This window comes from Conger conger, chromosome 14, assembly GCF_963514075.1.
Source record: "Conger conger chromosome 14, fConCon1.1, whole genome shotgun sequence".
Classification (NCBI taxonomy): Eukaryota; Metazoa; Chordata; class Actinopteri; order Anguilliformes; family Congridae; genus Conger; species Conger conger.
This window is the reverse complement of record NC_083773.1, coordinates 7767583-7838602: the sequence shown is the minus strand read 5'-3', so window position 1 is coordinate 7838602 and position 71020 is coordinate 7767583. Positions and strand designations below refer to the sequence as shown.

Genomic DNA, 71020 nt, shown 5'->3' with positions numbered 1-71020 from the left:
TCACACGAGTGCTGCAAAAAGCACAGCTAAGAGGCAAAGGCATTTTGGGAGTTGCTGACTTCATTCAATTACAATCAACACAAACAACCTTGGGAGTGTATAATACAGTTTATGGAACGTACCAAATAGAGCAAAAGCACAGTTCAACACTATAATGTAAGGGCTGTGTGCGTGTGCGTGTAGGCATGTTCTCCTGCGTGTGGGGTGATGCGGTGTGGTGACCACACATTCAAGGAGAAGAAAGACGCTGGAGGGAGCTTTAACCCGTTATGGACTAAGGCGCCCTATAGAAAACCCATAGAAAGGCGTAGGAATCGCAATGCCTTTCATGCCCCTGTAGTCTTATGTCTTGAAAAACGGTCGTATGATTAAATACAGCACTGGCAGATCTCCCGTCTGTTAAGGGAGATGTGACATGCAGGTCGCGTCCGCCCATAAGGGGTTAAAACCAGCTAATGCGAGTAATAAAACAATGGCACGTGAAGCCTGCCAAACCCAGGATAACCGTGTGCTTATCAGTGTGTTGAGCTGAATATGCTGTGCCGTGATCTGTTCGTTTATAAAATTGATGACTTGCCAGGTCCTGTGCGTGATTACATTGACATTTTAGTCATTTGGCAGACGCTTTTAATCCAAAGCGACTTACAAGTGCATAGGTTCTACCATAAGTCAAAGCATCACATCCAGAAACTAGCAAAATACACATGAAATGCTGTTGTCTGTTGTTGATGTATATTAAAACTTAACACGGCCTGGTAGAGGGCTTAGAGGGAGAACCCAGCCTACAGTAACCGTTCAGCACATTAACCATTAGTGCAGCCAGCTACGTAGATTCATAGGTGTTAATGTTGCTCAATTAAACCGTATCTATGCCCAGAGTTACAGCTTCACTCGAGTCCTTTGACTTGATTCTCCCAGACCGGCAGCTTTGTGCTTGTAGCAGGGCGCTCCCCGCGCGGTACTTACAGGAGCCTGCCGTTGGGGATCTCTGGCTCGGACGCGTGGCTCTTCGCAGACGCGGACCACCGGTAATCGCGGAGCCTCCGGGCACGTCGTCCGCGCGTCTCCGTGGCGGTACGTCCGGGGATGGGCCTTTGTGAGCGTGCGGTGTGCCGTCTAGCAGAGGCCTTTCCTGGCATACGCGGTGCACTGACGAGGGAGACAGGAGAGCTGGGCTTACGAGCCAAGCGAGTGGAGAAAGAGTTGTGTCCAGAGAGAGTCAATTCCAGAGCTAAAGGGAGAGAGATAACAAATCTTTGCTTTTTTTTATAGATTTATTGCCAGCTACGCCTTCTCACAATATTGAATTACTGTAACCTCAGTAATCAGCAGATCAGATCAGTTTCTAAGATGCTTTCTGTTGAGTTTCTTGAAGGCGATTCTTTGGTGCGTTGTGCATTGCCAAACGTGGTGGTCTTGAGGTTCCGTTGAGTCAGGATGAGGCGGGGAGGCGATTTGACTGACTTAATGAGGAGGGGAAGAATTCGCGTTGCTGTGTGAAACTATATTGATTGGAGGGGAAATGGAAAATTGACAGACATTTGATCGACATACACGCCCACTGGTACGCTTATTAAATCTGTAGAGTATATACATTGAGGAAAAGGTGAATTTAGATTTCAGCTTCAGCTTCTGTCTCGTTTGTGTTTAGGTGGAATGGGCGGCCGCCACCGTCCAGCCCGTGGATGAGGGCTGCGAGGTCCCCGTCTACACGCAGGAGGAAGTGACCAAGCACCGCACCCCGGCCGACGGCGTGTGGGTGACCTACAAGGGCGGGGTGTATGACATCACCGATTTTGTGGCCGTGCACCCGGGCGGCTCCAAAATCATGCTGGCGGCCGGGGGCCCGCTGGAGCCCTTCTGGGCCATGTACGCCGTGCACGGCCAGGAGCACGTGCTGGAGATCCTGGCCCAGTACAAGGTGGGCAAGCTGTGCCTCCAGGACCAGCAGCGGCAGGCCGCGACGTCGTCCTCGGACCCCTACGCCACCGACCCGCCCCGACACCCCGCTCTGAGGGTCAACAGCCAGAAGCCCTTCAACGCCGAGCCCCCGTCCGAGATCCTCTCGGAACACTTCATCACCCCCTCCGCCTTCTTCTTCAAGCGGAACCACCTCCCGGTGCCCTCGGTGGACCCCTGCGCCTACCGGCTGGAGATCCAGGGCCTCCCGAGCGGCCCCGTGTCGCTGTCGCTGGCCGAGCTGAAGTCGCGCTTCCCCAAGCACACGGTGACGGCCACCCTGCAGTGCGCCGGCAACCGGCGGTCCGAGATGAACCAGGTCAAGCAGGTGAAGGGGCTGAACTGGGGCATCGCCGCCATCAGCAACGCCACCTGGGCGGGCGCCCGCCTCCGGGACGTCCTGCTGGACGCCGGGTACGTCCCGGGCGGGCCCGCGCGCCACGTCCAGTTCGAGGGCCTGGACCGGGACGTGACGGGCACCACGTACGGGGCGTCGATCCCCGTGGGCAAGGCGCTGAGCGAGGAGGGCGACGTCCTGCTGGCCTACGAGATGAACGGCGAGGAGCTGCCGGCCGACCACGGCTTCCCCGTGCGGGTGGTGGTGCCCGGCACCGTGGGCGCGCGCAACGTCAAGTGGCTGGGCAAGATCGTGCTGAGCGAGGAGGAGAGCGGCAGCCACTGGCAGCAGAACGACTACAAGGGCTTCTCCCCCGGCACCGACTGGGACACGGTGGACTTCGCGTCCGCGCCGGCCATCCAGGAGCTGCCGGTGCAGTCGGCCATCACGCAGCCGGCCGAGGGCAGCGTGCTGGACCGCCGCCTGGAGGAGGTCACCGTGAAGGGCTACGCCTGGAGCGGGGGCGGCCGTGAGGTGGTGCGGGTCGACGTGTCCCTGGACGGGGGCCGGACGTGGCAGGTGGCCCGGCTGCGGGGCGCGGAGGAGGAGGAGGAGGAGGAAGAGGAGGAAGAGGAGGACGGGGAGGACGGGGAGGAGGAGGGGCGGCAGAGGCAGGGGCGGGGGCGGGGGTATGTCTCCTCCGCCCCCCCGGGTCGAGCCTGGGCCTGGAAGCTGTGGGACGTGACGGCGCCCCTGCCCGAGGACGCGCAGGAGCTGGAGATCGTGTGCAAGGCGGTGGACAGCAGCTACAACGTGCAGCCCGACACCGGCGCCCCCATCTGGAACCTGAGGGGCGTCCTGAGCAACGCCTGGCACCGGGTCAGGGTGACCGTGAGCGAGAACTAGAAGCGCGTCCCGCAGTGACGGGCGCGCGGAGTTTGGCTCACTGCACATAGAGCCTTATTCTGATCAGGTCTGAACCTTGAGGGGGGTCAGGACCCCAATCCGTTCATCTGGGAAGGTTGGAGGAATGTAGTCGGGTCTCAAATTTGGTCTCTACTTTCAATAGGAAAATTCAGGAATGAAAGCAAAAGTACCATTAGCCTTCTGACCGAAAAATTTGAAGCAGGATCGGCCTTCATCCGTTTTCTTCACGCACAAACAAAATGATCTTTTTTTTAAATTGAGGAATTAATTGGGGGAAAAGGTTTTGTGGGTGAATTTAGCTTTTGCAGACATAACGGCTTCTGTTTTGGAAGAATGTAGACAAACTAAAAAAACGGGAGATTATACCTGTGTAGTGTCAACACTTATAATACACCAAGAAGGTAACCTCAATGCAATCTATCCCTTTTTGGACACAGTTACAAGATTGCAGTGGATTCTGTAACCACTTAAGTATACATTTTATTGTAACAATTTATCCATGTTTAAATTAATCACCCTTTTATCTGAAAACACCACTTCCTATTGTGAAAAGCTGATAAACACAATTTTATTTTTTAGCATGACCAGAGAACAAAATAGAATATCTCATAGTTATATCTCCTAAATTTTAAATCTGTTTATCCCAGCTGCTCTAACATAACTGATACCTGCGTACTTGGTACTGCCTACAGCTTCTGATGAGTATCTGACAGTCTCTGGCGGACAAGCATACAGGACATCAATGTTCCAGCTTTTATTTCGCTTAATAGGGGGGCAGGCACCAACCAATGCTAGAGCGTGTTTTTATTTCGTGTTTTACTGATTTAATCTCCCTTTATCCGTGAATATCTTTTTTTGTCTCGCACAACTTCGATGATCTTTGTACTCGGTTGGTCAGTTGACGTTACAGTTTGGATTAAGGAACACGCCACTCGGTTGTGCCATTTACGTCTTCAGAGAACCGAGGCGTAACACAATCATTGGTCTGTGAAATCATAGGTACTTGTTTTATAAATGATAAAAAAAAGTCTTACAAATCTATGTGGCTACCACTTGTAAGTCAAAAACAGCTTTTTTTAATAGTTGCATTTAAATTGTCCGGTCATGACCCGGTAGTGGGTCCGGCCGTGATGTGCATTTTGTTTTATTCATCTAAACGTTTATGGAATTTAGCCAGAGATTATTTAGCTCTTAAAAATAAGCTAAACTCATGCAAACACTGCACAAATGTCTGTCTTAACAAGCGTTTAGTAATTATAATGAGACTTAAGATCTCATTTTTCTTCTCAAGTAGACAGTACTATCTATTAAGTGAAATGTTCATTTTCCATTGGCAAATCTTTAAATGAGTCAAACTGTCTTACCTCTTTGCCAATATTTTTGTCTTATTCAGAAAATAAGTTAAATACGATTTTAAGTCTCAATATAACTACAAATACTGAAATGCTTATTTTGGCTTTTGTAGTGAACATTAAATGGATGTCGACATTTGTAAATAAAGCTCACTAAACATGATTGAAGATTATGTTTACATCTTGTTGAATGGTAATTGTAATTTTCTTGTAGAGCAGGGGTGTCAAACTGAATTCCCAGGGGGCTGCAGTGTCTGCAGGTTTTTGTGGTTTCCTTTCAGTCAGCTGCCAATTAAGGAATTGAGAACAAGGCCTGTGGATACTTTAAGCAGTCAATGACTTGAATGAACCACGGGTGCCCAGAACAACCCCAAAAACAGCAGACACTGCGGCCCTCCAGGACTGGAGTTTGACACCTGTGTTTTAGCAGGTTGGTAGATCTGATGCATCAGATTTATTGGGTAGATGGACTGTAGATTATTTCAGTCATTCTTATATTTCAAAAGGCAGAATTCAGCTTATTGGTGTGTGGCTGTTTTAAAATGCAAGTACTGGTAGGTGACCTTTTTAAAGAACAGAAAAATTAGCAGGAGTCATTAATAGTGGACATTTGATCAAAATAGACAGAATTTAAGAAAAGAGTGGTTAAAGGTATTCGTACTGGATGTTGTACTTGCAGTGTCTCCAGGACTGCTGTGGGTGGGTAGCTCAGGTTTTGCTCCCTGGTCGTAAACTACAAGCTGAAGACTGAATCATCAAGGGACAAAAAGCACTTTAATTGTTTGTTTTCGTGTTATCACCGTTTTGGATCATACGGCATCTAGTAGGTCTGCTACAGTGAGTTCATACAGTGCCTTACAAAAAATATAATATTTTATTTTATTTTTAGATTGTCTGATTACATAACCTACAATGTAAGGTAACACAGTGGTTGTGCTTTTGCTGATGGCAGAATAAAAAAAATCTTTTTCTCTGTTTTGTGCATTTTCCTCAGTTGTTGACTTGTATTCATTTGCACTAGTTCATACAGGTTTTATGTAATGCAGCTAGTGCGACCCGCTCAACTGGGTCTGAACATAGTATTAATTTCAGGAAAATAAAATTACTTTCTGTTGGGTTGCAACTGTATTGGCCATAGAGGGTTGTAGTGCCTGCAATACAGTCTACTTTTAATAGACAGTTTTTGGGTTGGTTACTGTCAAGGCACTGTTCTTGCTCAAGAACACTTGAACAAGAACAAGGTCAAGAGGTAGCCAAATAATTATATTTATATTTATGGTTTTGGAGAACTTGGTAACACCCAGTTGAAACCATCCATCCATCCATCCATTCATTATCCTAACCCGTGTATCCTGAACAGGGTCGCAGGGGGGCTGGAGCCTATCCCAGCATACATTGGGGTGAAAGGCAGGAATACACCCTGGACAGGTCGCCAGTCCATCGCAGGGCACACACACCATTCACTCACAGACTCATACCCACAGGCAATTTAGACTCTCTAATCAGCCTAACCTGCATGTCTTTGGACTGCGCCCGCAAACACGGGGAGAACATGCAGGCTCCGCACAGAGGGGCCCCAGCCGACCGGGATTCGAACCCAGGACCTCCTTGCTGTGAGGCGGCAGTGCTACCCACTGCACCATCTGCACCACCCACCCTCCCATTGAAACCAACTTCTGCAATTCCCCTAATAGAGATGGACATTTGTCCCTGATCAGCTCTTTCATTTCTAGCCATTGTCTGATTCATGCAGGATAACGGCATTTTCTCATTTCATTCATGCATTCTCTCACCCTCTTTATGTTGATGGGTGACTGAGGGGGTGCGTCCCAGGCATGTACGGTACTGTGCACCCATCCATCCATCCATTATCCGAACCTGCTTATCCTGAACAGGGTCGCAGGGGGGCTGGAGCCTATCCCAGCATACATTGGGCGAAAGGCAGGAATACACCCTGGACAGGTCGCCAGTCTATCACAGGGCACACACACCATTCACTCACACACTCATACCCACGGGCAATTTAGACTCTCCAATCAGCCTAACCTGCATGTCTTTGATTGTGGGAGGAAACCGGAGTACCCGGAGGAAACCCACACAGACACGGGGAGAACATGCAAACTCTGCACAGAGAGGCCCCGGCCGACGGGGATTCAAACCCAGGCCCTCCTTGCTGTGAGGCTGTGCACCCTATATCTTTATTTAAATATAAACTTAGTCTTAGATATTTTTATGTTATTTATATTGTTTTGCATTCTGCGTTAGTGTCAGTACAAAAGAGCAAATCTGATATTTCCCCAAAATAATATTTGTTACAGTGAAATTTTTGCATTTCATTAAATAAAGTAACATATTAAGTTTTCAGATAAAGACTTGATCAAGACCTGTTTCTAATAAAATGGCAGTACAGTGTACCTAAGATAACTGAAGCAGTTTTAATAGGAAAATGGTAATTTGCCCTTTACCTGTTCACTGCTCTTTATGGTAATATTATTTTGTATTTAAAACTTAGTTTCCTTTTTTTTTTTTTTGCTAAATGTTCTACATGTGCCTACATGTGTATGACCGCCTAAGAGTCCATAAAAACACACAGCTGCTTTGCACACAAGTACTCTTGATTGTATTCAGTGCTCTATCGGTTCCGGTGGAATCTCCTGAACCATGATGCAGGCGTTGGCTGGAACCCATTTTAAAAGGTCAATACAGATATGATAAGCAGACAGGTGGAGGAACAGGGCAGATAAGACTGTTTCTGTGGTGTTTATTTTATCAGGCCTGGAAGATGTGCCGTGGGTCAAATATACCCAGGATATTAATGAGATTTTAAATCAAAACAGACGTAGAAGTTATTATATATACACAGACGAGCCAAAGCATTATGACCACTCACTGATGAAGCGAATTTGGGGACAACATGTTTGCCATTTGCTTGTTTTTTTGATAACACTTTTGGTAAGACTTTAATTTCTGATTAGGCCAAAAAAAGGGCGATTCTCTATTGTATTAAGTGGTCAGAACAATGCCTTTAGCAGCAGATCAAAAATAATTGCTTTTCTGAATATCCTGGCAAACTACATTGTAAATATAGCACTCCTGTAGATCCCACATTTTTTAGTTCATGTTATGAAACAAAACAGAAATTTGTTCTGGATATTGGTAGAAATAAATATTTTGTCTACAGGTTTCATTTGTCCGTATGAACTTTACTAGTGGCTAAAATGGCATAACATATTTAAAATAAACCATAAAGGCGTGTCCAAGACAAGTTAGACCTCCTGGCTTTGAGTGAACGCTGGATGCTTGCAAGGACCATAAGGGGGCGCCAATGACAGTAAGTATCAAGGAGCAATACAGGACCTGGAGAAGAATTCCTCTTTGGCCAAATGTTTTGTATTCGACAGAATGATAATTTGGGTTTTAAATTGAACCAAAATAAAACAAGAAGTACTGAAAAATGTCTACACAGCTCAACAGAATGAGTAGCCATGCTATGTCGATGTGCTTTTCATTTATATCATGCTAAAATATTTTAATAAAATATATTTTTTAAAGGATGCCAACTAATCAGTGTTGGTATGTTTATGACATGTTCATAAACCACCTTTTTTGTGCTAACTCTAGCTTTTTAATTACCAAATTGGGGTCAACAGAGGTAGAAACCATGAATGGGTGTCAGAATCCAGTCCTGGAGGGCTGCTGGTTTTCAGTGTCACCAGTGACACCACGATTGGATAAATAATTAAGGACACTGTGGCACTGTGGCCTTCCAGAAGTTTGTGTTTGACACCCCTGCAATATGGACTCTATGGTGAGTTTAATTGTGTCGCAGTGCTTCTCCTATTGTTAGGTTACAAGGAAAACATACGAGGCGGAGACTGTGAAACTAAACAATCTGTACTTTATTCTACAGAAGGGGAGTCATTTCACACAAGTTCATATGTTCAAAGTTCCGCAGAGAAGCAGTCTCTGAGCTGTTATAACATTCAGATCACATCACTCGATGTTCACCTTCAGCTGAGAGAGAGAGATCTGTAATGAACAATTATGGGGGTAATAGTGATTAGTTAAGTCAAACAAAAACATAAAGTGCAACATTTTAACTCCAACACTACACTACACAGAAAAAAGTGCCTAAAAAGGTACAATTGCTTGTCACCGGGTGAACTTATGTATAGCATTATGATTTACAGATTTACATGATGCTGTTGAATCATCATGCCACATTTCCTTTGTTCCGAGCACCAACTATTTTCACCGTTAGCATGATGCAAAGCTGCTATAATGGACACTGGTGCTGTCAGCAGTTTCCATTTCCTTAATCTTAATTATAGATCCACGACGTCAGTTTGTAGGACGCAAAGCTGCTTAAGCTCAGAAGAAAGCGATGTGCAGTGGGCTCCAGAACTATTGTGATAAAAAAACTAATGAATGAGCTTTATTTTCCAACATGTGTAAAGTAGCACATAATGGGCGGCCTGTAGTGTAGTGGTTAAGGTAAAGGACAGGGACACGCAAGGGTTGGTGGTTCTAATCCCGGTGTAGCCACAATAAGATCTGGACAGCCGTTGGGCCCTTGAGCAAGGCCCTTAACCCTGCATTGCTCCAGGGGAGGATTGTCTCCTGCTTAGACTAATCAACTCTATGTTGCTCTGGATGAGAGTGTCTGCCAAATGCCATCAATGTAATGTAATGTAGTGCGCTTTGTTAATGATTCAATTGAATCAGGCAAAATCTTACATACAAATATGTATTTCTGCCAAAAAAAAACAGGTTCCACAATTATTGCCACCCCTGGTTTAATACTTTGTGCAAATACCCCTGCTAGGACATGGTATGCAACCACGAAGGGACATTAATTTAATCGTTGGTGTAAAGGAAACAACACCATAAAATGTCTCTGGTTTTCTTCAATGTTTTTTTCCCCCTTTCTTCTCCCCATCAATTCAGCATTCCCAATCGTGTTCAATCTTGAGCTTCGATATCGGTTTAGGGGAGCGCAGACAAGCACATGCTCCACATTGTCCAAAACACACTGTGATGTCAAGCAGCTGCCTTGAAATGTCTGTACAATCAACAAAGTTTGATATGCAGTTATGATGTGTACAGAACATTTATTCAGACAAACTTGTTAATGCCTGTAAAAGTTTCTCTGTGCTTATCCTGGTGCTTGTTTGTGAGAGATGTTATCGAGGATGGTAACATGACACATATATGATTCACGTTTACTTTTTAAACAGAACACTGAAGAGACATGAGGATAGCAATTCTCTCCGAATTCTCTCCAAATATAATATGATCATTCTTATGCTTTATAAATCTCTGTACATCATCAGGAAGCTGAAGATAGGCATATCCTGTGTCTCAGTCACAACCAGACACGTTAATAACTCAAATGTAGGCCAACGTTAGTATCTCTACACAGCTGCGTTTTAAAATAATAATGCAAGGCTGACTGAGGACCTGACTCACATCACGTACATTATGACATCCTGCACCGCTGCCCTCCAGTGTGACTGTGAAACCACAGTCAGAACAAGTTGCTCGGATGTTTCTTTGGAGCATTGATGATGAACAACAAGTATAGTCTCACACAACGGTGATACTCTACAGACAGACAACTCTTTGCAATTTAAATCTCAGTGGGGTGTACTGGGGTGGCTCATTGACGTGAACTGTTTTCCCAGTTGGAGCAAAACATTACTGGAACATTTTGCAACATTATATTAGCAATATTTAAGCAGTTTAGTTTTTTTGATTTTTTGTTTACTAACCAAACCAAAACTTTCCAGCTACATTGTACATACTGTAGGTCCAGATCACACTTGATCATGCCTTGAAAAACTGAAACATGTAGTTTCCACAAATTTCCACAACCAAAACAAAAAAAAAAGAACATTATAAAAGCTGTTTGTCTTATTTGTTTACTATTGTTCTTTAAGATCTTCCTTTGTTCCCATTTACTTCCCATTATTGTCAACTTTATTGTCATTTACCTTGTTTGTGAAAAGAAAAAAGAGTGGTTGGGATTCTTACTGTCTGCACCCAGAAAATAAATGTTGCACAGATGTGCATGGTGCACTGCAAAACTTGGACATAAATCGCTGGCAACGGATGGGTTCCTGGAAAGGACGGGCTGTTCTAGTCAGCGCAGAGAGTAGAGATTTGTGATTGGATGGATTACTGCAAGTGAAAGCCAAAAACTGCATTTGACCAGTGGGAGGTACCGGGAAATATTTGCATGTGTCTCCTTCGGCTGGGTTCCGTGAAAAACCACTGTCAGGAATATCACATAGACATTGAAAAGAATGTGGTATTTCAAACGCAGGGGGAACATTAATTAACTATTGAACATGCACACAAAGTTTGGCAGTATAAATGACAAGTTTGGAGATGAAAATGAGGAGTTTGCTTAATTTTCAATATTGCATTCTGTTTATCTTGTATTATTCACTGAAAACACAATGCCACTGAAAGGATTTGCCTCAGCTAAATGCAAGAGTAGTGCTCACAAGCCCGGTAGCTGAATCATATTACAATGACACTAACGGTATTGCCCGTGAGTCAAATTTTCAATTTAAAATTAAGACAATGTGCAGAAATAGAAAGAAACTACAGCTGAAGCACCCCACAGTGTTCAAATGTTAGGTCACCCCCTGAAACAAGATGGCGCCTTTATAAAAGTTCATGCAGTGAAACTTTTCAGTCAACAAGATTTACAGATAATACGCCTGTGAAGTATTGATTTCTCTGTTCTTTCTTTCAAATCTGACATTTTCCACCATTAATACTTTTCTTTCTGCAGCTATACAAATTGTGATCAACAATATTTATTGAACATATTCTTACCAAGTTAATTTGTTTTGGACAGTGAAATGTCTACAATAAATGGTTTGATTTTCAACAAAAAAATTATAATACTAGGACTGATTTAAATGAATCAAATCATCTTTGCATAATTACTGGGAACACCATTGCACTTAACAAATTCCGGCTTCAGTGGTAAATTTATTTTTCAGACAAAGGAAATTAATACTGAATATTCATGCTTGAATGTATAGGGCAGGAGTTATTTTGAAATAGATATCCCAATATCTTTCCTCAATAATTGACCTCTGACTTGCAGTAAAATGGAGTGGCTTGGTAGCCAGGAAAGGGTCAGAGCAGGTTGAGGCCTTTTTCACTCTGGGCATTAGTGGCCTATAACTGTGAGTCCACAGCAGTCGGTCAACCAGGGTTAGCTGGATTATAACTGAATCAGCAGCCACTATCTACTAGCCAGGCTACTACATGTAGGTGGGTGTTGTGGTATGTGGATGACACATATGCTAAGCTGTATGGGGGAGAGAAAGAGTAGAAAATCAATTCTATCCAAGTTGTGTGACTAATTTAACATTGGCTCTCGGTGAAAACTTCCCCTTACAGAAACAAGTTGTACAAACAAGTTTTCTTTTTTTAAGAATACTTAATTACATCAAGTTGAATTTTGTAGTATTTCACTGGAACAGTGAATGTGTACAGACAAACGTCTTTTCTACTGTGACTCATTTTCAGCGGAAACTTTAGACAGGGGTGAAGGGATGAGACTGATAGTTAATGCAGAAATCCAGGCTTGAGGTTACTTAACAAAAGTAACTGGATAACTGGCTGTTCCACTGCTTCTTGGACAGCTGTGTGTTACATCATAGTTCATGCACAAGAAAGCTAAAACAAGGCCTGGAGAGGAGAATGGCTAGGTTAGCTTGCTTAAAAACAGTACATTAAAACTACTTACATAAAAACTAAAGATTTCTGGAACAAGGCCTTATGTACAGATTATTAACTTATATCAGACTGATGGAAAGAGAAAATTGTGGTGAACAAAAATGCTCACAATCCAAAGGACATCCTTGAAACTTGGTCATGAAATGTTATGGTTTGGACATGTATGGCTGCCACTGGAACTGGCTTCCTTGTCTTCATTGATCATGTGACTACTGATAGCAGCAGGAGGATTAATTCTGAAGTGTACATAAATATTTTATCTGCTCAGATCCAACAAAATGCCTCACATCTCATGACAATGAGTGGCTTACAACAATGACCTGCTTAAGCACCCAAGGAGTTTTCAAGGGCCAAAAAGTGGAATGTGCTTGACTGACCGAATCAATCACTTGACTTGAACATTGAACACGCGTTTACTTGTTGAAGACAAGACTGAAGGCAAAACTCCCCTGAAACTGAGGAAAAACTGAACATGTGTAGTCTGGACCTTTTTACAACATACAAGAGCTAGAACGGTGCTTGCCAAAAGAATAAATACTATTCACTATTACCATGCCATAATCTAGTAAAAAAAATAAGTAGTTTAGCTTCAGTTTGTGTTTGATAATGTTTTGTGTTAGCTGGGTTTTGTGTTGGATAATGTTTTGTGATAGCTGGGTTTTGTGTTGGATAATGTTTTCTGTTAGTTGGGTTTGTGTTGGATAATGTTTTGTGATAGCTGGGCTTTGTGTTGGATAATGTTTTGTATTAGCTGGGTTTTGTGTTGGATAATGTTTTGTGTTAGCTGGGCTTTGTGTTGGATCATGTTTTGTGTTAGCTGGGTTTTGTGTTGGATAATGTTTTGTATTAGCTGGGTTTTGTGTTGGATAATGTTTTGTGTTAGCTGGGCTTTGTGTTGGATAATGTTTTGTGTTAGCTGGGTTTTGTGTTGGATAATGTTTTGTATTAGCTGGGTTTTGTGTTGGATAATGTTTTGTGTTAGCTGGGCTTTGTGTTGGATAATGTTTTGTGATAGCTGGGTTTTGTGTTGGATAATGCTTTGCGTTAGCTGGGCTTTGTGTTGGATCATGTTTTGTGTTAGCTGGGCTTTGTGTTGGATAATGTTTTATGTTTTCTGGGTTTTTTGTGTTCGCTAGCTGCACTGTCGCCCACTAATCACTCGGAGGAGCACATCCCTTGGGATTGAAAACTTTTTAATTCTCTGCAGGTTATTCAAAAACGTATTTTACTTCTTCCCAGAAGAGAGGAATGGAGCCGGAAATGACTGTAAGAGATTAGCGCCTGTCCCAGTGCCCGCTCCGACACATCTGGCCGTGGCACGCACAACAAACAAAAGGGCAGCAACTAGCTGCCAATGGCCGCCCCTCCTGGCAAAGGGCTGCTCTTTGTTTTAAGGATAGAAAAGGTGTTGTGCATCAGTGGTTCCCATCAGGGCTTGCATATTAAGTGAACTGGGGTCCACTTAGTAAGCAAAAACATTTTCTGGAAACTACCCTCTCTTAAATTATAGCTTAATTATGTTTAAATATTTATTGCTTACGGTAACTTGTGCGCTCCATGTAATTAGCCCTGTGCTTACTCAGACTGCTGTGAGCCTGTACAAAATGTTAAACATCATCTCTTCCACTGGGCCCAGACCCAGAGTTTGACAACCAATTTCAGGAGATAGGGGCTGTGCTCTTGATCACCTTAATATTCACTTATTTCATATCTCCAGGAAGAATGTTCAAAGTGAACCAAAACAGGTAATGTATAATGTGGATATGTTACAACAAATGCTGAATCAACACATGACGATATAGAGAAGGGCACATCCGTTACTGCAGTGGTGTCCAGGAAATGACACTCTCTGACTCACTCCCTGCTTAGTTATGCAGATAACATGCTGTACACGGAAGGGATGTGTTTAAAGAGACTAACAGCTAAAAAAATTAGTTTCAGATTCATAGGTCAAGAGTAAATGAAGAAAACCAGGTGTCCCTCACAGTAGAACGGGAAAGGGGGGAAGGTTTGATAGGGGTTGAGAACTCAAGGTACTGGAAGTGCATTGTGTATGTGTAGAGATCCAACCAAACTTTATATCAATCCACATCTGTTGCTGAGTAACAGGATGTTCCCTCGAACAAAGCCTGGGAATATGGTTTTCAGCTGCCATGCAGTCATAAAGTCATAAAGATAAATACTGATTATGCACTAGTTTTTGATTTGGAATTCCCAGTGGTTGACATGTTTAATCACTTCAACATCTTTTGTCCATCTGGGAGGATGCAGGCAGGCTTCTTTACATTTTATAGTCCACCATCTTGTGTTGAGTAGCTATCAGAGGAGTACACATCACATCAGTCCGTTTAGGCTGCACGCACCCGGTGGAATTGCTGATTTATGACAGTGCTCTCCTTCAGGCCGCCGAGGGACGGGATGTGGGCGGTGTATCTAATACTGGCTCTAATTGAATCAGATGGGGTACAATTGGCTACAAAAGGGAGGAAATCTGAAATAAATTTTAAATATAAATATTGTCTCCCCAGTTTTCTCCAACATTATTGTAACTATACAATGTTGCAGTACAGCTTAGTACAGGCAGTGAAAAACAAAACTCAAGTAACACTGTTAATTTAGTGAGGTGGCATGGATGGTGCAGTGGGTAGCACTGCCACCTCACAGCAAGGAGGTCCTGGGTTTGAATCCTGGTCGGCCGGGGCCTCTCTTTGTGGAGTTTGCATGTTCTCCCCGTGTCTGTGTGGGTTTCCTCCGGGTACTCCAATTTCCTCATTTCCACAGTCCAAACACATGCAGGTTAGGCTGATCGGAGAGTCTAAATTGCCTGTGTGTGTGTGTGTGTGTGTGTGTGTGTGCCCTGTGATGGACTGGCTGTCCAGGGTGTATTCCTGCCTTTCGCCCAATGAATGCTGGGATAGGCTCCAGCCCCCCTGCGAGCAGGTTAGGATCATGAATGAATAATTTAGTGAGTGTAAAAAAAAAAACCCAAAAGAGCATACAGCTTTCTACAACCGATGCAAGTTATATTTATTAGCTCTGAATACTAAAACTAAAAACTAATATACTCAAAAACAACTAACAGATGTTCCCTAGCTCAGGACTCCCTCCTGCTTGACCTCTTACTCACCCTGGATGACATCCCAGTGTTGATGTCTTCATCTCCTAGGAACCTCCCAGAGCGGGATTGGACAACAAACCGTCCTACTCCGAGAACATGACAGCGGTATGTTGGACATGCAGATAATTCCTGTGAAACATCTGGAGAATCAGTTCCTCACAATCTGTCCACCGCCAAGTCCTTGGTCCATGTGCTGGTAATTCCCTACCGAGATGACTGCAACATTGCCTTTGTGTCCAGACCTCCAGAATGCTGCTGCTCGCCTGATGAGCTACAACAGAGGTGGGCAAAGAGGGCCGTATCCATTTCTGGATTTCATACCAACTTCTGGCCTTAATTACATAATTAGCCTGTTATGCCATCTGACATTTTAGCTACAGTACATTTCTTGATGAACGACAGCCGAAGACTGCTCTTGTGTCCCCCGGTTTTACTGTGCTCTACTCTGAGTGAACCAGTGTTGGTTCATGCAGCCAATTAGTTCATTTAGCCAGGGTAATTGGTGGAAACAAAAACCTGCATACACACCGGCCCTCCAGGACCGGAATTGCCCACCCCTGATCTACAACCTCCCCAGGCTCAGCCACGTCACTCCCCTTCTCATCTCCCTCAAATGATCCGGCATTAGCTCGGATCAACATCAAAACCTAAACCGACCGCTCTGCAATATCTCTTAAACAGTCATCATGCCCGACACACCAGCTATTACTGCGCCTCACCGTTTTACAACCTCCTGTCCATCCTGTCCGTTCTGATCCCCCCCAGTGGTGGAATTAGCTTCCCATTCCCAGGGCGGCCTGTAGCGTAGTGGTTAAGGTAAAGGACTGGGACACGCATGGTCGGTGGTTCTAATCCCGGTGTAGCCACAATAAGATCCGCACAGCTGTTGGGCCCTTGAGCAAGGCCCTTAACCCTGCATTGCTCCAGGGGAGGATTGTCTCCTGCTTAGTCTCATCAACTGTACGTCGCTCTGGATAAGAGCGTCTGCCAAATGCCAATAATGTAATGTAATGTAAATGGCTACCAGGACGCCAAAAACACCTCCTGTCCTCCAGCACAGACCATTTTCAAACTGCACCACGGCTGCCCCTAGCCAGTCATAGCTGTGTAAATATGGGTTAACTGCGTAGAGGCATTTACCATTGCCAACAATACTAATCGCTGATCTGTTTTATGTCAGAACGGCAGAGTCGCTGACCTCTTTCAAGCGCAGACTGAAGACTCATCTCTTCAGGCTACACATTTCCCTCCCTAACTCACCACCGTGATTAGCCGTATATATGCCATAGACTGTAATGGCGCTTATATAGTTGTATAGATATTGTTGTTTTTTTGTATTAGCTATTGTATTGTTGTACTAGGGGGAATTCTAGCTGCCAACCGTGGTATGCTAGCTTGGAAGTTGATGTATTCTCCAAGGGTTCCGATTATATCTGTATGGTTACACTAGGACTCGGAACTGTACTGTCCTCTCAGGTCCTCTTCGCACTTGTACTTGTGTTTGATCTGCACTTCATTGTACGTCGCTCTGGATAAGAGCGTCTGCTAAATGCCATGTAATGTAATGTAATGGCACAATTCCTTTTCGTGACACATTGCTTTGTTTCATGCAAAGCACTGCCTTCATCCAGAGATTCCTGACATATAAAAATAAATGGATAAAAATCCAAACACAGGTAAACCAGAGGACTATAATCGTTCAGGTTTAGCAAAACATTCAACACCAATTTTCACCACAATTCCATGTTTGCACTGTATACTTCACATGCTGCATAAAATGTACATTTTCCACACCATCGTTTGTCCTGCTATATTTGAACTAAACATTCTTCACACGCACCGTTCACTCCTCGTTCGGTGTTTTTCACATTCTGTAGGACTGGTGAGATCTGTCCGCAGACCAGTGACCAGCTGGGCCTGAGAATGTGCAGGAAACCCCCAAAACACTTTAAAGCAGCTGAGGGAACAAGTCTGGATGCAGTCCTGAGAGCAAGCTGCTAAATCAGGGGCGTCAAACTCCAGTCCTGGAGGGCCACAGTGTCTGCTGGTGTTTGGTGTGTTTCAGCACGAGAGATGCATTTTCTAAGTCTTTTGTTGGCTAAAGAGTCCACACACCTTGTCCTCAAGGCCTTAATTGGCTGCTGATTGAAAGACAAGCGCAAATACCTGCAGACACTGCGGCCCTCCAGGACTGGAGTTTGACACCCCTGCGCCAAATGAAATCAATGCCTAAGAATGCCAACGGAGGGAGTCCATAAAGGACATGAAAGGCGAGAGAGATGGCCAGGCTCTACGAGGTCTGTAGTGTCAGCACCCTGTTGTTATAATTCACACACCAGTCTGCGGCTTGCTGCTGCTCTATTTCTAGGCCTTTCCCACTTCTTAGGTTCTTAGGCTGGTAGTTTTACAGGGGGGCTCAGAGCTCATGTTCATAAAACGTCTCATGTGGCCATAAACCTAAAGTATCCATTTTGTATTTTAGCTCAAATTGATAGTTAGGACATGGACTGTGGAAACGTGACCATAGACCCGCACACTTGAAGAAATACTTGGAAAACATTCTATGTTTCCCCATCTGCCTCATACCTGCTGCTCAGGCCTGAAGAGCTCCCTCCTCTCTCTCCTTAGAGCCATGCTAGTCATGACAAACATTGCCCTCATCTGTAGCCTTCCTCTGCTGAGAAAAGAAAAGCCCTGGGATGGAATACATGAAATGAGACGCTGTTCAGTATTTTGCTCCCCTCCTTCAACTACCATACCACAAGAAGCTTTAATGGGCAGCCTAAATTTGTTTGGGAGTCAATAACAAATTGTCAAAAACAAGCCTGTTGCCAGGAATATGATAGATGATGTGTGCCTTGCGTTGAGACATAGACTATCCCAGACCCACAATAAAAACGTAGGATATGAGTAAGGCCTAAGGGAAATAATGACAATTAATTTCTGGCTGTTTCATTATGATGTTTTTTATGTACTAAATTGGCAGGACTCCACTGACATAACAGATACATAACGCATACAATTCACGCAGACATGCATTGCACTCTCAGGGAAAAGTCACGAACCCGTTCCTTCTTATCAACATCCGGGCCTCCTTTTAGCCGATCACAGAGTTTCTAGAGCGTGAGATGATTTGTGAAAGATGTGCTGCTACAGCGATTGTGGCTTCCCTCTCCCACACAACGCTCCAAGAATCGCATTCCTCTGAAACTGGTCATCGTGGGGGCCGGAACCTAGGGCTGTGACTCACTCGGCTTTGAATGTATAAACTGCAAGAGGCAGCTGCAATACAGAGAGGAGCATCAACTCTTCGAGAAAAAAGAAGGTAGCCTAACACTACAATTAAAAGATTTTTTATGAAACGTTCGTGCTGGTTATTTTGACTGCCAACATTGTTCATTTGAGATTACGCAATCCGCCACGGTTGCGCAACACCCATTAACTTCTTAAAGTTCTTCTGAGCCACTTCTTAATGTTTTCATTTCAGGACGAGAAGGGAAGAAGGTAGCCTACACCTCTTTGTAGTAGTTTCCTGTCAGTTGCTCCCCGTCGCCTGCTGAAACACTAAACTTGTGAAAATGGGATACCTGCTTCAGGCGGTGCAACTTTCGACAGTAGCTCTCTGCGTGTTGTCTGCGGTGATGGTCAGGCACGATGAATTCACAGAAGCCACGGTAGGTGTCGAAGTCGGTGTCGATTACCTGTGACCGGATCACTTGGCAAGTTTTCCACTAGTGTGATTCTGTAAGTCAACTGGGTTCATGATTCACAGATAGGATGGCTCACTTTTTAGTTCAGCGTGAATAAGATTAAGCATTTTTTCCAGTCTATAGTTTAGCATTTGCCAAGCAAATAAAGGTTTTGAATGATTTTCATTGACTGCGTAAACCTAGCAGGTGGCATTTTAACATAGCATTTTAAGATCATATAAAAAATATCTGCTCTATTGACAGACATATTAAGGATGTAGAAAGGTGTGGGGGTCTATTGTGCAAGTCTTCTTTTTTTAATCACTAGGGGCTTGTCAGATCAGGTCCTGACTTTTCTTTTCCCCGAGCAGAATTTCACAACAAGCATTTGTGCTCTCCCTGTCATTTTGTCTCTAGGCTTACCTGCAGCGATACGGTTACCTGCAAACCCCTCTGGACCCCCAGATTGAGAGATACCAAATGGAGGAGATCACAGAGGCCCTCAGGTGGGCAGGAAACCTCAGCTCTGCACAACTGCCCCTTTACCCCGGTCCTGTGGATGTGCTGCCGGCTCAGCTTTTAACACTGACACGTCATACCAAGATCACACCAGTATTTCACAGATCCGCAGGCTTGCAAATCCAGCCTAGTCTCACGCCCCTTCAAGTCTCTATTTGCAGATCTCAATCTATCAACTCGATGGCAATGAGATCATGTTGATGATGTGGCTTCCAAGAGTGACAGGTGTTTGGACCTCTACAGTGTAGTTTTCCCTCATATTAGTGTGTTCTTGGTTAGCCATTCACTCTGTTCCGTGCTGTCCGCTTCCGTAGAGAGATTTCCAAAGGTGTAGCTAAATGCAGACAAGTGCTGTCTGAGGAACAACGTGTACAAGGTGTACAGCGTGAAAGTTTGCATTTGAGAGGACAGAAAAATATAAAATGGTGTAATATGAGGGGAAATATGGGTGTTCCCTTTGTAGGTCAGAAAGACATTGAATCTGTATCTTTGTGGAAGACCCCAGAGCTGTGAGGGAAAGATTTTTTGGGGGGAATCTTCGTCTGTGGTACCTTGGGCCTCAGCCAAGGGCTGACATTGCTGGACCCCGGCTTCTGTTCAGTCAATGTTTGGCCAATCCTTTGACTCACATAGTAAATAAATGACTAAATAGTTCATGACGTGAACTATTTAGTCATTTATTTACTATGTGAGTCAAATGACTAAATAATACTCGTTTTTGGGAAAGTTCAGCTGCCATGAGTGTATTTGTGAAGCAACATTAAGGTGACCAGATTTATTTGTAAATCAAGTAAAGTAAAGTAAAATGTTGACTGCATCCCGTTCCCCTGCTGAAACCTTTCCCCTGTGTCCCTCTCGCTCACCCTCTCCATCTAGGAGCTTCCAACGGGTGACCGACCTGCCGGTGACGGGGGAGATCGACGAGGCCACACTGGCGGTGATGCGGCAGCCCCGCTGCGGCGTTCAGGACCCCTTCAACCAGAAATTCAAGTACAGAGTGCTGAGTGAGTGGAAGCCTGTTTGCAATGCGTGTAGGGCGGCCTGTAGTGTAGTGGTTAAGGTACGTGACTGGGACCCGCAAGATCGGTGGTTTGAATCCCCACAATAAGATCCGCACAGCCGTTGGGAGATAAATCCGTGCTCTGACTTCTTCAGAGTGGCTCTACAGCCCTACAGAGCCCTACAGAGCCTTACAGAGTAGTTGCAGGATTACCCGGTCTTGGTCATCCTGGTGAGCGACTGGGCTTGCTGGTTTGTCATTTTGACCTTAAAATCAGCAACCAGTAAAGATGCAGTGAACTGTGGAGTTAACTGTGGACCTTGGGGCTTTCACTCGGATCATTAATAATAATACCATATGGTAGTATAGCACTTAACAGTAATCAGAAAAAAAAAGAACTGTTTGCTATTTGTTAGGCTACTGGCGCAAGAAGAGCCTCACCTACCGCATCTACAACTTCACCCCTGACCTGCGACAGGACAAAACGCGGGAGGCCATCCGCCTGGCATTCAAGTACTGGAGCGAAGTGACCCCCCTCACCTTCCGAGAGGTTCTCTATGGACGGGCAGACATTAGGATCGCCTTCCACAGGAAGGACTTCACCTGCGCTGACCCTTTCGATGGGCCAGGTGAGCATTTGGGGAGGGTGGGTGAGAGCTGCTACACAGGCGGCTGTGTTCCTTCGGCTGTGTTCATAGTCACAGTCATCCGTACAACTGTGCCCATGATCATATTAGCCTTGATTTATGTCATTCCTATAGTAGTGATGACCAATTTGTGTCATTTTTCCTCACGGAAAGGATTATTGTGCAAATAAAATAAAAGGTAGCTGTGTGGCGCAGTCCATAGGGTGGAAATAAGACAGGAAAGGATTGTCCTTAATGTTTTTATAGTTTAGAAAAATGTGATTGGTTGCTATGTGCATTGAAGTAATATATATATATATATATATATATATATATATATATATATATATATATATATACCTGTTTAAATTAAGCCTGAAAGATTTCAAACCATGTCTCATCCTATGATATCTTTATGGTCAGGTGCCAGCTTAATGAGGCCTGAGACTAAGTTCATGATAGGGCACACCATTAAACTGCAAATGCCCTGCGATGGAGTACCCTGTGCAGGGAGTATTCCTGGTTTATCCCAATGCATGCTGGGATAGGCTCCAGCAGCCCCCCTCAACCCTGACCATAAGCAGGTTAGATAATGGATGGGTGGATTAAACTGTGAAACTGATTTCTGTTTTAAAAACTGACCTTGAAGAACGCAATGCAATTTTCCTCAGAGTGGAATCCGATAGATCCAGGGGGACCTGAAGGGAGGGAGGGAGGGAGGGAGGGGAAGGGGGGGCAACCATCAGGAGCCTCCAAGCAACTTAAACTGATTGCATTTTTATTCAAACCATTTATATAATGTAATCATTCACTCTGCATCTTCCCTTCTGGCAGCCATTTTGGGTCTCTTCCACTCTTGTTTCTATTAGCTATTACTTGACTGTTCCCACTGTGTTCGCACTGACCTGGGCAAAAAAGCTTTTTAAGTACGCTGCCCCGTATGCTTGGAACACCTTACAGAACGACTTAAAACTAACAGAATTGATTTTGTATGGTGAATTTGATTCAGTCCTAAAGGACTTAGAATGGAGCAGTATTGGTAAATATCTGTATTGGTAAATTATCTGTGGTAAATGTTTTGTTATTTGTTGTGTAACCTTCATGCTTATTTGTTTTATGCTGCCCCTTGGCCAGGTCCCTCTTGTAAAAAATACTTAATCTCAATGAGACAGGTAAATATGTTTAGGGCAGCATAGCGTAGTGGTTAAGGTACATGACTGGGACACGGAAGGTCAGTGGTTTTGATCCCCGGTGTAGCCACAATAAGCCCTTAACCCTGCATTGCTGACAGTGGCATCCCGCTCTTATCCAGAGTGACGTACAGTTGATTAGACTAACCAGGAGACAATCCTCTGCAGGGTTAAGGGCCTTGCTCAAGGGCCCAACGGCCGTGCGGATCTTATTGTGGCTACACCGGGGATCTAACCTGACCTTGCGTGTCCCAGTAAGGTCCCTTAACCACTACGCTACAGGCCTCCCAACCGTCATACTTATTTGTTTTCATTTTTTAATCTCAATGACTTATTTTACAGGTAAATAAATGAAATAAATCAATTTGTGGCAGACAGAAGACATGCTAGCCCAGGCCTTGTCGAGCGAACGTCTGGCCTGATGGTGGCGTCCCGCTCGGTGTTCCACAGGTAGCGTGCTGGCCCACGCGGAGCCCCCGGAGTCCGGCCTGGTGCACTTCGACGAGGACGAGACCTGGACGGAGGGGAGCTACTCCGGGACCAACCTGCGCATCGTGGCCGCGCACGAGATCGGCCACGCCCTGGGCCTGGGCCACTCCCAGTACAGCCGCGCCCTGATGGCGCCCGTCTACATCGGCTACCGCCCCTATTTCCGTCTGCACGCCGACGACATCAAGGGCATCCAGGCCATGTACGGTGAGAAGCGAGCGTCGTGCTACGTTCAGCAAGCTTCGTGCTACGCTCAGCGAGCGTCGTGCTACGCTCAGCGAGCGTCGTGCTACGTTCAGCGAGCGTCGTGCTACGTTCAGCAAGCGTCGTGCTACGTTCAGCAAGCGTCGTGCTACGTTCAGCAAGCGTCGTGCTACGTTCAGCGAGCGTCGTGCTACGCTCAGCGAGCGTCGTGCTACATTCAGCGAGCGTCGTGCTACGTTCAGCGAGCGTCGTGCTACGTTCAGCAAGCGTCGTGCTACGTTCAGCAAGGGTCGTGCTACGCTCAGCAAGCGCCGTGCTACGTTCAGCGAGCATCGTGCTACGTTCAGCAAGCGTCGTGCTACGTTCAGCAAGCGCCGTGCTACGTTCAGCAAGCGTCGTGCTACGCTCAGCAAGCGCCGTGCTACGTTCAGCGAGCATCGTGCTACGCTCAGCAAGCGTCGTGCTACGCTCAGCAAGCGCCGTGCTACGTTCAGCGAGCATCGTGCTACGCTCAGCAAGCGTCGTGCTATGCTCAGCAAGCGTCGTGCTACGTTCAGCGAGCGCCGTGCTACGTTCAGCAAGCGTCGTGCTACATTCAGCAAGCGTCGTGCTACGTTCAGCAAGCGTTACGTTCAGCAAGCGTCGTGCTACGTTCAGCAAGCGCTACATTCAGCAAGCGTCGTGCTACGTTCAGCAAGCGTTGTGCTACGTTCAGCAAGCGTTGTGCTACGTTCAGCAAGCGTCGTGCTACGTTCAGCAAGCGTCGTGCTACATTCAGCAAGCGTCGTGCTACATTCAGCAAGCGTCGTGCTACGTTCAGCAAGCGTTACGTTCAGCAAGCGTCGTGCTACGTTCAGCAAGCGCTACATTCAGCAAGCGTCGTGCTACGTTCAGCAAGCGTTGTGCTACGTTCAGCAAGCGTCGTGCTACGTTCAGCAAGCGTCGTGCTACATTCAGCAAGCGTCGTGCTACATTCAGCAAGCGTCGTGCTACATTCAGCAAGCGTCGTGCTACGTTCAGCAAGCGTCGTGCTACGTTCAGCAAGCGCTACATTCAGCAAGCGTTGTGCTACGTTCAGCAAGCGTCGTGCTACGTTCAGCAGCAAGCGTCGTGCTACGTTCAGCAAGCGCCGTGCTACGTTCGGGACCCCAGGCTCGTAGTTCGATCATCTCAGAGTAGAAACCCCGCACCAGAGTCAGGTTTCCCCTGTCCGTGTCCTAACCTTATCCATCGTGAGCTGAAAGATAAAACTGATCTGAGATCAGTACTCCTACTTCCAAGACACTTTATGCTTTATGGGCCAGATTGCTGCACCAAATTGGGTTGACCTGTCTCACATCCCAGTGCCTACCTGGTGTGGCACACAGTTACCTAAGGTAACAAGCCTGATGTTTGGGTCTATCTCACACCCCACCACTGCCATTATAAACAGTAGCTTATCTGAAATACTTTCTGGAGATGACTTTAATTTTACCTGACTCCCAGGTAAACGGACGACCAGCTTACCCACAGACGAGCCACAATCCACAACACGCCCTGACGTACAGGAAAAGCCAGCGAGCGCCGTGCTACGTTCAGCAAGCGTCGTGCTACATTCAGCAAGCGTCGTGCTACGTTCAGCAAGCGTTACGTTCAGCAAGCGTCGTGCTACGTTCAGCAAGCGCTACATTCAGCAAGCGTCGTGCTACGTTCAGCAAGCGTTGTGCTACGTTCAGCAAGCGTCGTGCTACATTCAGCAAGCGTCGTGCTACATTCAGCAAGCGTCGTGCTACATTCAGCAAGCGTCGTGCTACGTTCAGCAAGCGTTACGTTCAGCAAGCGTCGTGCTACGTTCAGCAAGCGCTACATTCAGCAAGCGTCGTGCTACGTTCAGCAAGCGTTGTGCTACGTTCAGCAAGCGTCGTGCTACGTTCAGCAAGCGTCGTGCTACATTCAGCAAGCGTCGTGCTACATTCAGCAAGCGTCGTGCTACATTCAGCAAGCGTCGTGCTACGTTCAGCAAGCGTTACGTTCAGCAAGCGTCGTGCTACGTTCAGCAAGCGCTACATTCAGCAAGCGTTGTGCTACGTTCAGCAAGCGTCGTGCTACGTTCAGCAGCAAGCGTCGTGCTACGTTCAGCAAGCGCCGTGCTACGTTCGGGACCCCAGGCTCGTAGTTCGATCATCTCAGAGTAGAAACCCCGCACCAGAGTCAGGTTTCCCCTGTCCGTGTCCTAACCTTATCCATCGTGAGCTGAAAGATAAAACTGATCTGAGATCAGTACTCCTACTTCCAAGACACTTTATGCTTTATGGGCCAGATTGCTGCACCAAATTGGGTTGACCTGTCTCACATCCCAGTGCCTACCTAGTGTGGCACACAGTTACCTAAGGTAACAAGCCTGATGTTTGGGTCTATCTCACACCCCACCACTGCCATTATAAACAGTAGCTTATCTGAAATACTTTCTGGAGATGACTTTAATTTTACCTGACTCCCAGGTAAACGGACGACCAGCTTACCCACAGACGAGCCACAATCCACAACACGCCCTGACGTACAGGAAAAGCCAGATCCCTGCACAGTTGATCTGGACGCCATCATGCTAGGTAAGAAAACCCAAGTCTTGGAGCACTCATCCATTTACCTGCTCATCCAACTTTTGATTGTTGGGAAAAAATATCTTTGTTGATTCTCTCCTTTATCTCACACATCTTGAGGCAAACACCTTGACAGTGGCACTTATATGACTGTAACTGTACACATCTCTAGTTCCTATGCTGTCTACTTACCCCGTGAAATGCACTTTTGTGTGTTTCTATGACTAAAGCCATTGCAATACTTCTGCGTCTAATCTACGCAGAGGCTATGGTGTAGCCTGACGCGCACCTCCCCAGAAATGTAACTATGCATCATAGCCTCTGTGTAGATTCGATGCAGAAGTATAAATCAGGCTTTAGTATCTGCTAAATGTCTAAGTTTAAACTCAGAAATTGTTCTAGACCTTGCATTGTTTTGTCACATCATTAACATTACCCTTTATGTTAATGTCATGACATATACACTTGCTCGGTACTCTGAATGGCGTAAGGATTGTCATCACAATCAATCCTGCTCAATACTTTGTGATACCATTACCCATGTCATGTCTATCACTGCTCAGAGCTGTGTAATTCCATCAAAAGTTACTGCAGCTTGGTACTATTCTATACTGTACAGGTAGCAGTTGAAATTGTACTTCCCTCTAGGGTCTTTCAGCGAACTTATCCCTGGTTATGGGTATGCACTTTGTTGTACGTCGCTCTGGATAAGAGCGTCTGCCAAATGCCAATAATGTAATGTAATGTAATGTACTATTCAGTTAGCTTTACCATTACTCCTTCTCAGTATCCAGTATCAGGCAGAGAGCTGTGTTTTTTCCCTCTGGTCCCTCAGGCCCCTTCAGGAAGACATTCGCCTTCAGCGGAGAGTATGTGTGGACAGTGTCCAATATGGGACACAACCCCCCCATCAAGACCAGCCTCTTGTGGAAAGGTCTTCCGGGGAACCTGGATGCTGCCGTCCATTCCCAGAGGACCAACAAGACCTACTTCTTCAAGGGTACACCCCGTTATGATTTTTAGGAGGCACACGTCAAGCTTCACTCAAAACTCAAAAGCTCATGAGCGAAGGAAATATCACAGCAAAGAAGTTCACATGAAGTGCGGCGCCAGAAGGAAAAAATAAATTTACATTAACGATGACGTCATTCCGCCGACTCGATCCCTCCCTCCCTGGGTGACGCTGCAGCTGATTACGTGCTGATTACGCTGCGGCTGATTATGTGCTGATTACGCTGCAGCTGATTACGCTGCAGCTGATTACGTGCTGATTACGCTGCAGCTGATTACGTGCTGATTACGCTGCAGCTGATTACGTGCTGATTACGCTGCAGCTGATTATGTGCTGATTACGCTGCGGCTGATTACGTGCTGATTACGCTGCAGCTGATTACGTGCCGATTACGCTGCAGCTGATTACGTGCCGATTACGCTGCAGCTGATTATGTGCTGATTACGCTGTGGCTGATTATGTGCTGAATATGCTGCAGCTGATTACGTGCTGACTCACGCCTGATGAACTCTGGGGCCTGCACTGGTCGTCTTAGCATGACGGCAGTCCTCAGAAGCACTCTCGTGGTACTGCAGGTGCGTGTCGCAGGTTTGGTTTAAACTCATTGTACGTCATGTTTACTGTTTCGCAGGAGACAAAGTGTGGCGCTACACTGATTTCCGGCTTGACTACGGCTACCCCAAGCCTCTGACACGCATCCCCCCGAATATTGACGCAGCCTTATACCTGCCGGCCAACAGGAAGCTTTTCTTTTTCAAGGTACAGTGAAGATCTGACTGTCCCCATAGCAGCAACACTCATCACTAATTAGGGTCATAGCTTATGTAGTACATTCATATGGGTTTGAGGTTGCAGCAACACCAACTATAGAGACTCATCTCAAATCAACTTCATGACAAATTAAGAGAATTATGATTACCAGAGTAATAATTATGAGCGCCCTGATTGGCAATTTGTCTCCAATTAAACTTTGCATCTCTGTTAGCATTATAGAGTATATATAAAATTGTCATCATGACATGAAGGCAATATTCTGAAATTTACACACTTGACATTTCAGATTTCTTGTGTGTGTGTGTGTGTGTGTGTGTGTACAGCTATTACTGAGTATACAAAGATTGCTGAATAACTGTGTTATTGACATCCTCCTGTCTGAACCAGGGTACAAGGTACTGGCAGTGGGACGAGCTGAAGTACACGGTCCTCAGCGCGTACCCCAAACCCATTTCAGACCTCTTCACTGGGGTTCCCTCCAACCTGGACGCCGCCTTCACCTGGACCAACGGCAAGACGTACTTCTTCAAAGGCGACAAGTACTGGCGCGTCAACAAGCACCTGAACGCAGAGCGCGGATACCCGCTCAGCAAGAGAGAACGCTGGATGTTGTGTGGCAAGTAGGCCTCCGGGGGGGGAAGAAAACTCAACGGAGTCCCCCGCCCGCACTGCCCCCAACCGTGGACAGGCTGAAGCACTGTCCTGGAAGGAAGGGCACTGAACCGGTCAGGATTGTCAGGACCTGTCTCACAAAGTGTAGCTTCACAAAAGTCCCTTCATTAATAGCAATTATTAGTGAACTGTGGGTTTGAATATAATCAGGTGTTCATTACTAGAGACACCAAGTGTAGCTTTACCCAAAACATTGACATTTTGCTGCGGTTAAAAATGTATATCATGATGAACACATTTGAATGCCATCTCCAGGCCTTTTGGAGCGGCGAAGGACGATATCACAGAAATGTTGGGGTGCTCACAGCAGAAGTGGCACTTCAGATTTGCAGTTGGAATTGCAACATGGAATGGCCCAGTAGCTTTCAGCCCATACATCTTTTATATTGACAGTAACACAGGCCCACCCCACACAAGTTCCTGCAGCAATCATTACATGAGTAGGCTACCTTAAAAAACCAGAGTACTATCTATCCAGAGAGTTTCGCTGAGATGTGACATATTTTCTAGATCTGACAACTTTTTTTAAGACACATTTCACCCTGATATAATGTACTTTTATGACCCTTTTGTTGTGGTAATTAGGTCCAAAGAGGTCCATTATATCATGGCGAACTGCATCTAAAAAAGTTGTCAAATCTAGAAAATTCGTCACATCTCCGCAAATGGATTGATAGGATAGCACTCTGGATAGATAGGATAGCACTCTGGATTGATAGGATAGCACTCTGGATTGATAGGATAGCACTCTGGATAGATAGGATAGCACTCTGGATAGATAGGATAGCACTCTGGATAGATAGGATAGCACTCTGGATAGATAGGATAGCACTCTGGATTGATAGGATAGCACTCTGGATAGATAGGATAGCACTCTGGATAGATAGGATAGCACTCTGGATAGATAGGATAGCACTCTGGATTGATAGGATAGCACTCTGGATAGATAGGATAGCACTCTGGATAGATAGGATAGCACTCTGGATTGATAGGATAGCACTCTGGATAGATAGGATAGCACTCTGGATTGATAGGATAGCACTCTGGATAGATAGGATAGCACTCTGGATAGATAGGATAGCACTCTGGATAGATAGGATAGCACTCTGGATAGATAGGATAGCACTCTGGATAGATAGGATAGCACTCTGGATTGATAGGATAGCACTCTGGATAGATAGGATAGCACTCTGGATTGATAGATGGTACTCTATCAACAAACTTTTGGGTTTAGGTACAAGGGGTTGGGCTGTTGAAACACTGGCACCTAGTGCTGTCAGTGATAATGCACTGCTGCCATGGCCTGTCCAGTTGATATTTCAGTTATACAAAGGATTATTCAGAAAACGTTGTCCTTGCTGCAGGTACGGCATTTTATTTTTCAAGTGTTTTTATACAAAAATTGTTGTAAATATGCAATTATTACTTCTCAATGAGTGATGTCAACTCGCAATGTTAAGTCTCCTAATTATCTGATTTCGGAGATCAATTGAGGGATGGATATCTGCTTGAAACTTTGAAAATCAAATGATTACAAATCTAAACAATAAAGTACACTGTTTAGACTGCTGTACGCGTCTGGACTCCTGCTGAGAACAGAAATTTACTGAGAGCTTTCCTTTTGTGTGTGGATGTGCTGAGTACAAAGTCTCAATCCAACCCCTATGGGGGAAAAATAAAGGCTAGGTTGACATGGCAACACTGCTGCATTAACCAATAGGAAGGAAGGGACATTGAAATCTGCCACAGGACTCCCATTCTAAAACTGCATCCAGCAGAAGCTGTTGCTTGGTAACCAATATTAGGAAAGAAACAACACAGGACTTCCTTTGCTTCAGAAAATGACTTGCAGATGTAAGCTCCCTCTTGTGTGTATGCGTGGAAATTCCGCTTTAAATGGGCAATGATGTTGGTGCTAAAATACTTTAATTCCTCACATTTTCTCACCCTTAAACTCCAAAAGAAAGAGTCAAACAAATGAAGTTAAAGAATTACAAAAAATAAAAGTTCAGCATGTGTATGTTATGTTGTGACGATAAAACTGTTTTAGTTTTAAAACTACCACGTGCCTTTGAGTATTCTTATTGGGATGCATAATGACCATTTCTGCTACCACTACTATCAAAGGCCTGCTATGACAACAGTGTGGTTTTCAAATTACTCTTTTCCCATAATTCCCAAGAGTTCTGCTGTTGTATCGCCTTTACCTTAAAGGTACAATAGGTAACATTTTTGTGTTAAACATTGTTACAAGACCATTCTAAATCCCTTCCTATCATTGAAAAAGGCACACTAACATGCTGACTCACCCTCTGACTCACTGTGTTTATAGTCTCAGGTTTCAAAATATGCAGTTGACGGGCCGGCACTAACAAAATTAGTTCTAATTGCCGCATTCAGAGAAGGGGGAGGGATTAACACTGTTGTGGTTTGAGCTTATTTTTTGCTGCTATTCCTTTCTTGACCGTTAGAAGTCAGAAATTACCTATTGTACCTTTAAATGCATCTGTATTTGGTTGTTTGGCAACATTTCTATCCTTTTATTTGCAAGCAAATATTTGAATGTGTTTGCGCTCTGCGATGCTAACAATGATCAATGTTAGCGTTGTTCACTTCTCAGCTTGTGTTTTAGTCAGGTTTTGTACAACGTGTGCGATAGCCTCATATCTTCTTAGACTAAGACAAAATCAAGAACAAGAAAGAAAAGAGATTCAGTTAATCCTTTACCTGAGCAAGGCAGCGAACGTGCCATGTCTAATTGTAGTTACATCTGTGCTCTGTGATCCATAGAGGACATAGTGTTTTTTTTATATGTAGTCCCACTACTTTAGTAGGCAATTAACTGGACTCCTGGCTGCTCCGCGGGTTCTTGGCCAACTGTGTGTTGTTGCATCATCCAGAAAAAGTTTTAAAAAGGTCTCAAGCTCGTTCTAGGTGTGAGATTTACATTTGGAGACTGCATCCTGTCAGAATCTGTCTCTTGATGTCTCTGACACAGAAATCAATGCCGGGTCAGCTCCGGCAGTCACCTGGTAGGCCTATTTGTGCGTCAGTGTTAAGAAACTGCACCCAAATGAAATCGGCCCTTTTCGGATTGAATCGGACACCCCCGAATTAATGACACCGTCTGCTGAGCTTTCCCATAAAAACAAGGGAACATTTATTTTTCCAACTTGAAATTAGTATTCATTATATGTACATGAAAATATTTCACATTCGTTCCAATGTTAAAACCGGTGAACTGCACAAAATATGCAAGTTTGTCCTTATGAAGAGGAATGGCAGTGCATTAATAACTTGTAACTGCCACGTTTGTCATAAAAAAGGCACCAATTTTTCCAAATAAAAAGTTAAATGTGAGTATTCTGGGGCACGCATGTCCGTGGCGGTACTCTTTGTAAACTTCAGAGGCATGAACATTTTTGAGTTCCTCGGTTCATTATCAGAAGTGTTACTAACGTGGGCCAACTGGACCCACGCGAAGCACTAAAGTTCTCCAGTGAGTTTGTTTGCGTTACCAATCAGGTTTACTCAAGGCCAAGGGACCGGTTCACAGTCAGTTTGGACCCTTCCCCATTTGCATATCCCTGGAACAGAACGCAGGGAGGGACTGGTTTGAGCTCTTAAATCAGTCAAAGAGTTCTCCAGGTCAAAAGGCACGTCCTGTTTGCATTCACCCCAGACTGGAAGCACCGATGTTCCATCTACGATTACAGAGACGAATATTTAGCTACGAAGAGGAAAAACATGAAAGTTGTATAAAAAAAAAGGAAAAAAAAAAAGAAAAGAAAGGAAGTCCAACACCGCTGGACTCTGACTTGTGCGATTCAACGGCCTGACTTTCTCACTGTCCCAGGAGCTAAATGAGCCTAGGGCCTCTTGTTCTGATCCCAGCGCACTGTGATCTGACCGGATCATTTACACTGAGACGGATCCTGATAACTGTGGACTAATCTCCCGCCTTATCATTCACACTGTGATAATAGCTCTGCAGCTCTCCACCGCACAGTCAGCCAATCAGTTTCACACACATGCCTGCTGCCCACGGGGCAGGTGCATGATGGGATAGGGCTGAACAGGGGCTGTGCGGTGGCGGGCCGGCCTGGCAGAGGGCTTCTCCAGCACGGGGGGGTCAGACGTGAGGAAACGGGCCGGCCCTCTGTCCCGTCAAACACACAAGCTGGTCGGGCTCCGGAGGACTGGACCTGTGGCCCCGTCCCCGGGCCCCTGGAGACGGCGGGGCTCAGACAGAGGCTCCCCCCTCAGACCCTGACGACGGGGTTGGCGGAGGCGGTGAGCGGGACGGTGGAGCCGGTGTCGTAGTCGAAGTCGATCGTGGTGTGGCTGGGGGAGCCCAGGCTGCTGAGAGAGGTCCCCGTGCCCGTCTGCCGGTCCCGCAGGCTCTGCAGGTAGCTCTGCGCAGGAGAGGAAACAAGGGGCCGAAATTACACAACAGTACGTGAATTACTGAAATAAATAAAGTATCGGTTTTAGTGGGCGAGGGGCCCACGACACTGCACAATATGTGACAGAGTCATCAGGCTATGACACGCTGCGCATAGGAAATAGTTCAGTTTAGTTCAGTTGAGTTTGTTTTGCCGTTTGTGTATTGTTATTGTTCATATTATTTTTTCTGCAACTATTGTTGTTGGCAATAATATGCTGTGTGGTGATGCCAATAAAGTTTATCTGAATGTGAATCTGAGACAGAAAGACAGAGAGAGAAATGCAATGAGAGCAAAGAGAAAAGACAGAAAGAAAGAGAGAACGCTCCCCCCCCCCCCCCCCCCCAAGCTCATTCAGAGTCGGCTAATATTTGACATCTTACAGTGGCGATAAGAGAGTCTATCACGCAACACGCTCTGGACACGCTCGGGTTCAAGGCCCAGGTCGAGCAGCGCTGTGGTACGGAGCACAGCGCTTTGCCTCGGCCGCGACAGTAACATTCACACGGTGTGAATAAGTAACAGAGCGGTGCTGGTACACGGTCCAGCCCGTGTGTGTCGTGTGTGTGTGTGTGTGTGTGTGTGTGACGTGTGTGATGTGTGTGATGCGTGTGTGATGTGTGTGTAACGTGTGTGTGATGCGTGCGTGATGTGTGTGTGATGCGTGTGTGTGATGCGTGTGTGTGATGCGTGCGTGATGTGTGTGTGATGCGTGTGTGTGATGCGTGTGTGTGATGTGTGTGTAACGTGTGTGTGATGTGTGTGTAACATGTGTGATGCGTGTAACGTGTGTGTGATGCGTGTGTGAAGCGTGTGTAACCTGTGTGTAACGTGTGTGTGATGCGTGTGTGATGTGTGTGTAACGTGTGTGTGAAGCGTGTGTGAAGCGTGTGTGAACCGTGTGTGATGCGTGTGTGAAGCGTGTGTGAAGCGTGTGTGTGAAGCGTGTGTGTGACGTGCGTGGGCGGTGTGTGTGTGTCGCAGGCTGACCGGGGCCAGCAGGTCTCCGGCGTAGCGTTTGACGGGCAGGGGCTTGCGGCGGTACGAGCCCTCCTGCCCCGCGCCCTGCTGCCTCTTCCGCACGTCCTTCTGACGGATCCGCATCAACTGCACACGCTTCTGCCTCCGGTTAATGATGACTGAGGAGAAACACACACACGTTAACACACACACACAACACACACACACACACAAACACACATACAAAACACACACACACGTTAACATACACACAACACACACACATAAACACACATACACAACACACACGTTAACACACACACAACACACACACACACAAACACACATACACAACACACACACACACAAACACACACACAAACACACACACACAACACACACACACACAAACACACATACACAACACACACACACACGTTAACACACATATACACACACACACACGCATAAACACACATACACAACACACACATAAACACACATACACAACACAAACACGTTAACACACACACACAACACACACACAACACACACATACACAACACACACACATTTAACACACATACACAACACACACACACATAAACACACATACACAACACACACATAAACACACATACACAACACACACACGCATAAACACACACATGTTAACACACACACAACACACACACACACGTTAACACACACACACAACACACACACAACACACACATACACAACACACACACATTTAACACACATACACAACACACACACACATAAACACACATACACAACACACACACGCATAAACACACACATGTTAACACACACACAACACACACACACACGTTAACACACACACACACACACACACACACACACACACATAAACACACATACATAAACACACATACACAACACACACATACACACGTTAACACACACACACACAACACACACACATTAACACACATACACATACACAACACACAAACGCCTAAACACACATACAAAACCCACACACGCATAAACACACATACACATACACAACACACACGCGCAAAAACACACACAATACGGACATACACACACGCCCACACACACATGCACACACACAGAACACACAGCACAAACGTACACACAGCACACACACACACAAAACACAAGCAGGGACATGCACACACAATAAGAACACACATACAGCATACACGCACACACATACATACATACACATACAGACAAGCACAATCAGTCACCTCTCTGAATCATTAACCTACATTACAATTCCGACATTCAATTCCAACATGAGCCATTTTCTACAGCAAAGAATGTGACAAATAAACGGAGGCTAATTCATCCCAGCAGCAGAGACATAACCACAGAACCGCTACACTACAGTAGCCAAACTCCTTTTAAGTCTCGGAGACAGTATTATTACAGTCGCTACTACAGTCACCGTCTCAGCCCAGCGACTGTGGTCCTATTATGGGCGCAGACACAGTTCAATTCAATTCAATTCTCGTTTGTATAGTGATTCTTACAGAGGGCGCTTTACAGAGCAACGGAACGGAAGAGAAAACACCAGCCACCCCCCCCCCCCCCCCCGCCAAATACCCAAATAGCATGAGGCGAACACCGTGCGGTCGGGCGGCTCACCCTCGGTGTGGGAGAACCCCTCGGCCGTGAGCTTCCACTGCACCAGCACGCCCATCAGGCTGAGCGCGGGCCAGATGCCCAGGATCACCCAGCTGTACCAGCACAGCGGCGGCGCCGGCCGGAGCCGCAGGCAGTCGTACACGTACGCCCCCAGCGCCAGCATCTCCACGAAGTAGTCGGCGCACACCGTCATGATGGCGGCGCCGAACACGGCGGTGGACAGCACGGTGAAGAGGCGCTGCCACTGCAGCGTCAGCACGGCGCCCAGCATGCCCGCGGCCAGCAGCGTGCCCAGCGGCACCCACACCGAGCCCGCGCTGTAGAAGTTGGCGGCCACCAGCAGGGCGGCGAGGGCGAGCAGCAGCCCCAGGAGCAGGCCGGTCATGAACAGGCCCACGCTGCGCACCAGCATGGTCACCAGGCCGCACAGGACGCCCACGCCCAGCCCGATGCCCGCGCTGGCCTCCACGCTCAGCTGCGTGTCCAACACCCGCTCCTTGTGGCACAGCAGGAAGATGATGACCGAGCCGAACATCAGGCCCGACAGGAACATCACCGCCTTGAAGCAGCGGTACCCTGGAGCGAACGGGGGAGAGAAACACAGGGTGAGAGGAGGATGGGGAGAGAACGATGGAGGGAGTGAAGGATCGGAGGGATCCACTTCTCCCAAACAATGGGCACCCTGCCCTGCTATCCCTACGTAACTGCTACATTTAACATGCAGTCAGAAAACGGGGCTGGTTGAGTCCACCCTCAGGCCTAGTCTCAGACTGGCTTTCAGAAGAGTATTGGAGAAGGGCCATAAAGTTACATTGTCACAGTTAAGAGAGTGGCCAAGCGAACGCTGGATTACGCTACGCCCACCAGGTGGCAGCAGAGGATCGAATTCAGTAAATTCCAGGTGATGGTTCTTCTGCAGTGCACTTTGTCCTGTCAGTCTGTCCAGGGTTACCGTCTTCACCAGCAAGGGCCGGTGCTTTTCAGTAAAATACGGTGTCAATCAGAAGACCCTGCGTGCTTCCTTATCTACACGATTGCAGGCCTTGAAATCAGCATCAGGGCAGCCATCTGGGAGAAAAGGTCTGGAGTGATCCACCAGCCAATCTTGTATATGAGTAGGAAAATGGATCTGGGACTGGAAGAACACGGCTGACTGCAGCCATGACTGGTGACCAGGTGATTGGGAATGGCCCAGATCTCAACGCTCAAGCCCTAGGCATTCTGCCACTGAGGTGGAGACATTAAATGAACCCCAGAGAGCTTTGGACAGTCGCTACCTCACTGTCTAGCAAAGAACAAAAAGCTTTATAGTGACTGGTTTTATTGATATACTGTGGCTGATGTCTACCACAAAGGCAATTAAGTAATGTTTACAGGTGCTTCTGTTTAGATTTAGATTTGACATTTAATATTGAATAGAAAAAAAATACAAACATTAGAATTGTAAAAATGAACATTTGAGCTGAAAATCTAACTAAATCATTCCCCATTTCAAAATGCTACCTCTCGCTTCCAAATGACCCTGTTATTTCACTTGTTCATAGCCATTTAAACTGGCCAATCACAGAAGAGCTGTCTCACAATCACAAACACAGCCCTCTTCCGCCCCCTTGTGGACCTAACACTCATAATAGTGAGTGAGCGCCCACAAGTATTTCATGGCAATGCATTAATGATGTAATATTGACATTTTCATTTAAATTTAAAAAATATATGTGAATATATTTGTTGTCTCTGGTGTTTTCTGGAATATAGTATTCAAATGTAATTTGTTTTTGGTTCAAGTGACGACCCTAGGGCAGGCGTCTGTGTGTCACTGTGTACGTACGCCAGTGTATGTGCGTGTGTGTGTGTGTGTGTCACAGACACAGGATCTCCACAGAGATCTCCCTCACGTACAGATAAGTGTGCGGAACAGCCGGCGGTTGCCAGGCAGGGGTTGTCATGGACGCCAGGTTGCCAGGGGCTTGGGAGCTTACCGAAGAAGCAGTAGATGATCCCGAACAGGCAGCACATGGAGCAGATGATGGCGGGGATGACCTCGTACTTCCTCTCGATCTCCAGCTCACAGGCGTCCGCCTCGGCCGCGCCCGGCCCCGCTGCATCCTGGGCCGGCCAGAAGGGGTCGGCCATCCTGCAGCCAAACGGGGACGGAGGGAGGAAGACCGTGGACAGCGCTGTGGGGGCGGGGCGCTACTCAGAAACCCGCCAGGGAAGGTCCCATCTGCGGAGGAGGAAGAAGAACAACGCGCGTGAGTTTTCCACCGGAACACGTGAAGCATCAAGGCGTGGTATGTTTCTCCCACGACATCCGAGTTAATTACGGTGTAGAAGCGAAGAAACGCAAGTTCGAGGATCCTCGAACGACCAGCTTAATCGATTGTGTAGCACAATTAACTCTCGCAGTGCTGGGCCCGGCCCCACCTCAACTCTGGAATCCCATGCTGGAGGAAGAGGTTCCACAGGCTTGGAATAACGGAATAAGCATTGCATCGTCCTCTGCCAGACTGAGTGCTTGCTGTGAAATCTCACAGCCGGGCGAGACTTCGGCAGCCTAGTGAATGTGACCGCTTCAACAACGGTCATACGCTCGTGACCGATTACATGCGGTGCTCCAGAGAACATGACCGCTTACACAGAGTGTCCCAGAGAACATGACCGCGCGTACACAGTGTCCCAGAGAACATGACCGCTAACACAGAGTGTCCCAGAGAACATGACCGCTAACACAGAGTGTCCCAGAGAACATGACCACTTACACACAGTGTCCCAGAGAACATGACCGCTAACACAGAGTGTCCCAGAGAACATGACCACTAACACAGAGTGTCCCAGAGAACATGACCACTAACAGAGTGTCCCAGAGAACATGACCACTTACACAGAGTGTCCCAGAGAACATGACCGCTAACACAGAGTGTCCCAGAGAACATGACCGCTAACACAGAGTGTCCCAGAGAACATGACCGCGCGTACACAGTGTCCCAGAGAACATGACCACTTACACAGTGTCCCAGAGAACATGACCACTAACACAGAGTGTCCCAGAGGACATGACCGCTTCTACACCGTAGTCCCCGATAGGTGACTGCTTACAGAGTGCTGTTCGTGTGAGCTGCTAGGCACTGTGCGTGTAATGATGTTCCCCGCAACAGACTGGACCAATCTGCAGCAGACCCCTTCCATGTGCAATTGGACAGACTGCCAGGCCACCACACACAGCACATACCATCCCCACTTTGTGGAAGATCCATCAGGCTGTACAGATAAAAAGTATCATACTGGCTGAGCACCACATTTTACCCATAATTGCACAGGTTTACTGCCATAATATATAGTTAATGAGAGAGGGCAGAGGAGAATGCGGCCTGTGGCTACGTCGCTCTGGATAAGAGCGTCTGCCAAATGCCAATAATGTAATGTAAAGAATGCCTGGTCAAAGCTGACAGGAAGGTGACAATGCAAATAACCACACGTTACAACAAGTGGTATGCAGAAGAGCACCTCTGAACACACAACGCATTAAACCTCTAAGCGGATAGGCTACAACAGCAGAAGACCAGTAAGTCATAAAATTACAATTTGAGTAACTCGCGGGCTGACCTGAGGCTTGCGCTCATACAGTGAGAGCAACACACAGGCTGGCTGTCCAGCGAGAGCACGCAAGAATGAAGCGCAAGGAGGCGGGCCCAACCCCTAAAGCAGGCCCAACCCCTAAAGCAGGCCCAACCCCTAAAGCAGGCCCAACCCCTAAAGCGGGCCCCACCCCTAAAGCGGGCCCAACCCCTAAAGCAGGCCCAACCCCTAAAGCAGGCCCCACCCCTAAAGCAGGCCCAACCCCTAAAGCAGGCCCAACCCCTAAAGCAGGTCCAACCCCTAAAGCAGGCCCAACCCCTAAAGCAGGCCCAACCCCTAAAGCAGGCCCCAACCCCTAAAGCAGGCCCCACCCCTAAAGCAGGCCCAACCCCTAAAGCAGGCCCAACCCCTAAAGCAGGCCCAACCCCTAAAGCAGGCCCAACCCCTGAAGCAGGCCCAACCCCTAAAGCAGGCCCAACCCCTAAAGCAGGCCCAACCCCTAAAGCAGGCCCAACCCCTAAAGCAGGCCCCACCTCTAAAGCAGGCCCAACCCCTAAAGCAGGCCCAACCCCTAAAGCAGGCCCAACCCCTAAAGCAGGCCCAACCCCTAAAGCAGGCCCAACCCCTAAAGCAGGCCCCACCCCTAAAGCAGGCCCAACCCCTAAAGCAGGCCCAACCCCTAAAGCAGGCCCAACCCCTAAAGCAGGCCCAACCCCTAAAGCAGGCCCCACCCCTAAAGCAGGCCCAACCCCTAAAGCAGGCCCAACCCCTAAAGCAGGCCCAACCCCTAAAGCAGGAAGCGTTCTGCACTGCGGGAAGGCACGGCTCACCGATTAGTCGATATCTGAGCCTTTAAATACACGCTTTTATTGATGATACTGGAGCTGCCTCAGGGAGTGGCTTTCACAGTAAGAGATGATGTAATCTCAAGAGGCCTGACATGAAAGGAAACAAGGGGCTGTCAGCAAAGGCGGAATTAGGAGCTTATCTCTGATTGAACAGGAGGAACCAATCAAAGCAGCGGAGTCTGAGTACAAAGAAAAGCTGGAACAACAGGTCTAATGCACTGGAATAATGGGAGAGGGGTGTGATCAAGGTATGAGTGTTGCTGGTGCCATTTGTGATCAGGCCTGACTGAGAATTTGGCCAGGTTAATTTACCCAATCAACATTTTGTCCTTAAAGGTACAAAAGGTAAGATTTTTGTGTTAAAACATTGTTACAAGACCATTGTAAATCCCTTCCTATCATTGAAAAAGGCTCAACGACACCTCACCCTCTGCGTGTTTATGGTCCTTAAATTCAGGTTTCAAAACATACAGTAGACAGCCCGACACTGTACCAAAACACTGTATAACTGTACAATAATTCAAGCTCATTGGTTGAAAATTGGTTCTAATTGCCACAGCCAATGGCCAATGGCCAAGCCAGAAATTACCTATTACTTTGACAAAACAGTAAATTCAGTGTGTGTGTCCAAGCCTTTTTTCCTCAAGAACATGTGAACACGTGTGGTGGTTGCTGAACTCAGAAGAAACGTTTCAGAAGAAACAAATGAACACTCGAATTTAATCATGAGTCCATGACAAATTGAAGACAAACTGACTGAATCCCAGCCTAAATTTCTCTCACCATGGCTACAACCACCTCGGCCCAATGAACGCTACGCAAACGAACCCGACTCTTCCGTGGATGATGCATGCATTCCGACAGGCCGGTGTGTCCCTCGTCCAGCACGTGAGAATATGTGGAGAAACGCTGGTTCCCGAGACGGCAGGGGAGCGAGGGGTTAACACAGCGGTCTCCTCCAAACAACGCTGGGCGGAGGCAGGGGAGTGGGCTGCCCCTCTCTTCTGGAAAGCAACTTGGCTATGATCTCACCAGAGCCATGATCTGATTACAGCACACTCACGTTTTCGGGACAGGAGGAAAACAGCCAGAACCCTGGCCCCCTTCCCTCCCTTCTCCCTCCCTTCTCCCTCCCTCCCTCCCTCTCTCTCTCTCTCTGTCTGTCTGTCTCTCTCTCTCTCCCTCCCTCTCTGTCTCTCTCCCACTCTGTCTGTCGCTCCCTCACTGTCTCTCTCTCTCCTTCTCAATCACTCTCTCCCTCTCTCTCTCCTTCTCAATCACTCTCTCCCTCTCTCTCTCCTTCTCAATCACTCTCTCCCTCTCTCACTCTCTCCTTCTCAATCACTCTCTCCCTCTCTCTCTCCTTCTCAATCACTCTCTCCCTCTCTCTCTCTCTCCTTCTCAATCACTCTCTCCCTCTCCTTCTCAAGTCCCTCCTTCCCCCCGTGACTCCACACGGAAAGAATGACGGCCTGGCGGAACTGCACTGGTCTGCCAGAGCACCCCTCTCCGCTCACTCACTCCCTCGGGAGCGCTACTCGCTCTGGAGCGACTCTTCCCCGGCTCTTCCCCCCCGGCCGCGGCCCTGCCCCTGACGCGCGGAGGATGGGAAAAGCAGACGCTGCACTCGGGGGAAAGGAGCGGAGAGGGCAAGTGTTGCTCATCGCCGTGGCCCTGTGTTAAGTGTTCTCTGTGAGAAGCACACAGTGTAAAAGTGCAGCGAGGTAAAGAATCAACCGAACCTTCATCAAGATGCTCTTACGCAGAAAAGCCTTCACAACCTGAGGATATATAAATGCATCCATCAGGGGTGTCTCGGTGGCGCAGCCTGCAGAGCACTGACCGCATGCTCATTGCGAGCCGCGACGTCAACGGTTCGAATCCGACCGTCTGACAATTTGTCGCATGTCTTCCCCTCTCTCTCGCTCCCATTCTTCCTGTCTCTCTATACTATATACTGTCCAATAAAGCTGAAAAAGGCCTAAAAAATATCTTTAAAAAAAATAAATGCGTCCATCTGAGATTTACATATGTGTCAGACCTGGCTATGCCCAGATTAGTGAGGGCAGATATCATGAATCTACACTAATAACATTGACTAAATTAAACACAAAGCACACCAAAGCACTGCTGTTTCCCCTTTATAACCCCAGCCTGGACTTGCAGTATGTCTGACAAACAGCATTATTGATCTGTGGAATGCTTTATTACATTTTCAGTCTAAAATAAAAAGGAAGATTTACGTAGAGGTACCATATACAGTCGCAGTAATACAGCACACACCTGCACACAGGACTCAGGCGCACACACACATTCACACATGTATGCTTGTGTACACTCTCATACTCACATATTTCACACACACATGCACACGTGCACACAGACATACACACACACACAAGCACATGTGCACACACTCACACACAAATACACATGCACGCACACACACACGCACACAAATACACACACACTCACACACACACATACGTACATACACACACAAACACACGCACATACACACACACATGCACACACATACACACACAAACACACACACACGCGCACACACATACACACACACATACCCACACACAAACACATGCACACACACATACACAAACATGCATACACACACACACACATGCGCACACACACACACACACACATGCGTGCACACACACACGCACACACACACACATGCGCACACACACACACACACATGCGCGCACACACACACACACACACGCGCGCGCGCACACAAACACACACAAACACAAACACGCACACACATGCACACACATACACACACACACACACACACACACACGCACACACACACACGCACACACACTCCCACTCCCCTGTCCGTGTGTCTGTCCCGCTCCCTCCCCCTCTCACAATGGGAGCCTGTGCAGTGAGCTGGGTGCGATCGGTCCAGGGAGAATGGAGCCATTATGGCTCACAAAGACTGACCGTGACCTCCACTGGCACAGACCGCACTGCATGCTGGGTAACCCATGCAAAGAGAAGAGGGGAAAGAAGACGAAAGGAGGAGTCGGGGGGGGGGGGGGGGGGGTGCTGTTTGGAATGCGGACACTGACACCCCTCGAGATGCAGAGAGGAGTGGGTTTGTGTGAGGCGGGTATGGGCACGGCCAACGCTCTGAGCCCGGCGAAACGGCCTTCTCAAGACCCCCGACCGCGACCGAACACAGGGAGCTCTGGCCAGGGAGAGTTTACTGGGTTCGCTCTCATTCCATTTCCATCAGTCTTCCCCGCGCAGGCCACCGAGCTGGCGGGCCACGCAGACACGCCGGGGTAGCCATGATACCGACGCCACAGAGCCGGCTACACTCACCCCCTCCGGCCAAAGAGCTGCAAAAGGAGGCGTAATTCACGGCAAACCCAGAAGGGAGAAGTAGAAGGGAAAGCGAGTTTCTGAATTTCTTTGTGCCAACTAGACGACCCCTTCCCAAATCACCAAATAACTCCTTGTGAGGCAACTTAACACGGCACAGGCAAATTCATGTGATACCAAAAACTTTAAAATAGCTTACTTGTAGAAGAATATATTATGGTATTGGTGCTTGCCTCTTGGAACAATTATAAACATAAATGGCATAAATGGCAGCCAAATGGTAAATGGTTGGCATTTATATAGCGCCTTTATCCAAAGCGCTGTACAATTGATGCTTCTCATTCACCCATTCATACACACATAACGGCGATTGGCTGCCATGCAAGGCACCAACCAGTCTTGCTCAGGGACACTTGGGGTGGGGGATCGAACTGGCAACCCTCCGACTGCCAGACAACAGCTCTTACTGCCTGAACTAATGTCGCCCCAAAAAAAAAAATAATAATTAAAAAAAAAATACAAATAAAAACATAAAAAATGCAGACTGCACACAGGAATGTATTTGTATTTACATTACCAGCCAAGGTAAGCCCAGTTTCCTGTCCCGCCTCCACTAGGAGCATAGCACCCTGTCCTTTCAGTACAGTGCATTGTCCTGTTTTTAACTATCCTGGGAAAAGGAGGACAGTGCACTATGCTCCTGACAAAGACGTGAGCCAAAAACGCTGGGTGGTTTCATTAACCCTATACGGCAGCGGTAAGCAACCCTGTCCCTGGAGATCTACCAACCAGCAGTGACTGGAATGCTCTAGAACATTCTAATGCTGGTATCACAATAGCAGAGTGCAACGGAGCTCAAGAACAAGATCACTGACTTAAAAATGTAAAAACAAATAAATAAATACATTTTTAAAAACCCTAAACTTCAAAGGGTTGTCATGTGGGGTAGGGTGGTGGGGTTTCAGGCAGGTCCTACGTAAGGGGGGGGCCCTAGCCAGCCAGGCCCCGACTTCACCACCCAGCTGTTAGACAAACCAGAGGGGCACCAGGAGTGTGGGAGTGAGCAGTGGCTGGAGCAGAGTCCAACCCGCCCCCGCCAACTGCTGCCAGGGGTCTCCCCGGCCCCCCTCCCCCACTCCCCCCATCTCAGTATTCCCCTGTTGAACTCCCCCTCCCTCAAACTGAACTCTCTAAAGCAGTCCAATGTGGAAATGCAATATCTGTGCCAAAAACAAACCACCTCATTTCCACCAATAGTCTTCTATTGTTTCTGTGTATGTGAAATAGTGTACATATTTGCATACATTTTATATAATATACACATTGAATGCATTCCTGTATGGCTATTTGTTCCAAACACAAGCATTATACCGCCTGTTATATCCTTGAAAAGCTTGTTTAACTCCACCTGTGTAGTTTCAGGTTTCAGGTGTACTTATGCAGGTGTGGTGAGTCAGCTGCGATGGGTGCCCAAACACACCTGGCGGAGGTTCTGTCAAAGAGCCGCTCCCCCCAACACTCTCTGCCAGGAGGACACCACCCTCCACATTTTTACCTTTTGCATTTCGATACCTTAAAGTTACAATAAGGTAAGATTTTTGTGTTAAAACATTGCTACAAGACCATTGCTACAATCCCTTCCTATCATTGAAAAAGGCTCACTGACATGTTGACTCACCCCTTGCCTGTGTTTATAGTCCTTAAATTCGGGTTTCAAAATATGCAGTTGACGGGCCGGCACTCTGCACTAAAACATCGTACAGCTGTACAATAATTCAAGCTAATTGGTTCAAATTGCCACAGCTAATGGCATTTCAACATCAGCGTGTTCACAAGGGGGAGGGATAAACAGTGTCGTGGTTTGAAGGTGTTTGTTTGCTGCAATTCCTCTCTTGACCGTTAGAAGTCTGAAATGACCTATTGCACATTTCATAAACTCCCGTTCTGTGTTCGACGGCTCTGCGCTGTGACTCGTTTGAGCTGGCGTCGTATCGCCGATGCGGATACCGTCGCATGGCTAACCGCTCAGCGTGAGGCATGCTACAGTTCTCGAACCTTGACCTCTGGCCCTTGACCCCTGTCCCCCACTGGTTAAATCATTACACGTTCAATTTCGGTAACCAGATATTCACCTCTGCCTTCACCCTCCGCCCTTAGCACTCCCGTGTTCGGGATGTTCTGCTCGATAACGGGTTTCCTGTCGGCTACAGAAGGGATGTTATACCTTTGGCCGCACCCTTCCGTACACAACGAGCGGGCAAATCAGACGTTTAGACGGAGACTTTTGAGATGTTGACAGAATGGAGGCCGATATCAGCTCAGTGAATAAGCATCTGCGCTCGTTTCTCAGGAAGCACAGATTGAGAGGAAGGTGAGACTAGTTCGGGGTCAGCCTTTTCTTCCGTGACCTTCCTTCAGGGACAGGAAGCAGAACAGGAAGCCGAGACTCTACAAACGAACCTACCAGCTCCTGTCCAAACGAGCAAACGAGGGACTGGTTACCGCACGCAGACTGGGGGGGGGGTCATGTATCCATCTCGTAAAAACAGACCTGGGTCAAATACGCAATTGTTTTGGATTTAAATACTTTTCTACGCTTTACTGAGCTTGTCTGGTGTATTTGGAACCTATGAAATACTCAAACCCCAGCCTTCTAGTCCTCTTGGTTGGCTCAATCTCACCAGGCAAGATCAATCGAACACAGCAAAGTAATTGAATCCAAAATAATTACATATAATTACTGACCCAGGTCTGCTTGTAACCGCAACAATCCAATGACCGGTTGACATTTGCCCTTTAGATTTACAATTATACAACTCACAATCAGTTAAAACAATTAACACTTATGAATCAACGAAGTACAGGTCATGGCTACGCTCAAAAAAATGTCCCATACATGCTGCTGTGCATCACTGCTCATGACAAATAACAGGAAGCTTCCCTGCAGTGTCACTGAAGAGTTTCGCTTATAAATCCGGCAACAAATGCAGGAAACAGAGATGGAAAAACGACAGTAACAGGGACTATAGTCTCATGGGTCCTGGAGTGCTTGCCTAATCTTCCCCTGAATTGAAAAACCAGTCAAACAAGATTGTGGAAAAATGTGCAAACCCACAAGTTTTCTGCAGTCTGGGATTTAGCAGGGCAGTTGCTAGAACGGGTCAGCGTAGGGGGAGGGGGGGGGGGGGGGGGAAGGGAGGGGGGGGTGGGAGGGGTGTTAAACAGCTTTCAGAAACATTTTGTAAATATGCTTTTTGAGCTCCACAAGAGCAAGAAAACACGCCCCAGCTTAAACAGGATGTGTGTTTACTTTGTGCGGTTTAAGCTCTGCGATTGATCAACGGGGAGAAAAAACTACGGAAAAGTTTTGACTACCAGGACAGAGAGACACAGAAGGGACTACAGGGGACTAAGGTTTCTGGGAGAGGCTCAGCACACGTGGGCTCCACTCATCTGCCAAGAGATGATCCCAGACACGACAGGAAGCCACGTCTCCAAACGTTTGTCTCGGACAAGACAGGAAGTACCCGCTACTCACAACGGACAAAACCCACAGGGGAAAACGCCTCGTATTCCTCACATGAGGTCTCCTATTTCTCATACATGGCCTCGTGTTCCCCACGGGAGTCCTGAGAGGATCTGGTCTGGAGGCAACCGCTTCAAATGTGTAGAACGTTCTAATGAAACTAACGCTCAAGATACTTCGGAAATATATATGCGTGATCTGAAGGAGGCTCAGGTGTAGCGTAGCGTAGTGGTTAAGGTAAAGGACTGGGAACACGCATGGTTGGCGGTTCTAATCCCGGTGTAGCCACAAAGCCGTTGGGCCCTTGAGCAAGGCCCTTAACCCTGCATTGCTCCAGGGGGAGGACTGTCTCCTGCTTAGTCTCATCAACTGTACGTCGCTCTGGGGATAAGAGCGTCTGCCAAATGCCAATAATGTAATGTAATGTAGTTATCACGTGTGGTTACAGCCGCGATACCATCGAGGCCCTCCGCCCGGACAGCGACCGCAGCACCGCCGAGCTCCGTAACTACGTCAGCTGCAACCTACGTCAGAAGCTCTGGAGAACAGCTTGTGCGTTCAGAAACAAAAGCGAAAGGCAGTGTTGTCGAGCCAAACCCTGAGGAAATTGGGATACGCAGCCAATATATGTAATTAAATTACATGATCAAGATCAAAGGAGATATTGCAACACTTCACACCGTGTGGCCAAATTGGCTATATAAATGATTGCCACTTCCACTTTTCATATTTTATATATATTTTTATATATATTTATATTTTATATACATATTATATATATATATATATATGTATATAAAATATATTAAATGTATGTATTATTTTGTATTATTATAATTTTCCATATTTGATTTACTCCATACAAGGCCTACTTTATTCCTTTTTGACATCCATTGTGAAATGTTCAGCGCATTCAATATTCAATATCATTCAGCAAATGTTCAATATTTTTCTGTGAATTTGGTTAATTTATAACATGAAACCTTGGACTTTATACAGAAACACGGACTGTTTTCCTTCCGTCAGAAGAGCTCCCATGTTTTATGTTTATTTGCCCCAGTTTCTGATTTTCAATGAATAGTGGGAAATTCACAGTGAATGCCCCCTCTCTCCCCTAGAACACCCTGTCTCTCTTTCTCTCTGACCCTCTCCCCTGAAACACACACAGGTCCCAGAACAAATGGGGAAAGCCCCCTTTGTTGCTAAGTACCTCAGCTCAGCATTTTAGCCTTTGACCGAGGGAAGTCTTCAGTCCGAAAGTCCAAAACTGTTATGAAGGCCTAGTTTTTAATGAAGACTGATTTAGTTCCTAGAGGCTGCCTGTGAGCTCTCTGTTGCAGCCCTGTAAAGAAATCGGCCTTAAAGGCAGGCGGAAACCTGGAGCACAGCAGCCTGTGTTCATATACCAACACATTTAACTCTAAACTTTAAACTTTCCTCCTCATCACATCTCTCCGCTTTCATCACTTCATCTTTTGTCATTTTTGGAGAGCGTTGAGCAGCTACCCCTTCTCTTCATTCTTGTTTTTCCACTATCGCTGCGGGGGATGACTGCCCTTCCTGTGCGTCCTTAACCAGAGGAGGCGCTCTCGCGCACCTCGAGAAAAATGTTCCCTGGCGCCAACGGCTCAGCTCAGCGTGAATAAAATGAGAAACCTGTGCAGTACAATAGGACACATTACATTACATGTCATTTGGCTGACGCTTTGGTCCAAAGTAACTGACAGTTGATTAGACTAAGCAGGAGACAATCCTCTCCTGGAGCAATGCAGGGTTAAGGGCCTTGCTCAAGGGCCCCATGGCTGTGCGGATCTTATTGTGGCTACACCAGGAACTGAACCGCCGACCTTGCGGGTCCCAGTCATGCACTTACAGGCCACTTTAAAGGCACAGTTAACTGCCACATAGGGTAGCTACACCCGCGGCTAGCCAAACATGTAGACAGCAAGCTGATCAACAGCATGCTGGTCAGCTCAACCCTTGATAGTAGGTTGGCCCTAAGATGTGTTTATCTGACTGACACTGACATTGAGTATGGAACTGGTCTGAATTGGTCAACCAGCCACCAGCTGTTTCAAAACCTAGCTTGAGCTGCTTTTGTTTTTTTAACAGAGTACTGTTTCTTTATTTCACTCTCTGTGTAAACACAGCAAGGAAGACCACACTTAAGCAAATATCTCCTATTAATATTTCTTCTGAGTATCCTCCAAATTCAGGAATATTATACACAGAAATGTACAATAGACAATGCAATCATCCAATCTCACATTAGCCAGTAACATTTGCCAGTTACTCGAATCATTATTAGATTAGGCCTACAAAAAATAAATAAATAAGAGCAATGTTTACCTTCAGTACTGCACACGAAATCCACACTGAATCAGCATCAATTACTGAAATCCTTTCTGCGTGACACAGGGAAGGCCAAATAAGTATTTGTATTTTTTGTAACAAAGAACACGAATGTTTGGACTCCTAGCATTATTATTACTATTATAAAAGTGGAAATAAAATCAAGAAAGCGAGGCGTGTTTCTCGAGTGCGGATCTTCCCGATTGTTGTGTAATTTATCTCCCTCCCCCCCCCCCGGGAGGCACAGAGACACACTGCTTCTTGTTGGAGGCCTTTCACAAGGAGCCGCACAAAGGGGGCTTTTCCGCGTCCGGAGAGCTTCGCATGAAAGAAGCAGACTGAACAGCGCGACGCGGCGAGGAGCGTTTGAAGCGGTCTCCGAAACGCACGCTGCAGCGGCGGCCGCCGCTTGCCAACAGCGTCTGAGTCTCCCGAGTGAGTCACGGCAACGTAACAAGCCCAAACAAAACCGTCTCAGAGGTGGCCACATCGCCCGTCTTCAAGTAATCAAGTAAATAAGCGAGTGTTCACGGTAGCCTATTATGAAACTTCCCTAAATAACTACGGGGCGTGACAGGTCAGTTTTAGCGGGTAACAATCTGTAACTGATACTCGGCAGTCGAACGCAGCTCCCATTAAACCTCCTCATTAACCGAACCAATGTGAACTAGTTGAGTATTTGCTTCAGAAGGCTATGCCTTACATTACATGACATTACATTAATGGCATTTGGCAGACTCTCTTATCCAGAGCAATGTACAGTTGATTAGACTAAGCAGGAGAGAATCCTCCCCTGGAGTAATGCGGGGTTAGGGGCCTTGCTCGAGGGCCCAACGGCTGTGTGGATCTTATTGTGGCTACACCAGGGATGAAACCACCAACCTTGCGTGTCCCAGTCATGTACCTTAACCACTACGCTACAGGCCGCCCCGCCCTGCTACGCTATAGTAGATACACACTTAATCATCTTTTCACAAATATGAAACACTGGGTGGGCACGGCTGTGTGGGGAAAGGAGAGGAAATGACACCGGATTATTATGAGTTCTGCACTCACACTGAAACCACAAGGCATCTGAGCACAGGTATACTGTAAACTCCATCACAGATATGAGAAGTCCTCATTAGAACTAGACCTCAGAGTAAGAGCTATGATAATATGAGAATATCCTCTGAAGACAGCACAATTAATTTCTGTCCCCTGCAGGGAACACAAGTCTCTGCTCTTAATCTCTTAACATCACAGGGACATTCAACAAAAATAAAGTAATAAAGTAAAATACTGAAAACTTAGGAGGATATAAGGCAGAAGTTGAGTGTCTGCCTCCTAGCAGGGCTTACATAACAATGCACTGCAGCCTCAAACATTTATTAATTTTCTGTCCATTCTTTAATGCCTACTATTAACTGCTGTTGGCTAGCTAATGCTAGATCTATTCATATAGGCAGACTGAGTAAGTTAACTGTTCGCTAGTTTTCCTGTAGCCGTCGAATTTCATACGGTTATGTCGAATGGCGACATTCCCCTGTGATGCATTTGGCTTATTATTTTTGCAGGCTATTGGGCTACCGTTTCAATAACATCATTCCAGATGTGATCCCTGACTGTACATCACCAGTGAAAACTGTAAAATGTCCAGGTGCGAGAATGTGAAAAATGAACTCCGAGGGAATCACTAAACTAAAGTTCGAAGGTTCAGCCCCTCCACCGGTCAGTTTACTCCTCAGGCTTTCTTTGCTGTAAGTGATCCGGTCAGCAGAACACATCTAGCCCATGAGCTAGACCCTGAAATTTTGGCCATCATGCACACACGGAGGGAACGATGTCTCTTAGTGATTTTTTTGGAACTATCGCTCCCTTTGTTTTTCACGTTTTATCAGTTAAAACTCAGTTTTAAAAACAGTTAAGCAAAGCTGAATCTATCTAATGAAGTCACGTTAAAGCTGGTTGGTGCCTTGCATGGCATGTTTGTGTGTGAATGTGAGTGTGTGTACGAATGGGTGAATGAGAAGCATCAATTGTACAGCGCTTTGGATAAAGGCGCTACATAAATGCCAACCACTCACCACATTTACCATGTATGGAAATCTTACAATCCCGTCTATCCGACAGTGTTATTTTCGGCACACTTAATCTCAGTTGAACTAACATCACGATGGTGGAGGCAGTCCAAGGACCTTATAGGACCGAGCTCTCCCCCCCACCAATTTCCATCTCTGTCATTGCCGGGCGAGGTCTATCATTTGGAGGCTCCTGGTGGCCGTCCTGCTTCACGGCTGCTGTGTAATCATGTTTTCCCGGGTCCTCCACAGTCCCTTCCCTCCCAGCCCACAGTGCACTTAGCCGGCACGCCAGCTCCTCCAGCAGAGAGCCTGGGCCTGTACTTAAGAGGCACCCCACAGCGGTCAGCACAGAAATACAACATCGCTCCAGTCCAGGCCAGAGCCTCCCTGCATAGTAAGAGGGGGTGGCTAACAGCGGGAGGCCAGTCTGAACATGACATGACATGTCATTTGAAGCTTTTCATCCGAAGCGACGTACAGTTCATTTAGACGAAGCAGGAGACAATCCTCCCCCGGAGCAATGCGGCCTTGCTCAAGGGCCCAACGGCTGTGCGGATCTTATCGTGGCTACACGGTCGAAACCACCGACCTTGCGGGTCCCAGTCATGTACGTTAACCACTACGCTCCAGTGTTCTGCTATCTTTCACTCATACAGTCCCTCACACAGCCACACATACATACACACACACACACACTCACTCATGTGTGTATGCGTGCACACAAACAGACTTTCCCACACTTCTGCATACACAAGGATACTCACACACACACACACACAGTCACACATTTACGCACACACACGCACACACAAACTCATAACCTTGCTCATACGTACTGCATCCACCACCAAACTTGATATAAATCTCCAGCACATGGTATAAATCACCATGAAGGTATAACACCATGTATTCAATCTGTCCCACCGTGAAAACACAAAGACTTAACAAAGAAAGGGTTCATGTGAGCATTAGCAGTAATCTCAGCTATTCTGCTGCTGCTTTGATGGAATGCAAGTGTGACTGGCATGGGCGGGGAGAGGCCGAACAGTGATTTGGATTTGAGGATTTAGTGAGAAAGCTTTACTGTATTACATGTCAATATAAAAAGAAAAAAATTCATAGTACAGCAAATACAGTACACAACAAAAACAGAAACAGGAATAGCCATATATAAATGGCTATTAATGCAGCATATACTGGGGTACACTAAGGATGAGCTATGACACCAAACTTGGATGGATTGAACTGGCTTTTGTAGTCCAGTTTAGTAAATTCCCAGAGATGCTAATAAACCAATGGTCGAGTCACAATCTTCATGCAGGTGGGCCTCCAACTAGCGATGGCAATTAAAGCCAACACTGATTCAATCTCGCTAGAACCGGATTTCAGGAAACTCTAATTTCCCCTTCCAGATGCTCAACTGTTCGAGGTGGTTTCCGAAGACAGACGAAAGCAAAAAATTTGAGAGAAAAGAGCACTGAATGGTCTGCCCTCCTAGGCCTGGGACTGGGATTTGCACAGTAACAAAAGCACACAAGGGCGATGCATACAAGGTCGCACTGCCAAGAGATCAAGGTTGTAATCACATTGAGGAAATACAGTCAACCATGACAAGCACAAGATGGCCTTTTCAGCCGAGCCAATTGCGCAGTGAAAGGCTGAATGGGCCACGCAACAGAGATATCTTGGCAATTGGGATCGCAGAGGACGGAAAATTCTGAGCAGACACAGAGAGACGAGGGGGAAGTCCACCGGGAAGGCAGTCCTGAGGAAAAGAGGGGAAAGCTCCTCCGTTACAATGGGGGATGTGGCCGAGCGAACAAAACTGCACTGTGAGCTGTGGGCCAACGAGTGCGTGTGGGAACTGGAGACAAACCAAGTGCGGGAAAACGCGCGGGCCGAACTCGGAGCGCTTCCAACAGCGGACGTCCGCGGAGGGACGCTCTCGCCTTACGGGATCCAAACGGTTCCCATCTCAGGCCTCCCCCGACTCTTTCCGCTTTCCTCCGTTCTCGATGCTTCGTTTTCGGATCTGGTTGTGGCCGACACGCCCGCACGGAAACGCCTGAAACTCAGGCCGCGAGAAGGTACACTGCGCTCCGTGCGAGAGAGAACAGCCAACAAAGGAGCCCTTCACAAATCAGAATGAACGAGGACAAATTAAAACAAATAATCGGGAAAATGGAAACCTGGCCCGAGAGCCAGGCCGCTGAACCCTTCGAGGAGGTGGCAGGCCCACGCCTTGGGGCGGCAGGAGCCACGCAGAGGGGAACGGCCCCCGTCAAAGCCAAGAACCTCTCAGGTGGACGGAACAGCTGAAGGAAAGAATAACAAAATGGAAGACAAGAAACAGGCTGCCGGGTGCCTGATGGGACGTCCAGCTAGAGTGCTCGGACTTGGCGCGGTGGAACGCCACGCTCTGGAATCGAGCTGGCCGGAGAAGCACTGTGAAATCCGGCTCAGGGACTGGGGAGGGAACAGAGGTGGTGGCTGGCTGCACATAGCAGGGAGCGCACGTGATGGTCTGTGCTTTTCCAAACCAATGGGAGGGTGTTGCAAGCAGACCTTTGTCAAATACGTAATTGTTTTGGATTCAAATAATTTTCTAGGCTTTACTGGGCTTGTCTGGGGTATTTGAACCTATGAAATACACTCAAAACGTGCAAAACCCCGCCTTCTGGTCCTCTTGGTTGGCTCAATTACACCAGGCAAGTTAAATCAAGCACAGAAAAATATCTGAATCCAAAACACTTACGTAACTGGTTGCAAGGGTGGGGTGGGCTTACGAATAGAATTGGCCAATAAAAGAGAAAATATGAGAGAAATACCCAAGAAGAACCATGATGGAAAACTAAAGCCCAGTGGGAACTGTAAAAACACAGTGGGAACTGTAAAAGAATAGTGGGAACTGTAAAAGCACTGTGGGAACTGTAAAAACACAGTGGGAACTGTAAAAGAATAGTGGGAACTGTAAAAGCACTGTGGGAACTGTAAAAACACAGTGGGAACTGTAAAAGAATAGTGGGAACTGTAAAAGCACTGTGGGAACTGTAAAAACACAGTGGGAACTGTAAAAGCAATTGTTCTCAAACCTGTTTGTGGGGACCCCTGTGTTTACTGGTTTTCATTCCAACCGCAACTGCAATCCCAAAGTTGTTCATTTTCCTTAATTACACTTTTCATATTTTGAGGGATTATGCATCCTCTAAAGCCACATTATGTCAGAACTAACTATGCCTGAAATTAAGAGTAAAATTCCTTTTTTTTATTTGGCAACTGAAATCCCAACAAAATGTGCAATGTCCAATTCGTGAACTAAGTACAAGCGCATCCATATATGCCCCCTAGTCCCAGCTCAGGAGAGTGGTGCATGGGTGCTGTTGGCTTAGAGGGGGTGGAGGACACCCAATCATAGTGCACAGAGAGCAAGCCATGGGCGCATGGATGGCCAACTGCTATCCCTGTCGACTTAATCCCTCCCATATAACCCTCGGGTGACGTGAAGCCAACTGTGCGCCACAATCAACACCGGCACGGGTCGGACTTGATCCGAGACCGCGGGCTTCACTATTTTTCACCATCCAGGAAGACGGGAAACTGAGAGACACACAGAGGAGGTTCTTCCACGTTTATATCCGTCTGCGTCGCACAAAGCTGTAAAGTCTCCGGACGCACTGTGCTTTCTCGTCATGTCGACTTTTTTTGACACTGATCATGTGCAAGCCGCTTAAGATCACCTCTGACGAGAAAAGTTGTCATTCTCCCATGATGCAGTGCAGCTGGCCTGGCTATGTCCCCGGTGAATTGCTTGATTGAATAACTGTACCATTTGCTGACAACCAATTTTAAAGTCATTTATATTTCATTACACATTTTAATATTCGGGGCCACCGGAGAGTGGAAAAAGCGCTTCAATAATAGGATGAAAGGGAGGGAGGGGCAGTCATATCTTTCTGAAGCAGAGTCAAATAAAGCCACCTGATCCCCTCTGACTGAGCATGTAAGTGAGGGTAACTAGAGGCTCAGGATCTGGGTTATCATGACATTTCAGTGTAGGTATAATCACACACACACACACACACACACACACACACACACAAACACACAATACACTGTCAGCACCCAAACAGAAAATAATACAACAATGGATGCTATGTGTTCAGCGTAAGTGACCGAGGTGTCTATATGCTTTTCTCAAAGACATGCTTAATCCTGGAAGAGTGAGGCAAGGCAACTGCGTTTCTGTGCACAAAGCAGCGGAGGGGTGAAAACAATGCGCATCTGACCTGACTGATTGGAGGACAAAACAGCCAATTCCCAAAATAGACACCACACCAAGAGCAAGCAAATGTTTCCTTCCATATAAATCTACCAGACTACTTTATGAAATTGCAGTAGTAGCCTATTTTTGCTTTCCGTTAGAGATGCAATATCAGCTCAATGAGCCACTATGTGCAATTATAACTGCTAATTAAAATAGACATCCAGTTCCTTATACTGCCACAAACACCTGTTGCATTCAGTCATCATTTAACTTCACAAGAATAAACTTAGAAAAAAACCTGACCATGGCACAAAAAATGCAGAGTCTGGTTTATTCATTTATGGTAAACACTGGTAGAACCAGAAGTTCTGGATTTTAATATATTTTTTGCTGACCCTTTCTGTTGACTTCCTTTTTGTTTTTAAAATACATTGATCTGCAGTATTGTTAAGCTTCCACAATCAACAAGTGACCCTGTGCATCACGCAAACAGCATATACACCGTGTATAACATATTAGGCCTAACAGTTGCATGGAAGGCTCCCGAATAAACATGCAGTAGAGAAGAACGTGAAATGAAAATGAAATGAAATTAAAATGTTAGTTTAAAACCGAAATTGATTATCAAATCAGACATTCCATCAAACTATCTGCTATTGTTGTTCAAATATTTACGTTAGGCGTGTGCATTAAGCATAAATGATGCAGAATGATGTGTAATGGCAGAATTGTAACAGCTGTAATATACAGTATGTTCACTTCGATCTTTATAATGCCAACAAACTTCCGTTTGCCGTTCGTTTTAATGAGAGGAAACGATGTAGCTAACTGATACGAAGACACCCGCTGAAACGCAGACCTAGTGAGTGGACAGCTAAAAACTGCTAATATACATTCACTGTAACAGAACTAACTGTCAATCGCATTGGGTCTTTCAGAAATGCATAAACGGACAAGTGAAAACTTACCTCCCTTCCCTTTGCTACGTGGATTTGCCTCCTGAGAGCGAAGGGACCACGCCAGCACAACGAACAAGATAGTGGATTATACTGTTCGTGATTAGTGTTATCCGTATAAATGACTACAGAAAAGATCAATCCTTCTCTACCCAAATCAGTCAACTCCCCAAAATGCCCTGACTTTGCTTTCTTCCTGGCTGGAATATAGCTACAGGGCAGTTGTGATTATTAAGACTTTTCCTTCTCTGCTGAGGACAGTGAGAGAACAAGAAATGTTTTAGACAAGAGCTTACCTTGATTTTGCTGCTGCCGTTAATTTCTTGTTCATTTAATGTTATGCTCATTTATTCAAGATGCACATATTCGCCTATCTATCACGAACTAATGTTAGCCAGTTAGCTGGCGAAGTAGGCTACGTCTGGAAAAAGTTAGGAGACCAAATGGTTTCCTCCCCCACCCTCTCTCGCTCTCGCTCTCTCTCCCTCTCTCTCCCTCGACTGTAAATTGATGCCCAAACGTTTCAAGGTTTTTCAAACACAAACTTCAAGTCTCGGGAAAAAAATGGGGGCTGGGTGCGAGGGGAGGGGATTGTCTGTATCTGAGGGTATCTCTTGCGGTGGAAACCGTTGAACAGCATCATAGCCAATAGACCATCTGTTGGTGACGGTTACGTGACGAAAGGGAGGGGGGACCTCACGCAAGGACGATTGAGGTGACGCTATGTTAGCCTTTGTCTTCTGTTTTAATAGCGGGACGGGGATCCCTGTTGTGTATGCTAAGATTAGTATTGCTGTTGCATATTTGGCACAAACTACCAAGCCATTGTAATGGCCGCAACTACTCATTTCTATTTTATTTATTTTACATGATTGGCTTCCTGTATGTCAACGACTTGTCTGGGGAAAATAACTATCTATTCTACCCAGTCTTCGTGAACAGAATAGCCTAAAAATGGAAAAGTTGAATGTATTGGCCCTTACTGGCTTGCTTTTAATTCAATGTAGGCAATTTTATTTCTAAATGTATTTAATGATTTCAGAAGATTGGAACTTCTTACTCTGGCTTTATTGGTGTATTTATCTGAACCTTTCTCCAGTTGGGAGATTCAAAGGCACAATACAACAGACTTTACACAACATGAAAGAAAAAGTGGGAACAGAGTTTGGGGGGGTGGGGTTGGGGCGGGAGGGGATCTCAGAAACGTTGGAAGCGACCCAATGTTACCAGTTACTGGTTACTGACAACCCATAACATGTTTCCCTTTCCATAACATAAAATACAGTAAGATCCTTACAGATAACTAGCATTCATTTTAATTCTTCCTCTTAAAAATGTTTCTGCCCTGAGCTAGTTCGAAGCCTCTCTTACAAGAAAGCACATATTTGATTACAACCATAAGCTTTCCTCCCCCAACAATATGTGGTGAGGTTCTGTTCAGGACAAAAGCACAAAACTAATCTTAACAGCCTGTAAATTACCAGAAACTGGATCGGTGCCTTTTCATGCAACTTACGTCACTCGGCACAATGTGTGCACCTCCCTATATCGAACTCACCCCTCGCGTTTCAACTCTGCCCTCTGGATCGGTGCATTGTTGATTTGCATTTGGCTGACAGTTCTGTTATCCCGACAGGCCGTTGTAGCCTGAGGATTGCGTAGGGGTGGAGCGGGAAGGAAGTCACCGCACACCTGGTGGACACATGTGCCCTGTGGGAACACAAGTCAGACAACATGTAGTTACAGGACATTGCATGCTTGCAAGCCTGAGTGGCAGTTACTGTCATTTCCATATTTTCTCCATTCATGCATATATCAACACGAGAAAAAGATTTTGCTGGGCCATTGACCCGGCCACATTTGGGCATTTCATTATATTCTGGCATTTGGTACCGTCATCTCGAGCAATGTACACCACTTACAGTATACGCTATTGCATACAATCCGTGTATACAGCTCAATATTGCACTGAAGCAAATTTAGGTAAATGCTCAAGGGTACAGCAGCAGCATCCCAGCAAGGAATCAACCCCCGTTTATGAGTCAAAAGCCCAGTTATCTAACAATTATATCGTGCTGCCACCCCAGGATCTGGAACAATACATTATTACATTTCCATCTACAATAGTTGTTCTGCATGAATCTTAAACCGATATACAGTATATGTTGTGATGGATTCTATTCTTGAACGTAAATTGCTGCTTATGACAGTGTTTCCATTCCAGCAGTTTTGGTATTGGGTACACTGCTGTCCTCAGTGCCTTCAGCCGTCTTGCTGTGTTTGCGTTTCCACATCACGGGTGAGTTGGTGCCGTTTCCCGATTGGCCGCTATTGGTGTTTGTTTATAAAGACGCAGGCGTACTGTTTACCCCACCTCCCTGTGTCTCCTACTCGAGTCCCTCACCAGGGGCCCACGGGAGCCGGCGAGCTGACCGGATGCCGCTCGCAGGAAGTGGCTAACGCGGACCAGATGTGAAGGGGAGGGGGCGGGCGCGGCTAAGGGAGGGTCAAGATATCGCTAGCCCCCCCGTTGTAAATGGCGACCGTGTCAGAATTGGGTCAGGGGGGACAGGGGAAGAGGAAACCCTTTTGATCCAGGGAGTTTGAAGGGGAGAGAGAGGGGGGCTGCACCACCCGGATATTAGGTTCAGTAGCCAAGGATGCAGGTTAGTTTATAAGCTGGAATAGCCAAAGCAAATTCAAAGCATATTGAGAGGCCAATTTACAAAGGCTGCATTTTCAAGCTGCAGAGCAGGGGAGTGTCTCTGGAGGGGGTCCATGTTATTGAAAAGGTCAGCGACCCCACTGATTGCTGGCTGGAGCAAAAAGGAGGAAGCACCATTACCAGTGTTCCTCACTTCCACCACTGTCATAACAACTAACAGAAAAGCTCATCACTCACGATCTAATGTAACATGTCATCCATTGACAGGTTTAGCCATACATTCCCAATTTTGAGTCACATCGACTACACCTGGATGGGTTGTAGGGGAACACTGAGGATTCTTCGATGGATCCACATGACTGCGTTATTACACGTAGGCCCGTGCAATACCTCTGAACTGACGGCTGTGAATAATGCACAGTAATACAAAGTGCTCCCTCTAGTGGCAATAGAGGACAGGACCATTAGCTGGCAGAACTATTCATTTTTGGTTTAAAATCAAAGCTCTGATTTTTTTTGCTGGATGATTTAACACAGCGGTTTTATTCTGAATATCAGTTCTAACTGTTGGTTGAAAAAAGTTGTATCAAAGTTATGCCTCCTGTTAAATAGGTGATACTAAAGAATGAAATAAAAAAATGACAAAAACAAAGTTGTGCAGTTTAGAAACCTGGTGATGGATCAATGTCTCTGTCACATTTTAAACAAATTAAAATTAGGAGAAAAGTCTTGAAATAACAAATGCAAAAGCAGACATCAAAAACCATTTATTTAATCCATCATTTTTTTTAACCTAACAACAAGAACGAGTTCCAAACCAAAGATACAACAAAGCATGTACATTTAACAATGGGAAAATGCTAGAACAAGTTAAAATGTCATCAATATCAGCAGCAACGTCAGATTCAGGTTTCACAAAACAGACATGGCCACAGCAGTCTGTGACACCAATTTATTCCAATTATTGTGTAAGGGCTGTGGGGAGAATTATTTTATTATTATTTGCTCACTGATTACAAGTTTCATGAAACCGTACTGTTCCGTCAACACCTGAATGTTTCCTAATCACGTTCTGTGAAGCATAACAAAATACAGTCCAAAACCTACATTCCATATATTTCTATATCTGGTCCTCTGAAATCATTTCGTAAGAAAATATTTGTAAACACTATTTGTAATTTGTAAAAGCATTTGTAAAAGCCTAAGTAACAAAACCTGAAACATTGCAAATTAGAGTAGAAATCTGAATCTACTCTAATCCACACTGAAGTCCCTCCGTTGAGACTTCCACAGAGTACTACAGATTGAGCCACTCTGCTCTCGTAGAGCCAATCCGTGTCCTCCCGCAGTCTGGAGACTGGTAAGTGTCCGTAATAACTGGCTGCTGGCTGTCAAACCTCGGAACCTTTGACACGCATGATTTGTGTGCGTGCGTCTGTGACTTACGTCTGCGGCTTAAACCATCTCAATGGCATCACAACGCCAGGACCTCACTAAAGGAGCCTAGCACCATAACAGAAAACACACGATTATACAGAAACATAAAAAAAAAAAAACGAAATATATAATAAATGCTCATTTACAGGCTGCCTACAAATCTGCTGCCACTGGTTCTTCCGTCAGCAGCCAATCGTGTTCCCACGTCTCTGCGCTTTCGGCCTCAGATCCAGGATCGGCTTCTCAAAGTCTCGTCCTAACCCCACCCCATTATGAGAGGACAGCCAACGCTGATCCAGGGCTCCGCTCGGGAGACGAGTTGAGCGTCACCTCCCGCCCGGGCTTCGGCTCTGGCCCCATTTAAACTGGGGACCCCAGCAGGTGAACATCTTCTAGTCTTCGTCCTCGTCCTCGTCCTCGTCTATGAGCGCTCTGTGGCGTCTGCGCTTGGAGGGGGCGGACTGCGCCTCCTCGTCCGAATCGGGGTCGACACACCCTGCGTTTTTCACCGATGAATCGTCTTCTGAAAGGCAACAATTCAGGCATCCATGAGAATTAGGAATATCACTACTAGTCAGGGACAAAACGCCGGTCTCACTTCATCGACAAAACGTAAATTCATCAAAGGCACAGTTATTGTTTAGAAAACTGGCGACGAAACGCTGTACTATCCTGAACATCCACCTCCATTAAACTATTATCTTCTGATACATATTTCATTAGATGGTGTTCTATCAGACACAAATCAGCATTTCAATGTTGGAGTAGTTTTTCCCGTCATAACATAAAGCCATTATCACACCTTGCATGACTAATTGTGAATGTGTCATAAATAGTAAACAGCTAGCTCTCTAATGGCAAGATGGCCATCTAGTAGCAGCTACGTAATGTTAGGTCATCATTAGGCAGTTGTGTCTTGTGCCTTTAGTTTTGAATGGTATGCTACGCTAGCTATGTAGCCAGCTAATGTTAAGTAATTATTGGGCAGTTGTAAAATGTCTTGTGCCTCTAGTCATGAATGGAATGTTAAGCCAGCTATGCGGCTAACTAACGTTAAGCAATAATTTGGCAGTCGTAAGTGCGCGTGTGTCCACAAAAGGCATGTTGAGGGAAAAAAGTTAAACACGCACCGTCTTAAACCACTTCAAATACGGGAAAGGAATAAAGACAGAACCGAGAACAAATCTCACAACATGGCAGCTACACTCCAAACATCACAAAGTGACGTTCCCGGTCTGCTCTGCTACTTTCAAGACCACAAGATCCAATTATGGAGAAAGGTTGTGTGACGTCACTGATGTCGCAGAATAAAGCGTTTGGAGAGAAGCTGTGTTAAAGAGGAGTGATTTATCCTTTATTCCAGTCCTGTGAATGGCATTTTAAAAACACTATGACAGCGGTTAAGACTGGGACGGTACCTCTCTCCTCATCGCTGTCCAGGACTCTGCTTCTCTTTGCACCAACCTTGCCCTGGTCTCCAGCTCTGCTGAACATAAGCCATTAATCACCAGATTACAGATCACAAATATGCTCTTAACAGAACACTAATGCTGCGCTCAATCACTGGTAACTGAAAGCAACGGAGTTGTAATAGTAGTACTAGTAGTAGTTCTTTATTTCGGTCCTGATTAACAACAATTTACAGAATGAATGCACATAGAAATGAGGAATAACAACGTTGACCGAAAAGGTGTAGGCTAAAGCTTTAGCTTATTACACCTACCCTTTTTACATATTCACATATTCAACCCTTTCACTACTAGGTTTAGGCTATACAAAAACAAAACATAATAGAAACAAAAACAAGAGTTCAAAACGTTTCATACACAATAACAATCATACCTCAGGTTTATATTTGTTCAACACCTTATTTGTAAACATTTTTTTAATTTGCAAAGTGTACCACACACTTTTAAATTCCTTGTCACAAATATTCCAGAAGTTAACCCTTTCCAGATATGCATCTATTCTTTATATTTGTCCTTACCCTTGTTTTTTTTTAAACATACCTACTCCTTGTAGAACATTGACTTCAAAGGGCAAATACAAAAATGCAGAGACTGACACAAGACACAATGCTATCACTGCTGCATTTTTTAAATAAACATACTTTGTTGATAATCTGAACTTAATTACTCGTTTACCTTCAACCCAAGGAAGGATACCTTTAACAGAATCATAGCTACAGGACGTGACATTAGACTTCATTTAAATTACACAAACAAGGAATTTAAAATGTCAAAAGTGTGCATGGGGTTGTAAAACATATTTAAGCCACATTTCATCATAAGAAGACACAAAAACAATTTCACAATTTCAACAGGTGAGCATGGCCTTACCTGGGCATGTCTCTGTCAGAAGTGGACTCCATATCATCCTGAGATGAGTGGCTTTCTGAAGGACAGAAAAAACCACAAGATTAGGCAAATCATACATGTGAGGGTGTGACTGTAAGCATGAGAATGTGCATTTCAGCATGTACTGTGTGTGAATACATGAATGTGCAGACTTCTGCACGTGTGGTGCAGGTGAGTGAGCATGCGTTTATATGCATGCATGAGAGTGTGTATCTTGATACGAATGTAGCCTGAGAGCGTGTATATGTATGCATGTGACTGTGTGTCTGTGTGTGTGTGTGTGTGTGTGTGTGTAAGAGAGATATTGGTGGCAGCACTGACCAGTGTGTCCTGCCGCAGTGTGTGTGCGAGTGTGTGTGTGTGTGTGTGTGTGTGTGTGTGTGTGTGTGAGTGTGTGTGTGTACAGTACTGACCAGTGTGGCCTGCTGTTGGCTGGTTCTTCTTGCGGGCCAGCAGCAGTGCTCTCAGGGACTGTGCCCTCTGCTCAATGTCATCGCTGCCCCCCTCCTGCTCCACGGCGGGGCTGCCCTGCACCCCGTCCCCTCCCCTCTCCCCTGCTCCCACATCCTGGGACAGCCAGGAGGCTGCCGCCCGCAGCTGGGACGGGCTCAGCTTCGCCGGAACTCTCCAGAAGGACTCCTGAGCACCACACGACACAGCGCTTTAGGCACAGACACACGTCAGACTCCATACATGTTCACCACTTCCAAAACACGCAGGCCTCATACCATGCGGGGGGGGGGGGGGGGGAGGGGGAGGAGGTCTTTGAGCTAGATAAAGCAGGCCTGGAACTGGTCTCCGTGGCCAAGTTTTTAACATTTTCCAGAAAGCACTGCAAACATTGTGAAATAAGATTTTGCCCATCATATTTTCAAGGACTAACAATAAGGGTAGGGGTCTTTCACTGTTTGACAATTACATTACAGCACAATGACGAAAACCAATGGTCAACCTTTTCCGGCACTGCGGAAGACAGTGGACCAGTCACAGCTAAATGGCAGCGGAATATTCCGACACAATAGAAAACTCAATTATATTTCCACGCCCTTCGACTGAAAAGCCCGTCAGCGATTGGCTGACTGAACGGTTTCCGGAGCAACAGACACGCCCACCTGCTCGTTGGCAGGCGCACGGACGCCCAGCTTGCGGAGCAGCCGCTGGAAGCCGGCCGTCTCCATGGCGTCCTCGTTCTCCTCCATCAGCGGGACGAGCGGGACTGCCTGGGACAAGCCTGCGGACGTGGGAGAGGGACAGGGGCGTTCCTCAGCGATTACGGCGTTTCCTCGGTCGTGAGCGTCCAAGTGAGATGTGGGCAGGCCTCACACCACCGAGGTTTCAGTACCACAGTGTATTTTTGAAGCGGTGTGCAAAAGGGGTATATTGTGCCTTCGACTGTTATCCAAGAACACAGGCACACAGAGACATGGACAGACAAACACGAACACACACACACGGACACGCAGACACACACTCACCTTCTTCTTCACGATCATCGGCTGTTCTGTTCAGGCAGTTCTGCAGCCACAGCAGGGGTCCTGCCATGCCTGTACACACAGAAGAGCAGGTGCGTTAAGCTCAAGCCGCAGTGAGGCGGGGATCGGGGGCGCTGAGTGTGTAAAGGTTGAGTCTGAGCAGTGGCGGTGGGGATGATGGGGGTAGGATTTTGGGGATTTAAAGGGGAGCGGGACGGACCTTCCCCTCGCAGAGCGTGCACTATGGCCCCCACACTGGCGTTCCGCTCAGCCGGTGTCTCCCTGACACGGGTCCCCTTCTGCCGAGCCCCTCGCTCCTCTTCCTCGCCCTCCTCGTCATCGCTCCTCCCCGACCCGTCTTCCTCCTCATCCTCATCCTCCTCCTCCTCATCCTCTTCTATGTCCGAGCGCTCTCCCTGAGCCCCCGCTGTCATGTCTGAGAAGAAATCCTCTTCAGACTGTGTGGGGGGAGGGAAGACACTGCGGTTAACCACCAGGGGGCAACAAATCTCATGTTAAAAAAACACCTTCAAATGTCGGATAATAATAACCACCTTTCAACCTTCCTATATTAACCAAGTTTTCAGTAGTGAAGGAAAGAGGAACTATTTTCCAGCCTTGACAAAGCAGCTCACAGAAGCCAGGTCTCTGTCCTGAGTGCAAGTAGGTGGAGCGGCAACAACATACAGGTGACATGGGCTATTTTCATTACACAGAGGCAGAAGTGCGGTAAACAAGAGTTACATTCTCTGCAGAGTTAACTCTGCTGTTATTATGCATCCTGGAGGCACTCTCATTAACGGCAACTTGGCAGAGTATTATACGAAGCGCTATTTAATCATCGGGAGAGTTGTGGGGAAATGTAATTTGTGACTCACTCCCCCAGCTTATTCAGGGGGGGGGGGGGGGGGTGTTCTGAGCAGAGCACTATGGGCAGTGTAGTTTGTCACACACCATGCCGGTGGATTTCCCAGGGGCGTTGCGACGCCTCTTCTTGTACAGCTCCCTCCGGTCGGACACCAGGCCCATGCTGAGCATCTTGTCGACCACCCGCGCCCGCGAACGCTTCGCGGTCAGCCTCTTCAGCACGTTACCCAGCACATCTGAGGAAAGACCAGGGCCACTGCTCACCAAACGCCCCCGCACACATCCCGCCCGGTCTACAGCCAGCCGCGCCCGACTGTGAGCGCCACACCCGTTCATCGCAGCGACATTACAGGAGCAATAGGTAAGATTTCTGTGTTAAAACATTGTTACAAGACCATTGTAGATCCCTTCCTATCACTGAAAAAGGCTCACTGACATGTTGACTCAACCTCTGCCCGTGTTTATGGTCCTTAAATTTGGGGTTTCAAAATATGCGCAGGCCTACACTCTGTACCAAAACATTGTATAACTGTATAATAATTCAAGTTCATTGGTTCTAATTGCCACAGCAAATGGCGTTTCAATGTCAGCGCGTTTACAGAGAAGGGGGAGGGATAAACAGTGTCGTGGTTTGAAGGTGTTTGTTGCTGCTATTCTTCTCTTGACCATTAGGAGTCCGAAATTACCCATTGTACCTTTAAGTAATGTTTAACACACATCATCCCATTCCACAGTTGAAGCACAGTGAATTCAGCCACAGAGGACTTGCCACAATTACTGACAGTCAGGATTTCACTCATAAGCACACGCAGCAAAAAGCGCTTAAATCTGATGCTCTCAGACTGCGGTGTACAGGGACGAACTTCTGCGTTTTAAGGCGCTTCCTGTCGGGGGAGTTGAGGCAATTACGCACCGTCAGAGTTCCTGTACTCTTCAAATAGAGTCTCCAACTCCATCTCCTGCTCCTCCGTCCAGAGAACAATGCGAGTTCCCTTCCTGCAGAGAGACGAGTGTTAAGCCCGCAGCGCTGACCCGGTAGTACAGCCCTAACCCACCAGTACGGCCCTAACCAATCAGTACAGCCCTAACCAATCAGTACAGCCCAAACACTACAGAGCAGCCCTAACCCACCAGTACAGTCCAAACACTACAGAGCAGCCCTAACCCTACGGAGCACCCCTAACCCACCAATACAGCCCTAACACTACAGAGCAGCCCTAACCCACCAGTACAACTCTAACAATCCAATACAGCTCTAACTCTACAGTACAATCTTTACCCTGCAGGACAGCCCTAAACCTGCAGTACAACCCTTACCCTGTCATATGACCCTAACCCAAAAAGCATAACCCTAACCCTTGAGCACAACCCTAAACCTGCAGTACAGGCCTAACCGCAGCCAAGACTGAAAAGACTGAAAGCATTTTCGTGTTTCTGTAACTGCACAGTGAATGATTTAAATCCCTGACCTCTCTTTCTTCAGGTCCCTCACGCTGTCCACGAGACCCATGTGCACCATCTGAGCCACAACCTGCCGCCGCGTGCGTGTGGTGTTGCCAAGCAACGGCAGGATGGTCTCCACGACGTCGGGCACTGCGACGGAGACGGCAGTGAGTGTGGGAACAGTGGCGTTCCATCAGAGAGAGGATTAGTGCAGGAGAGGTGGGGGCTCAGAGAGAGGGAGATGAGGGGGAGAGAGATGAGGGAAGGAGAGATGGGGGATAGAGAGAGAGGGAGGGGGAGAGAGGGGATAGAGAGAGAGGGAGGGGGAGAGAGAGATGATGGAAGGAGAGATGGGGATAGAGAGAGAGGGAGGGGGAGAGAGGGGATAGAGAGAGAGGGAGGGGGAGAGAGAGATGATGGAAGGAGAGATGGGGGAGAGAGAGAGAGGGAGGGGGAGAGAGGGGGAGAGAGAGATGATGGAAGGAGAGATGGGGAGAGAGGGAGAGGGAGAGAGAGGTAGGGGGAGAGAGAGATGATGGAAAGAGAGATGGGGGAGAGAGGGAGAGGGAGAGAGACAGAGAGGGAGAGAGAGAGGGGGGGGAAAGAGAGAGAGTCTCACCTCCAGAGTCGCGGTGTTCCTCGTAGACCTGCCGGAGTTCCTCCTGTTCTTCTGGAGTCCAGCTGGCTTTTCCTCCTCTGATGGGTACAGAAAAACATGACTCAGAATGACAAACGTACCCAGCAGTGAAGCCTAAGCTAGATATACATGGAATAACAAGTTTCCACAATCACAATTAATCCCCTGCCTTCAGAAATGGGAAGAGACATGCGATTAGGTGCACTTTTATGGCACCGTAAACTGACAGAATGTCATAAAATCTTATGTTCTGTGCGATAACTAAAGATTATGAAGCGAGTCAAGTTAAGCAAATGATAAATGTTCAACTGTGACCAGATATGAACACAAAAGTGCACATCAGAATTTGCTTAAGCAGGTAAAAGGGAGCACCACAGTTTGGTTGAATCTGGCCTGGGCCCGTGCGGACTGTGATTTGGGAGGGGCACAGTAGACAGGTGTAGCAGGGTCCAGTTGTTGCCGGCACATGCACCAGCGCGGGCACACACTCACTTGTTCCCCTCCCCGGGTTTGGTGTACCCCTCGGTCATCTCACGCACAGTCCCCACGTTCTTCCAGAAGAGCAGCTCCACGAAGGCCTTGCTGTTGTCTGCCGCCAGGGTGAAGAAGCGGCCCAGCAGGAACCTGGCAAAGGTGACCAGCTCCTGTGGGCCAGGCAGAGGGGAAAGGGGGCTTTAAGAGTCTCTCATATTGCGTAATTCATGTAATGCACGTTCTGAAAGACTTTTACCAGCAAAAGTGTGGTACAAAAACTTTTCCCAGCAAAGTGTGGTGCAAGTAATGGTGCTCAGAATCCAAGTGCGCAATTACATGACATTACATTAATAGCATTTGGCAGACGCTCTTACCCAGAGCGATGTACAGTCGACAATTCTCCCCTGGAGCAATGCAGGGTTAAGGGCCTCGCTCAAGGGCCCAGCGGCTGTGCGGCTGTTATTGTGGCTACACCGGGGATCGAACCACCGACCTTTGCGGGGTCCCAGTACATGTACCTCAGCCACTACGCTACGCGACGACTACACGGCCTTGCGTAACCGTGGTAACGCTGCTCCCGGCCCGGTCTCTACCTTGTAGGCTGCGGCCGCAGGGTCCCCCAGGATCTTGTTGAGGAGCCAGAAGACGGACAGCTGGAAGAGCAGAGCGTCCATCTTGAGGTCAAAGGCCAGGCGGTGGAGCATACGGGCGATGCAGTGGTTGGTGTGCGTGCCGTTCTGGGAGTACGTCTTCAGCAATAGCAGGTACGGGCGCACGATGTTCGGGCTGGCGAACCTGCCGTGGGTAATTCAGACATTTAAGTTCTCTTTTTTTTTTTTTGGGACGCAAAAACCGCTAATGTCAGCACTTATGCTAGCTCTGGCTCCCAGGCAAGCATTTCTTCACACTGCAATTCAATGTATTTCCCATGCAGAGCTGGACCCAGTGAAGGACTTATTCAGCTCTGGATCATAGCCAGTTATGAATATTTCAGGCCAGCAACCAAACCAAGTTGACAAAAGGAAACTGGAGGAAAGGTTAGCTCTGGGGAGGAAACTATGATAAGCTTGACTCTAAACTTAAAACCGTGAGCTGATGAGTTTTACAGAAACTGCGTACGTGTCAGAACAAACCTCTTGATGTAGTCCAGGAAGTTGAACTCTGTCTCAGACACACGTACTGACTCAATCTCTTCCTCTTCCTCCAATTCACCAACGCCTCCTTCCTCCTCCTCTACAACAGGATCAGTGGGAGCCGGCCCTGCCCACAAAAGTTGATATTGGTTACATTCTTTGCTGCCAACAATAACAAACTGTATGGAAATCGTGCAGTATGTCATCTATTGCAGACAGGTGCACGGTTTCATTTAACAAGAACCAAAATCCAGTGAAGTACGTTTTTGCTCATAAGCCAGCGGTCTGAAGTGTGGCAAGTCCATTGTGGGCATTATGTAGGCGGGACTCACTGGGAAGGTTGGCGAATAGGATCTGCTTCAGCAGCTGTAGCTCCTCCTCCGGCTCCACGTCAGCTGACCCAAACACGTCTCCCTCTGGCCACACCTCCCTGCCCAGAGAAACAAACAAACAGTAAATGTCTGCCTCTGTGTCCAAGAGACCTCCTGTTCAAACTGCCTTCAGGTTCACTGAAGCTGAAAAAACACCTCTGCTCTCTATACTGCTCAGGGCTTTGGGGCAGGAAGTCAAGCAGGTTCTACCTTTTACATTTCTTGGCACTGAACTTCGCCGAAATGTGTACTTTTCTGGACGTGTGTGACAGAGGTCCATTACATTACATTACATGTCATTTGGCAGACGCTCTTATCCAGAGCGACGCACAGTTGATTAGACGAAGCAGGAGACAATCCTCCCCTGGAGCAATGCAGGGTAATGGGCTTTGCTCAAGGGCCCAGCGGCTGTGCGGATCTTATTGTGGCTACACCAGGGATCGAACCACCGACCCTGTGGGTCCCACTGATGTACCTTAACCACTACGCTACAGGTCGCCCTACATCTGTCTGATAATGTCTCTTTACTTTAAGGAAATGTATAGAAGTTTTAATGTTAAAACTGAGACACTTGCTTTAGCTTATAAATCATATCATTGGGCGTTCAGTTTTTAACTGTCATTTGGCTTCACTTTCTAACAGTGAAAAGCAAAGAACTGACCATAAATGATTGACCAAGCTGCAGTGCAGTATAATAGTAAGGGAGCTGGGCCAGTAATATATAAACGTTAAAAAATGTAATTGGAGAATTAAAAACCAAGAAACACTGACAGATCTTTACCTCCAGGCAGTTTACACTAATTCTAATGAACTACTTCTTAAATGGGAAGCACTTTCATGTACCTGGCTAGCGAGTCATTCAACTCATGTGCATCAGGCTGAAGATTCTCCACAAGGGGGAGCAATTAGCACACATCATTACATTACATTACATTAATGGCATTTGGCAGACGCCCTTATTCGGAGCGACTCCCCATTCCTCCCCTGGAGCAATGCAGGGTTAAGGGCCTTGCTCAAGGGCCCAACAGTCGTGCAAATCTTATCGTGACTACACCGGGGATTCCCAGTCGTGTACCTTAACCACTACGATACAGGCCGCCCCATCTAAACGTCACGATCACAGTTTTTGTTCATTGTATCCACCCTCTGCACAGCTTACTGTGGCTACTGCGTACAGCTGTTTAAGGTTCTGGGGCAAGAACTTCCATGGCAGCTCCAGTTTTAAAAGAAACAAATAGGTTAAAAGAAACAAAACATGTAATGTGTGGTGTGCATTTACCGAGTTGTTTCATAATAAAGAGATCAGTTACAGGCTAGGTGGATAGCATGACCCATGCACAAACATTATTTAGGCTAACGGTTTTAAATTATGTCCTCCAGACTGAACAAGTCTGGCTTGCCGTTTATTTCATATCGAGTGCAACCATGAGCACAACACGGAGGAGCGCTGAGCACACCTGGGCTCCTTATTTCACCAGTTTGAACTGTTAATTATATAATCAAAATCAAAAACTTTATTGAGATTCTAGCAAGCTTGATGAGCAAACAGCCATAGTGGAAAATGAAGCTGAAATAAACTCAATTGTAGTCATTACATTACATGTCATTTGGCTGACGCTTTTATCCAAAGCAACTTACAGTTCATTTAGACTAAGCAGGAGACAATCCTCCCCTGGAGCAATGCAGGGTTAAGGGCCTTGTTCAAGGGCCCAACGGCTGTGCGGATCTTATTGTGGCTACACCGGGGATCGGACCATTAATACATTACATTATTGGCATTTGGCAGACGCTCTTATCCAGAGCAACGTACAGTTGATTAGATTAAGCAGGAGACAATCCTCCCCTGGAGCAATGCAGGGTTAAGGGCCTTGTTCAAGGGCCCAACGGCTGTGCGGATCTTATTGTGGCTACACCGGGATTAGAACCACCGACCTTGCGTGTCCCAGT

At 46.7% G+C, this 71020-nt stretch overlaps 4 protein-coding genes across 11 annotated transcripts in view; 2 read left to right on the top strand and 2 right to left on the bottom strand.

Annotated features, from left to right (window-relative positions):
• suox (sulfite oxidase) overlaps positions 1 to 5550 on the top strand; it is a 14466-nt gene extending 8916 nt beyond the window's left edge. The window contains exon 4 of the mRNA XM_061219971.1: positions 1652 to 5550. Within this exon, the coding sequence (XP_061075955.1) occupies positions 1652 to 3202 (1551 nt within the window). The 3' untranslated portion in view covers positions 3203 to 5550. The remainder of the gene's footprint in view (positions 1 to 1651) is intronic.
• Positions 5551 to 18640: 13090 nt separating this feature from the next.
• On the top strand, positions 18641 to 30269 carry LOC133109913 (matrix metalloproteinase-19-like). 3 transcript variants are annotated; one of them, XR_009704800.1, is made up of 11 exons: positions 18641 to 18779; positions 18942 to 19128; positions 19561 to 19649; positions 20539 to 20666; positions 21079 to 21291; positions 22929 to 23174; positions 25652 to 25759; positions 26586 to 26750; positions 27394 to 27521; positions 27924 to 30078; positions 30172 to 30269. XR_009704800.1 is itself a non-coding variant. In XM_061219657.1 (10 exons), the coding sequence occupies exons 2-10, from the start codon at positions 19033 to 19035 to the stop codon at positions 28158 to 28160; spliced, it is 1410 nt and encodes a 469-aa protein (XP_061075641.1). In that variant the 5' UTR covers positions 18641 to 18779; positions 18942 to 19032; the 3' UTR covers positions 28161 to 30269. The 3 variants fall into 3 exon arrangements, 2 of the variants coding, with proteins under 2 accessions (XP_061075641.1, XP_061075642.1); XM_061219657.1 differs by having other exon boundaries at positions 27924 to 30269; XM_061219658.1 differs by having other exon boundaries at positions 18743 to 19128; positions 27924 to 30269.
• Positions 30270 to 31339: 1070 nt separating this feature from the next.
• LOC133110738 (transmembrane protein 198-like) lies at positions 31340 to 56798 on the bottom strand. 2 transcript variants are annotated; one of them, XM_061221015.1, is made up of 5 exons: positions 56514 to 56798; positions 37255 to 37499; positions 35276 to 35851; positions 33644 to 33792; positions 31340 to 32623 (listed from the first exon to the last, which is right to left on the bottom strand). In XM_061221015.1, exons 2-5 carry the CDS (start codon positions 37406 to 37408, stop codon positions 32471 to 32473), a joined length of 1032 nt encoding a protein of 343 aa, XP_061076999.1. In that variant the 5' UTR covers positions 37409 to 37499; positions 56514 to 56798; the 3' UTR covers positions 31340 to 32470. The 2 variants fall into 2 exon arrangements, with proteins under 2 accessions (XP_061076999.1, XP_061077000.1); XM_061221016.1 differs by lacking the exon at positions 56514 to 56798 and adding an exon at positions 56230 to 56364.
• A 2874-nt stretch (positions 56799 to 59672) lies between these two features.
• The window catches only part of timeless (timeless circadian clock), a 23871-nt gene continuing 12523 nt past the window's right edge, over positions 59673 to 71020 (bottom strand). For 2 of the 5 annotated variants that reach the window (XM_061221009.1, XM_061221008.1), the window contains exons 17-31: positions 69035 to 69132; positions 68703 to 68829; positions 68163 to 68364; positions 67588 to 67739; positions 67078 to 67154; positions 66485 to 66608; positions 65929 to 66011; positions 65103 to 65251; positions 64369 to 64606; positions 64152 to 64220; positions 63789 to 63907; positions 63090 to 63315; positions 62659 to 62713; positions 61738 to 61805; positions 59673 to 60842 (exon numbers count right to left, since the gene is read on the bottom strand). In XM_061221009.1, coding sequence (XP_061076993.1) covers positions 60712 to 60842; positions 61738 to 61805; positions 62659 to 62713; positions 63090 to 63315; positions 63789 to 63907; positions 64152 to 64220; positions 64369 to 64606; positions 65103 to 65251; positions 65929 to 66011; positions 66485 to 66608; positions 67078 to 67154; positions 67588 to 67739; positions 68163 to 68364; positions 68703 to 68829; positions 69035 to 69132 — 1918 coding nt within the window. In that variant the 3' untranslated portion in view covers positions 59673 to 60711. The remainder of the gene's footprint in view (positions 60843 to 61737; positions 61806 to 62658; positions 62714 to 63089; positions 63316 to 63788; positions 63908 to 64151; positions 64221 to 64368; positions 64607 to 65102; positions 65252 to 65928; positions 66012 to 66484; positions 66609 to 67077; positions 67155 to 67587; positions 67740 to 68162; positions 68365 to 68702; positions 68830 to 69034; positions 69133 to 71020) is intronic. The other 3 variants (XM_061221011.1, XM_061221012.1, XM_061221010.1) reach the window with 3 other exon arrangements.

Coding starts and splice junctions, on each gene's coding strand:
- LOC133109913 (XM_061219657.1), top strand. CDS start 19,033: ATGGGATACCTGCTTCAGGCGGTGCAACTTTCGACAGTAGCTCTCTGC. Junction 21,292..22,928: donor TGACCCTTTCGATGGGCCAG/GTGAGCATTTGG, acceptor GGTGTTCCACAG/GTAGCGTGCTGGCCCACGCG. Junction 26,751..27,393: donor CAAGACCTACTTCTTCAAGG/GTACACCCCGTT, acceptor ACTGTTTCGCAG/GAGACAAAGTGTGGCGCTAC.
- LOC133110738 (XM_061221015.1), bottom strand. CDS start 37,408: ATGGCCGACCCCTTCTGGCCGGCCCAGGATGCAGCGGGGCCGGGCGCG. Junction 33,793..35,275: donor GGGGTTCTCCCACACCGAGG/GTGAGCCGCCCG, acceptor GTTTCTCCTCAG/TCATCATTAACCGGAGGCAG. Junction 32,624..33,643: donor CCGGAGACCTGCTGGCCCCG/GTCAGCCTGCGA, acceptor TCTCCTGCGCAG/AGCTACCTGCAGAGCCTGCG.